Source organism: Talpa europaea, assembly GCF_964194135.1.
Source record: "Talpa europaea genome assembly, chromosome: 5".
NCBI lineage: Eukaryota > Metazoa > Chordata > Mammalia > Eulipotyphla > Talpidae > Talpa > Talpa europaea.
In genome coordinates this window covers 3431953-3495835 of record NC_140071.1, presented here as the reverse complement: position 1 = coordinate 3495835, position 63883 = coordinate 3431953, and the positions used below count along the sequence as shown (strand labels likewise).

The window sequence follows — 63883 nt, the reverse complement described above, 5'->3', positions numbered from 1 at the left end:
TTGAAGGGAAAGGGCCCTCCTTGAGGAAGGAGGGGGGTGGGAAACACGATCTGGGAGCCCTTCCTGAATGTCAGGTCCTTCACTTGAACTTTTACCCTCTTTGTTATTTATCCTGTTAATGGGATAGGGGAGGGGGGAGGGGGGGACTGCTAGTTCAAAGGCTTTGAGGGGCCTCCCTGGTGGCGCAAGGGGTTAAGTCGCAACCTACAACCTATGAAGCTAACCACAGCCACTGCACTGAGTCCAATCCCCAGCCGGGGAGCTACCCACATGGCGGGGCAGACCTGTCCTGACTCACCCGCTGCTCCCCTCAGCAGTGGATTTCAGTCAGTCTGCCTCTTTTGCTCCCCACTCTGTCTCTGGTGAATCCTCTCACCCTCCCCCACCTCTGGCCTGTACCCTAGTTCTTGTATGCTTAAATAAATAAATCTTTAAAAAAACAAAAAAACAAAGGCTTTGACATGAGGACAGAGCATGATGACTAATTGAGGCAGGTGTGTGGGCAGGTTCCTGACCTTGATTTTTTGCACTTCCTCCCAGGGAAATCTTGGAATGAGCCCAGACGACAGAGGTGGTCAGATGTCAGGGCGGCCTTGGTCTCCATCCAAGCAACACTCCTTATTGCCAGAATGTGACAGCTGGGGGCAGAGGGGACAGCAGGCTGAGCTCTCCAGGTCTCTCTCTGTGCCTTCCACTCCAGGGACACCCAGCGTTCCTGCTCTGGCTCAGGTGTGCCCGCTTGTGTGCAGGTGTGCCCACCTCCTCTTGGGAGCAGATCCAGTTCATGTTTCTACAACACTGTGAAATGTTTAGACATCAGGAGTCCTAAGAGAGCCAGCATACAATTAGGTAATAATAGTGCATTTAAATAGCTAATGGGTTCAGTGGGACTTTTCTCTTGGTCGTTAAAATCCCCATAAAACCACAGGGTCGGATTTCTCTGACTCATCTATAAGTGGATTGTGATTGTTTTCAAATAAAGATTAACTACATCAAACCTGGGGTGAATTCGCCCTTCTGATCCAAAATGTATCTTGAGCCTAATTTCATCCAACTGAGAGTTTCCGAGCCAAGCACTAATCTAATTAGAGGTTACAGGAGCTTTGAATGTCATTAACAATAATGTGGAGCATTGTCACAGCCAGGCCCCCCCATGAATGCTGGCCCAGCGCTCTCATTCCTTCACCATGTGATTTGGCTGCTTCTCCCTAAATCCAGACGTGGCACCTATTTCTTCACCCTTGACTCTGGGCTGCCCAGTGACCTGCGCTGGACACTAGTATGCAGCAGTAGTGACCCTGTGTCCCCTCGGAGACCAGGCCTTAAGAGATAATGTCAATGCCATTTTCAGTGTCAGAACACCCAGGGAGCCCAGGGAAAGAGGGGTCCCTCTGACAGCGACGCAAGGCCCAAGGCGTGAGAAGGAGGCTGTCTTAGCCCTTCCAGGCTTAGCAGTGCCACCAGCTGTCTGACCCCAGCGGAGAGCAGCAGCAACTTGAGAAACTGTATATATGTAGTTATATACATATTGTAGGGGCAGGACAGGACACGGTGCAGGTTTTCTAGGATGCAGCAGACCGGGTAAAGGAGGAGTCAGAGTCCTCAGTGGCTTCTTGCAGGTCTTTTATTGGGGTTTACCAGGTACACGCCAGGCAGGGGTGCTGGGGGGCAGGGAGGCTGGCAGGCCTCCCAGCCTCCAGCAAGTCTTCACTCTATCTGGGCTCTCCGGCCTTTTTTCTCTCTCTCTTGGCTTCTGCTGCTTCTTTCTCTGCTTCTCTTTTGGCTTCTTGGCTTCTGCTGGTGTCCCTGTGACGCCGCCCTTAAAAGCCCAGTCTCAGCCCAGGTGAACCCCATCTACATGTGCCCACACCCCGTCCCAGGTACCGCCATCAGGCATGCACTCAGGACCGCAGGGTTCCGTCATCTATCCTGATGGGGGAGGGTAGAAAAGCCTGGTACCTTTAACCTTACCCTACACATATACACACATCTCTTCATATATAGAGAATTTTGAAAATATTCTCTATATACATGTAGCTTTATATGTTGCAGACACTATATATCATTACTTTAAGTCACTAAATTTTAAAAACATTTGTTATGCAGCAAGAGATAACTCATACAAATAGCATATTATGTGGTAATAGAATGGAGTTCTATTAACACACAAGAGTTATATTATTTTTTATAAGATTTATTTATTTATGCATACAAGAGCTGGGGTGCAGGCCAGAGATGCAGGGGGTGGGGTGAGAGGATTTACCAGAGACAAAGTGGGGAACAGAACAGGCAGACTGACTGAAATACTCTGCTGAGAGGGGTAGTGGGCGAGACAGGAGAGGTCTGCTGCGCCATGTGGGTAGCTCCCTGGCTGACCAGGGGATCGAACTCGTGCTGCAGAGGCTGCGGATTGCTTCATAGTGCGGTGCTTAACCCCTTGCGCCACCAGGGAGGCCCAAGAGTTATCTTATTTAGACTACAAGCTAGTTAGGGAGGAAAAAAGACAAGCGGTGGGGAGTTCGGTGCTTGCTTCTCATTTTGCCTTCCCGATCTGCACTTGGCTTTGAATTAGCAACATCCTGCTTTCCTTTCTGCAATACCTTCACTGGAGACACTGTTCTTACTCTGATATTCCATTTTTCTCTCGAGGAGGAATGGAAGTTAAACATATCCCCAGATGGGAGCCCCCGGAAACAATACTGGTATTTCAGGGGAGACGTGAGTGAGGTCAGTTAGGGGTGTGTGTGAGACTCGAGTTGCAAATATGGACCTTGGCGGTAAAGTGCTCTCGTTCGGAGGACACAGAACTGAAGGTCAAGAAAGGACCCGGACACTCGGGGATGTGTATTAATGTTAGGGGGAAAAGGATGTCCCAAAGCAAATTCCATATAGGCTTTGTGGACTCCACCCCCACCCCAGGTCAAAGCCAAAGACACTGGGAACTCCACATCCCATCACCACCCAAGGGAAGGTGGCTGGGACCTGAGGGTGGGGTTCAGCAGCCAGGTGGGTATAAAGCCAGACACGTGGGCTTTGGGGGGGAGTCCCCCATTTTGGCTCCCCGCCAGCTCGCAGCATCCGGCCAGCTCTGAGAGTGACTTTGGGTTTCCAGGTCGTCGGATCGGGTAGGACGCATTAAAGACTTTATTTCCCTATTTTCTCCCTGAGTTGTACATTTTCCTTATTTCCTTTCCTCTTGTAAATAAACCTTTTATGAACCCTTTTGTGTGTGTCTGTAGTAGAGTATTCATAAGTCCCTTTAAAACGCGCGGGTGAGGACCCACAGCCAGGAACCCGTTTAATATCGGGGCTGCTCTATAACATTAACACTTCTTAAGATTTAAGATATTTTACAATTCTGTGGGCAAAGATGATAGCATGTGCAACATTGATCGTGCTGCTGGTGATTCCTATTGATAGCAGTTGGGATTAATTTTGTCTGGTAGAGATGCAAATGACTCCTGTCTGCTTGCAATGCAATCAGAGATGTTTTGGTTACAGTGTTAATGTCTTGGAGGTTTTCTGCCAGTTTTTTAAAATCTAATTTAGCAATCATTTTTATTTTCTCCAAGTTTCTTTCAACAACTTTAACCAGCCTGCTGCTTCCCTCATGAATGAGTCGCATATTTGATACCTTCAAAAGAGACTGCAAAAATGTAGCTTTGAATACAACATGTGGACCCTCTTTGGAGACTGTTCTCCAAGGAACTGATCCTAATGGCATTTTTCAGGAGATGGAGGACATTTATATAAGATGATCTAGGTATTAAGGAATTATTTTAATGTTGTTAGGTATGATGATGGACTTGTGGTATGAAAGAAAATTATATGAATGTTTAAGTGTACTAGTTATCTGTGCTGTGTAACAAATTACCCACATAATTGCATTTTTATTTATTTATTTATTTTTGTGTGACCCTCGCAGGTGGCTGGGGATCGAACTGGCGCTGCAGAGGCTGCGGGCAGCCTCGCAACCCAGCGCTCAACTGCTGCGCCACCAGGGGAGGCCCCCCACATAATTGCATTTTATTTTTTATTTATTTTTAAAAGAAAGATTTATTTATGCATAAAGAATGGGGGTGCAGGCCAGAGGTGCAGATTCACTAGAGACAGAGTGGAGAGCAGAAAAGGGGATCCACTGATATACACTGCGGAGGGGAACAGCAGGCGAGTCTGCTGCACCATGTGGGCCGGCTCCCTAGCTGGGGATTGAAGTCTGACCAGCTCCCTAGCTGGGGATTGAACTCAGGTCATAGAGATGACAGCCTGAGACTCAACCCCTAGATCACCAGGGAGGCCCCGCATTGCTGTATTGTAAATGCAGGCTTCATTGTAGTCCTTTAGGCAAGGCAAGGTCTGCAGATCAGGAGGTGCTTCCTTGAAAAGAGATTATTACACAAAGAGAAAGGAAGCCACTGTATCAAATGGGCCTCATGGGGAAGCTCCAGGCCATTCAGTGTGGAGGGGGAGGGGGGAGATGCAGGCAAGGGCCTTCTCGTGGTCTCCATGGAGAGGAGAGCAAATTTACGGCTGCTAGGATTTTTTTTTTTAAACATACTCCTTTTTTTTTTTTTTAATTTATTTATACAAGCACTGGGTCCAGTCAGAAGAGCGGGAGGGTGAGAGAATTCACCAGAGCCAGAGCGGGGAGCAGAGCAGGCAGAAGGACCGAAGCACACTGCTGAGGGGAGCAGCGGGTGGCAGGAGAGGTCTGCGCGCCATGTGGGACCCTCGCTGGTGGCCGGGGAGCAGCCAGGGATCGAACCAGCGCTGCAGAGGCTGCGGGCAGCTTCGCAACCCAGTGTTCAACCGCTGAGCCACCGGGGAGGCCCCTCTGCTAGGATTTTAATAGGCTCCGAAGCCAAGGGACTGTCCCAGGTCTGCGGATGGTTAGTGCAGGTAAACAGTGTAAGTCCAGTAAAGGTGGTGGTTGGGGGATAAGCTCTAGATTAGTTGGTTTTCATATAAAAAAGTCTGCACTCTCTCTGGGCACCTGCTAGCCCTGGAGGGCAGGCTCCTCAGGGCCCGCCAGACCCTGTAGCGAAGTACCAGGAATGTAGTGACTAATAGAGTGACTTGATTTTTTTTTTTTTTTTTTAATTATTTGATGCTGTTTCTGGGGATCAGGAACCTGCCCAGCACACAAGCCTCCCCTGCCGGCTGCCCACGCCACAGTCAGGGTGGCAGAGTCAGCAACACGCCCCCAAAATGGAGACAGATGAACTGGAATAAACTCTCTCTCAGGTATTATTTTGAGATGCTTCGCAACACACCAGCACGTTTTCTGATTTTGTTCCAACATTTCTTTAGAGGAGCAGTTTCTTGGAATCTTTTTCCTGAGCTTGCCTTCAAGGTCAGTGTCAATCACTGGGTTTCGCTAAGTCAGCAGGCTGGTTCAACTTTGCCTTTGTCCCGTTTGTTAATCCAGCTTGGGTTTACTCAGCCCCTGGAATCCATTTCTTTATTTCATCATGAAAAATAAAACAACTTGCAAGGGGTATCCAGCGGGGACCGCTGAGTCAAAGCTCTTTAAATTATTAAGGAACACCATGAAATCCCAGTGCTCATTTACACTCAGTTTCTGTAAGAATGTAACTTTTCAGTTTTTTTGAAAAACCTGGTTTAAATATTAACTTGGGTAGTGAATTTTCCAGGGGAGTTTGGAACTAAAAATGGTAAAACTGAAAAATTGCCAATTTGGTGTTGCAAGGAGCTTGTGCAAGGGCATCGGCAGTGAGTGATAACGGGCGGCTTGTGCCAGCCTGGCTCGGCCAAAGGGCATCTTCCAGAATTCCCTCTGCTTGTCTGTTTCCTGGCTGATCGTGACCCTGCAGAGTCACATCCCCGAGGGCAGGACCCTCCTCTCCAGGTGAACCTAGAACAGGATGTGGTGTCAGGTCAACTGACATGGTCCACTCGACCTGCAGAGGCCCCCAAGTTCAATGGGGGCTGAGCCTTGGCCCATTCCAAGAGCCGTCTGGGGAGCTTTTTTTAAATACTCCCCGGTGCCACCCCTGAAGATTCGGCTCAGTGGGGTCTGAGCCCAGGACATTTGATTGTCACAGGTGGTTTCAGTGACCAGTCAGATGGGTGTGCTGGTCACTGCGAGGCTGCCCCGTGGTCCAGGCTCAAAACATGCTCCTCGAGCCAGGAGAATCTGCGTCGTCACTGGGAGTCCTGCTGGACAGGCAGATTTTTAGGGTCCACCTGGACCTCCTGAATCAGAGGCTCTGGGGTTGGGTACTCTGTGGTTTAACTAGTCCCCAGGACAAGGTGCCCGCTAAACTGTGCATGGTTGAACTGTGCAGGGACCAGGCTGAAGGTTGCCAGCAAGCCCTGATTGCTGGAGAGGCCCAAGCAGAGCGGAGACGCTGACATGTGCTGTACGCCTTGTGCTGCAAACACATGCTAATGTACTATCTGACCTGCAAGCAAGAGAAAACGCTGGGCCAGCAGAGCAAGCTGCAGTTTTTCTTTCTTTCTTTCTTTTTTAAGATTTATTTATGCATATAAGAACTGGGGTGTAGGCCAGAGGTATGTGGGGGGGGGGTGGTAAGAGGATACACCAGAGACAGAGTGGGGAACAGAACAGGCAGATCTACTGAAACACACTGCTGAGGGGAGCAGCTGGCGAGACAGGAGAGGTCTGCTGCGCCATGTGGGTAGCTCCCTGGCTGGCCAGGGATCAAACTCATGCTGCAGTGGCTGAGGATAGCTTCATAGTGCTGCGTCTTAACCCCTCATGCCACCAGGGAGGCCTCAGCGAGAGGCCTCAGCAAGCTGTCGCTTTTAAAACATGTTTTCAGGGCTTCCCTGGTGGTGCAGAGGCTGAGCGCTGGGTTGTGAAGCTGCCCGCAGCCTCAGCAGTGCAGGTTCAATCCCTGGCTGCTCCCCTCCACTGGAGGAGGGTCCCACATGGCGCGCAGACCTCTCCTGCCGCCCGCTGCTCCCCTCAGCAGTGTACTTCGGTCCTTCTGCCTGCTCTGCTCCCCGCTCTGGCTCTGGTGAATTCTCTCACCCTCCTGCCCTTCTGAATGTACCCAGTGCTTGTATAAATAAATAAATAAATAAATAAATCTTAAAAAAATAAAATAAAATAAAGCATATTTTTAGTTGAATGTTGAGGAAACAAAGAGAAAGACTTTTCCCTAAATATCATGGTGAACCTACCAGGGCTTGACTTCTTTCTTCCTCAACTGTATGACTGAGCCCGGGGTGCCTCTTAGGCTTTAACCTGCAGCTGCAGCTGTCACCAGGTGGATATACTGCACATGCCCTTGAGCCCCAACCTCTAGCCTCCTCCCAGCTGTCCCTTTATAGTGTGACAGTTAACTCATGGGTGACCTGTACACAGCCAGGCACAGCTATTCAATCTCTGCCGTCCCTCCTGGCAAGATGCTATATGGTTCTCTTTAAAAAGACCTCCTGGGGGAAGGGTGGAGCAAACATTGTTTAAATGAGGGCCTCCCTGGTGGAGCAGGTGGTTGAGCGCCGCACTGTGAAGCTGTCCATAGCCTCTGCAGCGCGGGTTCGATCCCGGCCAGCTGGCAAGAATCCCACGTGGCGAAGCAGACCACTCCTGTCTCACCCGCTGCTCCCCTCAGCAGTGTATTTCAGTCAGTCTGCCTGTTCTGTTCCCCGCTCTGTCTCCGGTGAATCTTCTTACCCTCCCGCGCATCTGGCCTGTACCCCGGTTCTTGAATACAAATAAATAAATCTTTAAAAAAATAAAAAAAATGAACAATATTGTAAAAATATATAAATAAAATAATAATAACTCACTGTTTTAGCAGCCGATCAACTTGGAGTGCCTTTTATTCTGGGTTGTTTTGTTTTATTTATTTTTCTAATTTATTTTCCTATTTTTCTAATAGAGATGTGAAAGTATAGCAGGTTCAAAGTTCCCGATGAAGAGATACAATTGATGTTTTCTGCACATTTGTATTTCAAACAAGGGAGCTAAAACTTGATATAAATTCCTCCTTTGTCATTTTTGGCTTAATGAATAGCATTTATTCAGTATGAAATCTTTACACTACAAGTTCCACGAGCTAGGAATGTGTTAAATGTGGTTTAAAATCAAGAAACCCAGCAGAGAACCCCAGGGATTTTGAGCCAACCTAAAATGGGAGACTCAAATCTGGAAACGGAGCCTGAGGGAAATGCAATGGTTTAAGGCAAGAAGGCTCCACTCCTTGAGCTCTGCTATTTTAGGGGAGAATCCTCCCAGCCACTGTCTTGAGAACCCCCAGTTACCACATTTGTGAAAAAGAGGCTTTCTTTCACCAGCGAGGTGATACATGACCCAGTGACCCAGTTTGTAGCATGAGATGCCAAAGGAATGGTTTCTTAGGAATGCGGACAAGGGAATTGTAGACAAGTCAGCCTTTGGGGAAGAATTCCAAAAGCTGGATCGGATTTGCACAAAGGGAGAGAGAGGGCAACCCTTTCCTCCAACTGGGACACCAAGGGAAGGAATGGACGCCCTGGGAAGTTTCCAGCCTGGCTCCAGGGAGGTGCAGGTTCAGATAACAAACATCTTTCTTCTTGGCAATGCCCAGCCTCTGCAGCACGAGTTCGATCCCCAGCCAGGGAGCTGACCCACAGGGCACAGCAGACCTCTCCTGTCTCGCCCGCTGCTCCCCTCAGCAGTGTTTTCAGTCTGTCTGCCTGTTCTGCTCCCCGCTCTGTCTCTGGTGAGTCCTCTCACCCTCCCGTGCCTCTGGCCTGCACCCCAGCTCTTACATGCATAAATAAATAAATTTTAAAAAACAAAACAAAGCATTTCACCCTTGGTGGCTGCTGGGAGCTCAGAGGGAAGCAGTTACCAGGGCAGACTTGATGTCACACAAAGAGCTGAAAATCGCTCTTGAACAATCACATTAAGTCACAAACCTCACAAAACGGGTCTTTTGAGGTGTTTGATTTGCCTCTGATTGAATGACAGCTCCTAAAGGACAAGGTCAGCTGCAGCCAGAAGGCGCACCCTGTCCGCTTAGAAGCAGCCAAGCCAACACCTTGCTGCCACCCAGCCCTCAGTTCTGGTTAAATCCTGGTGGCGCCCGGGCCCTCATTCCTGCTGTCACCCGTTTTGTGCCCTTGCAGTCACAGTTCCCCGGGTTTTCTTGCTCGACCTTGTACCGTAGCCAGTTGACTGGTCAGCACGACCTCAGTCAGGTGAGGAGACACTCCAGGGAGTGGGGGAGGGCGGCACAAGCTCGGGTAGGCGCCTTTATTTGGGGAAAATAGCCCATTTCTGATTTACAGCAGCAAAGTCACAGCCTCAGGAGCCGGGCCTGTCAGTCCTGCCGACCTCCCTGCTCCCTGCTCCCTGGTCCTCCTCCCCCGGCCTCCAGGCCACCTGCCCTCCCCCGCCTCCTGCCCGCCCCCCCTACACCCACCCCGTGTCCCTCCTCGCTGCCCGCCCCGCTCCGGGCTCGGCCTCGCGGGGGGCTGGGATCCGGCCCTCGGGGATCCCCCGCCCGGCCCGAGGCGCCGCCCACCCGCTGCCCCGAGACTCCGGGGCGCCCGGGCCGCGCGCAGGGAAGGCGGCTCGACCTCCCCGGCGGGACGAGGTACGTGGCTCCCCTGCGCCCCCGCCCGCGCGCTCGGCCACCCCCGCCCCGCAGCGCCGGGCCGCGCGGGCCAGCCCTGCCCGGAGCCCGGCGGGACCCCCGCGCGGCGTCTCCGGGGATCCGGGGATCCAGCGCCCCAGCCGCGCGCCCACCCCGCCCGCCGGGGCGCATCCCCCGCCTTCTCTGGTCGTGCCTTTGACAGCAGAGCTGAGGCGCGGTTCCTACGGTGGAGACCCTTGGGCTGTCTGGTTTTCATTAATGCTGCAAAACTGGGGCCGTTTGCACCGCGAATGTAGCGTTTTATTTAGCAGGGCTGGAGCGAGAGGGGAGGTGCAGGTTCTGGAGTCGGAGGCCCCGCAGGCCAGACGCTTGGCCCCCAGGCAGACCCAGCCTGTGCACCCTCAGCCTGGCCAGCGGGGTGGAGGCAGGACCCGCGCTCCAAGGCTAACCTAGCCGGGTGCGGCCGGCCTGCAGGCTTCCTCGGGCGGGGAGCTTGCCACCTGTTGTTTTCAAACCCATTTAAAATAAGGTGGACAGAGTGAGCCCTGCGGGTATCTGGGGAAATGCTATCCAGACCTCCAGCAGCCCAGAAGGGGCCAGAGAGGCCACGTGGTTGGCCGGCTTTCAGGAGGCTGTGCTCACCACCCTGCGGCCTAATTAACTCCATCTCCACTGGTGCCAGGGCCACGCGAGCCTGGCTGCGGAGGCATAAGTATTGGGGGGAGTCGAGAGCCGAGGATAAGTAGGCCCTGCCTTGGCCCTTCGAGATGGAAAACCAACTGCCTTGCAGTGTCCCAGCTGTCTGCCCAGCAGCGGGAAACCCCCAGCCGTCCCCTTTTGTCACCCCTTCCAGCACAGGTTGAAGCTGCCTTTACCCAAGCTGCTGTGCACTTGGTCTGGCTTCAGTGCGAAATCTCCAAACCCCCAGCAGCTTCTTCCTCGCAGCCTTCCTTGCCGGTTTCACCCCCTCTGCATCCAGACTCTTCGCTGGTCAAAATCTGTTTCCTCTGCTTGGGTTGGAGAACTTCATGGCCTAGGAGAGTCTGCCCTGCGAGTTATTGAAGGCGTTGGGGGTAGGAGAGCGGGACGTGCACACTCTGTCTTGCGTCTTCCTGGCTTCCAGTTGTGAAAAGGGGTGTGTTTGATTATTCTAAGCGATCCCTTTCAGTGCAAGGTCAGTCGTGACTCATACCGATATGCAAGTGGACACGTGGTAAAGGTTTTATTTTGCCGATGAGAAGGGAGCCGGGCACGGGAGCACGGCTGTTGAAATGTACACCCGTGATTCCCCAAGAGCCCCGACTCCTGATTTTGTGGGGGGATTTGTTAAAAAACCTAAAGGTGGACTTTATTCAGGACCAAGGACTAGGTGGAGGCCCCACCTCCAGGGGGACTTGCCATGGCGGGAGGGGTAGACTCTGAACCCAACATAGAAAGTGAGAATTTATAACCAAGGAGCAGGTGGTGGCGGTTAGGGCATGGAAAATTACTAAGAGGCAGCGCATGGGTGGGAAGGGAGTCCTGGCGGAACTGACTGGCCGGCCAGGATCCCTGTAGCAGATAAGCCAGGCTCGTCAGCCATCACAAGGTTGTCTGGGTGGGGGTGAGGGACTCGAGGAGATATGGCGGTGGGTGTTCTGCTGAACTTTGCAGGATTCTTCGTAAAACTGGACAATGCAGAGGTGAACTTGGCAGCCCAAGAGCCAGGGCCTCCCTATGGAGTGAGTTCAAAAGAGCTTGGCTAGAGTCTGGGCCCAAAGGTGCTGGTGCAGGAACAGTGAGGGTGGCCTGGAAGGAGGGGCTCTGTGCGCCTTCAGGATGTGTGGCACGTGGCCTGGATATTGGGGGGAAGCCCCCAGCTGGGCGCAGCTTGCCACCGTGGCCTCGCTCAATGTGCCCTTTGGGGTGTCCACCACAGAGCAGCTTTTGACCAAGAAGAGGACCTTGACTTTCAGAGGCTTCATCAGAGGAGACCAGGGTCAGAGCTCAGGGTGGCCGGGCTGGGTTCTCAAACCCACCTATCACATGAGGACCCCACTATACACCTCAGACCCAGGACTCCCTGTCTAGGGGGACCCCAAACCTTATTCTCCACAGCTGCAATCCTGAAAGGCTTCACAAAATGTTCTCATGATTCAGTCAGTAGAGGGTCAAGGGTGTGTCCCCAGCCTCGCCAGGGCCCACAGGGGCATGGTTATAACCACGGAGCTGCCTGCCCTGCTCAGCCGCGGCCTTGGCCGGGACACAGGCGCCATGGGAGGGGCTTCATGGACCTCGCCCAGCCACTGCCCCTGCCTGCAGACAATCACCTGCTGGAACCAGTGCAGAGCGTGGCTTTCCCGACTGTAAACCTTGGTCGTTTTCCTTCCGACCAGTTAGGACGTCTGCCTCTTTTCTCCAGTGGGTAGGAGAGATTCAAAGCGTGGGTAGCGGGCCTCCCTGGTGGCGGAGGGGTTCAGGTCAGCGCTATCAAGCTATTGGTGGCCACTGCAGCGCGACTCTTTACAAATTCAATGTGGAAATCTCTCTACTAGTGACTCTAACCTACATTTATTTGCCTGTATTTCAGCCACATGATTTCTTGCTTTATAGTTCATAGGTTTTTGATTTTCCTTTTGTTGTGCTTTCTTTCCTGCCTTCTGTTTGGTGCAGCATTTTTAGGTGTTTTCGTCATTTCTACCTCCACTCAACGTAAATTTCTCCTGATCCTTGTCTGTTTGGCTCCCTTGCTGTGTGTAGAGTTTGTGGCTTGGGCGGTGAAACTCTCACCCCCAAATGGATTTGCATTCGGTCCTGCCAGATGCCTCCGGGCTCTCGCTGCCCAGGGGCAACTGTTAGGCTGTCTTTCCAGGCTTTGCAGTCCCCCTTGGGAAGGCCCGTGTACTTTTGGGGGACTGGCTGCTTTTTTCCTATCCTGGGTTTTCTGTTTACATTCCTAGTCCTGCTTGGTAGAGTTTCCTCTTTTTCTTTGTTGCCGTTTCTTTTTTGCTTTTGTTTTTTCCCACTACAGAGAACAATCTGGGCCTCTGACTTGTAAAGGAGGGGTCTCAGTTAAAAGCCTCATCTTTTTTATTAAAAGCTTTATTTATTTATGCATACAAGAACTGGGGTGCAGGACTGGGGTGTAGGGGATGAGAGGATTCACCAGAGACAGGGGGGAGCAGAAGAGGAAGACTGACTGAAATCCACTGCTGAGGGCAGCATCGGGGAGACAGGCAAGGTCTGCTGTGCCATGTGGGTAGCTCCCTGGCCAGGATTGAACTCTTGCTGCAGAGGCTGCGGACAGCTTCATAGTGCTGTGCTTAACCCCTTGTGCCACCAGGGAGGCCCCGAAATCCTCATCTCTTGGTGGCTAAGGCCTCACTGGGCTTGGGCCCTGGGCGCTGGTTGTGTTTGGGCTGTTCTGGGTGGGTCTGGCCCTTTGGCCCAGGTTGCTGGGCCCCCTTAGCACCTGCTCCTGCCTCCCTCACCCTGCTTCACTCTCCTGTCCAGACCTGGCTGGGGGTTGCTGCCATTTTCCCGTGAGTTCCACTATTTCTCTTTGTATTTGCTGGTTACCTTCGCTCTGGCGTTGGATTGCTGCTAACCTCATCTATGGTGCTGCTGGGTTTTGCTTGGTGTGATTTCTTGCACACACTCGGGCTAGAGTTAAAATTAATTTTTCTCAAATCTTGATTTCATTGTAATTATTCCTTAGAGTCTTGGGCTTTGCCCCTTAGAGAATTATTCCTTGGAATTCTCCCCTTAGAGACTCTAACATGCCGTTCTCTCTCTGCAGCCCAGCTTGAACAGTCTGCCATGGCCAACGAGGCTCGCCCTTGCCCGTGCGACATCGGCCACAGGCTGGAGTATGGGGGCATGGGGCGCGAGGTCCAGGTGGAGCACATCAAGGCTTACGTCACCCCGGCTCCCGTGGACACGGGCAAGGCCGTGGTCGTCATCCAGGACATATTCGGCTGGCAGCTGCCCAACACCAGATACATGGCCGACATGATCGCAGGCAATGGATACACGTATGTGGCGGGCTCTGAGCTCTGTTCCTGCTCACAGTGAATCTCTGTGCTCGGCTTTGTTCCCTGAGCGCGTTCTCCTCCGCGTTGTCCACTGGCTGACCTGACCAGCTGCGGGAAAGTGGGAATGACTTAGGGGGCGTCGGCACCCGCGCTCCGAAGGGAACAGGCCTCTCTGTGCACAAGGCAAAGCAGACGCTCAGGGTGAAAGACCTTTAATAGCATTAGTGTGCGCAGAGAGAGGAGAGCAAGAAAATATATTCGGAATAAAACCAAAGCCCCCCCCCCCCCCCACACACACACAGACAGGGTTGGCCCGAAGCGGTGCGGGTGAGACCTGAACACCTGCCACAGGCTAGGGCGCCTCCTGGCGGGGGTCCCTCGGAGGTGGCCTAATGTGGGGCCCCGAAGCAGGTCCCAGAAAGCTGGGTTAGTAGGCGAAAAAGCCAAAATTCATTAACACGCCTGCGGAGAGCTCACGTGGTTGTAAATTCTGAGCAGGGCTACCTGCGTGTGTTTCAGGACCTGGGGGAGAGAACAGGAGACTTCACGTGGCAGCCGAGGGCTGACCTCACTGTGAGGTGGAAACCGGATTCTCAGGGAGGCCGTGTTCACTGACAACCCGCACCGGCACAAGCCCCCGAGCTGCATTCTTCTGGGCATAAAAAGGGGAGCAGTGATCACGGCTTCCACTGGGAAAGGGTCAACAGCTGAGCAAGGACAAAACCTCTCACCTCTAGAACCTTCACGGCTCTTACGACACGCTGCGTCCTTTAAGATGATGGCAGCAGAGTCCCGGGCTCACCGGGTCTGGACTGACCCCTCGTCCCTGCGTCCAGGTGACCCCTGGGCTGATTGAGAAATGCCCTCCGATCTGGGGAGACCGCCCACGAGCACCTGCCTTAGACGGCACCTCTGCTCTGCAGGTCAGGCCCTGCAGCGCCCGGGTAGCAGAGCGAGTGCTTGGCTGCTGCCTGGCCGCTGGCCAGGTGTGCCCTGCTGGCCTGAGGCTCACGTGACAGGTCGGCTGACAGGTGTGGCGCCCCGGGGCTGGAGGGGCCCTCCCCCCACACCCCGTCCTGTGCCCTCCTGGCCCCACTGCCTGCCTGTACCTGCAGTTGTGCAACACTTGACCCTGGGCCAGGTGGCCTCCTGGCTGGGAGCGGAGCTGTTCCGCGGGCCTGTGAGCCTGCGAGGGAGTGTCCTGTGTAGGTAAGCCTCGCCGAAGCTAAGTCCCGCACCTCCCTGTGTTCCAGAACTATCGTTCCGGACTTCTTTGTAGGGCAGGCGCCCTGGGATCCCTCTGGGGACTGGTCCACCTTCCCTGAGTGGCTGAAGACAAGAAATGCCCGAAAGATCGATAAGTAAGTGCTCAACATTGTGCTACATTTGTGGGGTCCCCAGAACTCTGGGGGCACAGGTGGGTCCAGCTTCACTATGGGGATCCCTTCTCCCTCTGAGGGGAGCAGACGAGCACCAGACAGCTTGATAAGAGAAGACACAAAGAACCCCAATGTTAGCATGTTACCCTACACCCCCCCCCTCCCCGTCTACCTGGGAGAAGCCCAGAAACAGTCACCTGCATACGAGACTCCAGGCTCATCTTCGGTAGCTCGGCTAAGGTGGGGAGAGGGGAGGGGAACAGCTCTAGGAATGTTCCAGGAAGGCGCCATGCGCGGTATGTGCAGACTAAGCTCCGCCTTCTCCCTAGAAATAGATGGGGATCAGGTCTTCCCAGGATACACCCTTACAGAAGTTCATCTTTTTCAAAAGCAGCCTCCACCCAGTCTTCCCAAGAAATCAGACTTTTGCCAGAGGCCTATTTTGGGGTGGCAGATTCTGCTCCCCGACAATGTCAGCCACTTTGTCTTAAGTCTGCCCCATCCTGGCAGCTGGGGGTGGTGGTGTGTGTGTGTCTGTGTCCTGGAAGGGTGTGACGGCCTGGCTCCCTCTCCCAAGCATGGGAGGCAAGCGTGTGACCCTCAAGAGTGGGAGATCCCCATGTAGCTCGTGGGGCCTTTTGTGGGGACCACACAGCAGTGCCCTCCTCTCTCTCCCTAGTCCCCGCTTGCTCTGGAGGATGCTCTGGGCCTGAGGACATCCCTTGGGGGCTGGAAGATGCAGGGTTGTGGTGTTTAGCAGAGCGAATGTGTGCCAAGTCAGAGCATGTGGGGAGCTGCCCGGTTCCAGCTGGTGTCTTTTGAGAGACAAGACTCTGGGGTGCTCGCAGCGCTCGGAACAGGTCTTAGAGTCATGCTAGCTCCAGGCCCCTGTTCAGATGCTGTACCAAGCCGCTGCTCGGCTTTGGTTGGAGTGAGCCGGTCAGATTCGTGCTTTGCCAGGAGTTCCCTTGTGGGGTGGTCGGAGGGGCAGGGAGGACCCATCTCTGAAGGTGAGACCCCAAGCCCCAAGGAGCTGCTGCTGGTTGACTCCTGGGCCCGGCCCGCCCCAGGGGCACACAGAATACTTCTCGGTTCTTAACCACTTTTCTTTGTGTTCCAGAGAGGTCGATGTTGTCCTCAAGTACCTGAAGCAACAGTGCCACGCCCAGAAAATTGGCGTCGTGGGGTTCTGCTGGGGTGGAGTCGCTGTCCATCATGTGATGATGAAATATCCAGAATTCAGGGCAGGGGTGTCTGTCTATGGTAAATCCGCTTGTTCATTTTTACACGAAAAGAACAGGAGGAGGAGTGAGCGCCAGGAGCCTCTTTCCAAGTTCAGGGCTCCGGGGGGGCAACACTAACCCCATGGGGCCAACATGACCCCTTTTAAGAAAACTGCCTTTAGAAAGCTGCAGGTGCAGCTGCCGGGGACTGTGCTGGGAGTGCGGAGGCCTTTGGGGAAGGGGCTTGCTGTCTCAGCAGCTTCCCAGGGATGAGAGGAATAGCATTGTCTCGGTGATGGGTGCTGATGACAGGCCTTTGCCGTGAGCAGTATCCATGGAGGTATTTCCCAAGATGTGACTTAGTCTCAGAGGCACACACACTGCAAAGGAGAGGAAGGAAATGTTATGGCAACATCAGCATTTCAGCCAGGACAGACCAAAGGTAACATAGCAAGGGAAGGAACATCAGGGTGCGTCTAGAACCCGACAAACTGAATTCTCCATATAGAAGCACTCAGACCCTAAAAATGTTAAAAAAAAAAAAGGGCCTCCCTGATGGCACAAGGGGTTAGGATGCAACCTATGAAGCTGTCCACAGCCATTGCACCCTGGTTCGATCCCCGGCCAGGGAGTACCCACATGGTGCAGCAGCTACTGTCTCGCCCGCTTCTCCCCTCAGCAGTGTATTTCAGTCAGTCTGCCTGCTCTGCTCCCCACTCTGTCTCTGGTGAATCCTCTCACTGTCCCGCACATCTGGCCTATACCTCAGTTCTTGTATGCATGAATAAATAAATCTTAAAAAAGTTAAAAAAAAAGACAAGCTATTTGACCTTCCATATTGTATTTCATAGTATATCAGTGATGCCTGTTTGGCTTGATAGTTCCTCACTGTGGTGTTTCTGCTGACTTTTAGCATCAAAAAGAAGCCTTGACTTGTTGGTTTACACAAAAACAAAGAAACCCAGGTTGAGCAGCCACTGTCAGGGATTCCAGGGAAATCGCAGAAAGTGGCCCAGAGGCCGACTCTCGGGCTCCCCCTGCTGTCCCGGCTGCGCAGCGCATGGTGGTGGCGGGGAGCTCGTGGCCGCCCTGGCTGGGGTGTAGGTAGTGGGGTTACCCGGGGTCACCTAGCTTTGCTGAGCTGCCAAGAGGAAATGGAAACAACAGCTACCTATTATTTCCTCCTGTTTCCTTATTAGACTCTTTTTTAAAAAGATTTTTTTTTTTAATTTGTGTATACAACAGCTGGGGTGCAGGCCAAAGGTGCCGGGTGGGGGGTGAGAGGATTCACTAGAGACAGAGTGGAGAGTGGGGAGCAGAATGGGCAGAGCTACTGAAATACACTGCTGAGGGGAGCAGCGGATGGCTCAGGAGAGGTCTGCTGCGCCATGTGGGTAGCTCCCTGGCCAGGGATTGAACCAGTGTTGTAGTGGCTGCTTCATAGTGCTGAGGCTTTAACCCCTTGTGCCACCAGGGAGGCCCCTAGACTCCCTTCTTGACCAAACCTGAGTCAGGCTCCTCTGTGGGTCCTCCGAGTGGGCACCTACCTCGGGCTCTGGCCCAGCCCGCGGTATGGTGAGGACACCCCCCATCTGTTGGTCACCCTGTCCTGCCTACAGTGAGAACCTTGTCCACTTCTCCAGCCAGGAAACCCCCAGTGTCTCCTTGTGGTGGTTTCGACCTGCCGACCCCTCTCTCCTTTTCTGGCCATAGCCCCCCATCTTTGCACTTGGGGCTGAACCCCGTCTCTGCCCGCCCCAGGCCCTGCGGCAGTGGCCCCTTTTGTGGGCCATCATCTGAGTGCCAGTGTCCTTGCTTTCCCGGGGAGTGGGCACACCCCCAGTTTGGTCAGAGTCCCTAAGACAGAACATGCTTTGGCTAAAAGATCCCCGAAATTCCGAAATAAAGAAGACATACATTTCACTACCAGCCTGCCGGGACCAGTGCCTGGTGCCAGGGGATCCCACACTCTGGAATCTCGGAGGACTCTGGGCCTCTGAAGGCAACTATCAGTCAAGTGACTGACCTACCTCTTCAGGGGCCTGCTCAGGTGGCTGGAGTCAGAACCTGGGGGCTTGTGAGAAACTTCCAGAACAGTGGTGGCAGGGGTGGGGATTTGGCAGGTCTCCTCTCACTAGGGGGCCGTTTTCCCGCCCACTGTCTTAAAGCCTGGTTCCCCTGTGGAATGGCCTGATTGTTCAGGAATGAAGGGAGTTTCTCAGTGAGGCGGACTCAACAGTGCAGGTCACTCTGTGAAGCGACTGAAAAGTCAATAAACAAAAGCCCCAAGGCACGGATTTGACTTTGAACAATCAAAGCCGTTGTGGCGTTGTGGCTTTCTGGGCCTCGCGGTCGGCAGTCCCACCGGTGTTGCTGTCCCCTCCCAGGCATCATCAGGGACTCGGACGACGTGCACGGACTGAAGAACCCCACACTCTTCATCTTCGCGGAGAACGATGCCGTGATTCCTCTCGAGCAGGTAAGTGAGCACCTTTCTCATGTCTGTGCCCCACGGACCTGGCAGGAAGGTGGCATCTGGGTTTGGGCCAGGCCTTGCTGCTGTTACTGTGGACATGTACTCCCTGACTTGGTTTACCCTGAGAAGTCGCCACGTTGTTCTCTGCTTTGTACACGTGAGCGCATCTCTGGTCTAGACAGAATCCAGGTCCATCTCAAGCAGCTGTGGGCTCCCTCTGGTTTGGAGACCCCTGTTGTAGGCGGAGTCCTGCCCCCACCAGGCCTCCATGGCTGCAGAACCTCTTCTCATCTTTAGATTCAGTAGCACCTTGACATTCTGGGGAAAATGCCCCCAAGGGTTCATTTGTTGCTCCAAATACTTTTCAACCTTACAATTAGTTTTTTTAAAGATTTATATTTATGTATGCATACAAGAACTGGGGTGTAGGCCAGAGGTGTGGAGGTGAGAGGATTCACCAGAGACAGAGTGGGGAGAACAAGCAGATCCACTGAAATCCACGCTGAGGGGAGCAGCGAGGAGACAGAAGTCTGCTGCGCCTTCTGGGTCAGCTCCCTGGCCGGGGACTGCACTCAGGCCACAGCAGTGATAGCACCACAGCGCTGAGACTTAACCCCTGTGCCACCAGGGAGGCCCCTGATATTAATCTTCTCTGAGCACTCACAGATTTGGAGAAGGGGACTCTTGAGGGCTCAAATCATATCCTCCTGAAATCTTTTCCCTATCAGGTCTCGTTGCTGACCCAGAAGCTGAAAGATCGTTGCAAAGTGGAATATCAAATTAAAACATTTTCCGGGCAAACTCATGGCTTTGTGCATCGGAAGAGAGAAGACTGCGCACCTGACGACAAGCCCTATATTGATGAGGCAAGAAGGAATTTACTTGAGTGGCTGAACAAGTACATCTAACCATGGCCAAGTGCCAGCTCACACCAGCTTTCATCCAGAAATTTGCCTGAAGTACTTCATGATTTAATTTTCACTTCATGTAAAATAAACCAAGAAATCCTGAAATTCACTTTCTTTTTTCTTTTTTAATAGAGGCATGTTTTATTTATTTATTTATTTATTTGTTTGTTTGGTTTTTGTTTATACAAGCACTGGGTACAGTCAGAAGCGCGGGAGGGTGAGAGAATTCACCAGAGCCAGAGCAGGGAGCAGAGCAGGCAGAAGGACCGAAGGACACTGCTGAGGGGAGCAGCGGGCGGCAGGAGAGGTCTGCGCGCCATGTGGGACCTTCCTCCGGTGGCCGGGGAGCAGCCGGGGATCGAACCGGCGCCGCAGAGGCCGTGGGCAGCTTCGCAACCCAGCGCTCAACCGCTGAGCCACCGGGGAGGCCCTGAAATTCACTTTCACCCGAAATACAAGTTCAGTAGGAAAATTAATGTATGAAATAATTTAATTTTTAATACGTGCTAAATAAAAGAGATTAAAACAGGCCCATAGTGGAAGAATCTAAACGCCAGAGTGACACGGTGAGCGCACGCCCAGGGCCGCGCCGGAGCCGGGGTGGCCTTCCTGCCTTGCGCTGGGCTCCTCCTTGGACTGCAAAGCCCAGAACATGAACTGTAAACTCAGGTGGGGAAAAGCCAGCTTGATTAGATGTGTATTTTGTCCTCCTGCGGATGAATTTGCTACGGCCACAAATGGCACCGTGAGAAATGCTGAGCTGAAAACCTGGCATCCAAATGACCTAATTATTTCAAGCTAATAAACTTAATTCTGAGTCTTATAATGTATGGCTTTATCTAAAAGCTAATTAAAAATGATGGGATTCACTTACTGTCCGGCTGTTTCTAGGCAGGGATTCTCTAAACCCTGGCATTTTGGGGTCCCAGGAGCCGGGGCTGCGTGAGAACCCTCTCATGCATTCAATCAGAGTTAATTACAGTTACACCACTGACAATGGCAGGGGAAAGGGTATGAGGGGGAGGGTTTGGGGGTTGATCGGACAGTGTCCAGGCCTTAGGTGGGGTCCTGCAGGCGCAGGGCGTGAAGCTGCCCTCCTGAGACTCGGCGTTGTCAACCAGTGCAACCCGGAGGGCGATGAACATCTCCAGCTCCTTAGCAGCCCTGGCTGCGGTCAACACCCCTGTGGCTGGGCACAAAGCGAGACCCACTTGGGGCAGCGCCGTCTACACCAGCCACGGGCCTGACTTCCCCGGCCGCTGCTCTGCGTGACAGCCTGGGCGTGCCTCTCCTAGCTTCAGCAGGAGTTGAGTCCAGAGCGGCGACCTTTTCTCTCGGGATCCTGCGTCTGCAGTGCCCACCCGTGGCCCGGGCTGGTGAGCCCCCTCCACCTGGGGGCTCCACAGGGAGGGTCCCTGGTACAGAGCGGGGTTGTTTCCACCCGTTTGTGCCACGGCCCATTGGGGGCCACACCACCTCTGCGTCTTGGCTGGGCCTGGGGGGGCCAAGGGGTCTGATGGTTTCGGCTTCTTCAGAGAGCACTGGGAGCCACAGCCCTCTGCAGGGGGGCGGGGGGAGTAGTGACGGGAGGGGGGAGTAGTGATGGGGGCTGGGGGGGGGAGAGTAAAGAGCAGCTGGGAGGACGCAGCGGCCCTGCGGTCTGGACGGGAGATTACCTGGGGGTGCAGCAGCAGAACGGGGGCCATGGAAGTTTGGTTTTGGTCCTGCCTGGAGTATTAGGCTTTCTTAGGCTGCAAATGACAACGCTTGACTGGCAGTGGCCGAGAGTAACACCGAAGCCCCCACACCTCTCAGGGTCTTGCTGGCATCAGGATGTGGGTGAGGGCTGCCACCCCGGGCCTCACAGAACAGCAGCAGTGGCAGGGAGGGTCTCTACCTGTACCTGTTGTTGTCAGGGGGCATTTTCCAGAACCCCCTCCTGGTTTCCCGTATGCCTTGGTTAGGGAAAAGGTGTGCGCGGCCGGGACTGACAGGAGCTGGATGTGTGGGGTGGGCAGCCGGGGCCGGGAAGCCCGTGTCTCCCTGAAGACTTGCGAGCCACGCGTTCCGGGAAGCAGGGTGTTTGAGGGGCCGCCTCCTCTCTGGCTGGACGTCTGTCCACCACGCACCGGCCGTGAGTGCCACTGCTGTAAGCGGGTCTGTCTGACCGGGTTCTAGACCCAGAGTCCGTGCCCTGATGCCCCGCCAGGAGGCGGGCTGCTCCCACCCGCAGGAGGATGGAATGCACCCCAGGAACACACTCAGGTTTCCGCTTCCGACACGGAGCCGTGTTCCAGAAACACTGAAATGAAGACCATTGGCACTTACTCCACTCTCCACTTCAGTGAACCCGCCAGAGCACTAACGTAGAGACAATGACCGACGGTCAGCACCGGCCAGCGCCTGCGTTCTCCTGAGAAGGTAACCCTGTGACATCACCCAGGCCCCGTGAGACAACTGGCATATCCTCATTCTCGAGTCCCATCCGCAAATCCTCCCTCGGGTGGCAGTGACCTTAGTCACCTTTTCCCAACATTCCTCCACAAAATCCAGACACCTAGACGCAAGCAGACGGAGGCAACCCAGCATCGGGGATGAGAAGCCTGGAGTCAGGCATCTGGTCTGCCCCAGCTGCTGCTTCGCGCCGGGATGCAGGCCGGGGACCACCTACCTAAGGCACGAGAAGCGCACCTCCCCGGTGTCTGGAAGGGCTGGCTCCCCCCGGCCTCTGTCACCTCAGCAGGGAGTCACTACCTGCATGTGGCGACCGTGAGCCGTCTCCTCCTGCTCAGTCCGTTTCCTCGCTTTCCACGCTCACCCTCCTTGCTTTGCCCCTCGGAGTGGAGAACACCCTCCCAAGTGGCTGCAGGTGGCACGCGACACCAGCTGGCTGTGTTCAGGGTGGGCCAGGGCCAGAAACAGCAAAGCGGACCCTGCAGAGCGGCTGCCGGGAACTGCAGAAACCGCCTAGGTCTCGCGCCTGTAACCTGGCAGGTACTGAGGGCCCCCCAGTCGCCTGGTGGGGATGCACCGCCGCAGGGAGCCCTACAACCGAAGGGTCCTCCATTTGATGGTACAGCATTGAAAGGCGTTTTGTAAGGTGTTTTAAGCGGTCTTACAAATCCTACTCAACCTCTCTCCAATTATGGCGTTTGATTATTACAATGAATGGTTCACTAAAACCTGAAGAGCGTCACACAGCCCGGGGGACAGCACCCCCACAATCAGAGGACTTTGAAGCCAGTTACCAAACAGCTTTTTATTACAGCATCTCAAGCGGCTAATGGAGGATGGAACAATAAATAACTGTAGATGTAGCACGGGACACCATCCAATCACAGCAGCAGGTCTTACTACAATTACTCTAGATTCTTCTTTATTCTTCAGATTCTCCAGGCTTACGGATGTCGTCAATCTTCAAAATCATCCTAACCATCTGAGTGGCGAGAGAGATCTGCTGCTTTTTGCCGATCAAGGTTTCTATGACGTGTTGTTGCTTCATATCTGAGAAAGAACAAGTTTATTACCTGAGAGAGCACACACATTTGTACCGGCAACTTTCTCCACCTTGCAGGATCATAGTAAAACTTCAGCTGTGCGGTGACTAGTGCCAGCTGTATCTGTATCTGAAGGACACCTGGAATCTGACCCTGGTCACCAGAGAGCTGGGGTGGGCGGGAGGAGGACCTCTCTTCAACCACCAGTGAAGTGTCAGGAGCCCGCTAGGATCACATCTTTCAAGGACACTTCATACCTCCCAACCCGGCAGCCGACACAGCAATTTAGCAAACCTGCAATCTGTACCTGAAATTACAACTAATTTCAAGAAAGACTTAGAAATGGTAACATTTTAGCATAATCACTCCTTTAAGTTGAAAAAAAAAATTTAATTACCCGTCAGAGGTGGCTGTTATGAAACCCCCGGGGTGCAAACTGCAGAAGGCCCGACCTACTCTCTTCAGTAAAAGCAGACAAGTCTGCGGTTGGGACTGATCATAGAGCTTCAGACTCGGCCAAATTAGAACAGAAACGACGGGGCTGCCCTTTCAACAAGCCGAGGTGGTACTGCCTTCTCAGCAGATGCTGACGGGGCAGCTCAGTCACACCACGCTTATAATTATAAACACCCCTGGCCAACAGGCCATGCTAGGAATAAGCAGCTAGAAGCCGACCTCAGAGCTGTTTTACACAACACCCTGAGGCCACTGTGACAGGTGTTTGTGTGAAGAAAAGTGAGTTGGGCCTCCCCGGTAGCGCAGCGGGTTGAGCGCCACGCTGTGAAGCTATCTGCACCCTCTGCAGCGTGGATTTGATTCCTGGCCGGCCAAGGAGCAACCCACATGGCGCGGCAGACCTCTCCTGTTTCGCCCGCTGCTCCCCTCAGCAGTACACTTTGGTCAATCTGCCTGTTCTCCCTGCTCTGTCGCTGGTGAATCCTCTCACCCTCCTGAACTCCTGGCTTGTACCCCAGCTCTTGTATAAATAAGTAAAATCTTAAAAATATAACATCTAACAGCAATCAAATACAGTTTTCTTAAAAAAAAAAAAAAAATTGACCTGGGAATTATTTTTTAAAACTAGAGACTGAACGTCACCTTTGGCGTAAGCACACTAGCTTGTCACAGAAGTGAACTCCAGCTGTCTAAGCTGCTCCGGAGGCGAGATGATCGAACACTCAAGTTCAGGACCCAAATACCCAGCGTGTGAAGCATCTCGAAGACCCCACCTGGCCAGCACGCCCCACCGGCCTCCCACCCAGGACGCGGGGACCCGGCGTGAACCAGCCCAGCCCGCGTGACGGTGGCCGCTCACCGTTCGTGCCCTTGTGCAAGCAGTCAATCCCGAGAGCAGGGTTCGCCTCCTTCACTTGTCTGGCTCGGACTTCGGTCATGGTCTGGATGGGGTTCATGCCACTGTTTTCCGAGAGGGCCATGGGGATGACCTCCAGAGCGTCGGCGAAGGCGCGCATGGCGTACTGCTCCAGCGTGGGGCACTGCGGGCACGGGCGTTGGGTGAGTGGGGGCGGGAAAACCAGCGGAGAAGCCGACACTTCAATCACATACTCTGAAAGACTCAAGAATTCTAAGACTGGGCTGCCCTGACTACTCTGAATCCACCACAACATAAAGTCACCAATGAGTGAGGACGAAGCCACACACGAAAGCAGTCAGACAACGTGCTCTTACTGCTCTTAGGATGGACTTTGAATTTCAAATCTCGTTCAAAGACCAGAGAGCTCACCCACCACAGTCAAGGCTCAGGGCCAGTGTCCGATGACCAGCATCCGACCCCGGGGCACAGGGAGGCACGCTCAGGCCGTGCAGCTACTCACCTTGTCTGCTGCTTGGCTCACGGCCAGTGCGCAGGCGATCTCCGCGGCGCCTCCGCCGTACACCACGCGGTTGTCCCGGATGAGGTTCCGGATGACGCACAGCGCGTCATGAAGGGATCGTTTTGCCTCCTCGATGATCTAGGGACACAGATTTGCCTGTATCAACATGGCTGTGATCTCTGCACCCATCCTGCTGCCTGGCACCTCTGGTTTAATCTAAGTGCTCATTGGGCACTGGCTGGCCCCACCGTTCACCCCATCCTGGTTACAAGCAAGCGCAGGCTGGAGGTTACATTCTGCCGTCACCCGCCCTCTCTCCTCCCGACAATACAGTTTAAACAAACCAGCCAAATAACCGAACAGACAGCCCGGGGTTTGTTGCAGGACGCCACCATGTGAAGGCGGCCAACAAACTGACAAGAAAGCCCCTGGGAGTGCTGTGCAGGGGCACTGACACCCGGGGGTGGAGGCCGGCACAGCTGTTCCCCACGCCCCCATTTCCACCCCTGGGACTGACAGTGGCCGTGACCTTTAGCATCTCACATCGTATGCTACTGCGTCTCCGATAAGTGTTTTGGGGAAGGGCAAACTGGAATCGGGGGAGCACATCCCACGGAACGCTCACCATCTTATTTCCTCCTCGGATGAAAATGGTCACAGCCCTGGAGTTCTTGCACTGCTCGATGACCAGCATCTTGTCCTTGGTCGTCCCAAATGAGATCTCTTTCACAAGCCCAGCAAAGCCCAGTTTCTCAGCGGTCAGCTCTGAGAACCGTGGGACGATGCGCCCCCCAGTCGCAATGGCGATCAACTGGTCGTGGCAGACGATGAAGGAGAAGAAAGGAGAGAATAAGCCCAGGGACAGCCAATCTTCAAAATCAGACCACCAATGTGCCGACTTGCTCTATGACCCTATCCACCCCTGCTGTCCCCCTCTGGCCGAAATATTGTGGAGTCTTGCTGAAAGCAAGAGGTTCTGAAGAGCCGGCGTCCTGCTGCACAGCTCCCCATCTCTTGACCTTGTCTCGCCAACTGTGCTCTGCGATCACAGAGCTCTGCAGCTGCCCTGCTGTAAACCTGGCTGTGGGGAGGACCAAAGGCCGGGGTGTCTGCAGTGCAGACCATGGCTGGGAGGCTGTTAGCGATGGGCTGACACAGAAGGGGCAGATGGGCCTTCCTGCCTCCAAGAGCCAACGAGGCCCTGTGAGGTGACACGTGGAAACACCCCAACGCGCTGTGGGAGCACGAAAACACAGCACAGACTATGACAAGAGGAGCCCTAGCACCCTCCCTCTCCCAGCTCCTCCTCCCCCTTCACAGGGCTGAGTGGGACGTGGCTATTAAGGCTGCACACCCAAGAAACCCCCAAATCCACAACTTCATCGTAAGCTCAACCCCTAGTTCATAAGCCTTTCCCCAAGGAGCTCCCTACCTCGATTTCAGGTCCTCCCACCCAACGAACCGCAGGCAAGTTATTCTGAAGAAGTAAATGATTTGCTTCGTCATCAAAGCCCCACTGGCAAATAGCAAGGTTGGCGCCAGTTTCTTTAATCTGGGAAAAGATAGACCACAACTGTGTTAATATGAAATAAGACTCCTTAACACGCTCACATTTGAAAACAGGCTAGAAAAGGGTGAGATGCACAGTTGGGGGTGCGAGGGGGAAACATCAGAAGAAAAAGTGGACTGGAAAGGAAACAGGTGGACTCTGTCAGCCCAAATTCTGCATGATAAACATCACAGAAATCGCCTCCTTGGTCAAACTGTGCTTTAAAAGTTAGTTAATTCATGCTGAAGTAAAACCAAACATCCGTAACACCCTCACCCCTGGAAACCAGCGAACTGTCACTAGTACCAGGAGGCAGTGGCACTCACACCAGCCTGAAGCAGTCTCGTGACACACATTTCCTACCACGCTTCTACCGGTGTGGCCTGTCCTTGGGAACGAAGACTGAAGCAGAGGCAAGTCACCCTCCCCCATGGCCCCGCCAGAGCACCCAAAGCACCCACCCCATGCGTTTTGCCAAGAACCAGGGCGTACCTGCTGAATCATCTCTTCGAATTTCTCCTTTTCATATTTCTGAAGGGCTTTATAATCTTCTACAGAAGTCACGTCTAGCTTATGCTTTGTCTTTGGTTTCGGTGGCTCAAATGGACACGTGAGAATGGCAATCTTTGCGTTTTCCACTTGCTGCCAGGAAAAAGAGAAATGCTGGAGCCGGTGGATTTAACAGTCAAGAAACAACGTAGCACCGTGAAAGGTGACGACTTACTTTCGGCATCTGCGGGTGACTGAAGTCCTTGTCCACGATCACGCCCTTAATGAGCTTCGTGTCCTCCAACCTCCCGCCCACTTTGCCTTCCACCTTGATGAGCTCGAAGTCGACATCTCGCCGCTGCATGTCGGCGACCGTGAGGACCGCGTTCACGGCGATCTCGGCCATTTGCCGGTGACAGCTGTTAACCCTGAAGAAAACCAAAACATTCTTTCATGTCCACTGAAAACAGTCGCGACAAGAGCAGAAAAGGAGATGGAAAACGGCAACTCTGGCACTCAGCACCACAGTGTCACCCAGTGACGGCTTATAAAACGCAGGGTGCTCGGTCTCGTTCAACCTGCACTTGAAGGCTCTTAGGCAGGGAGTCCCGTCCTCACCTGGGCGCCCGGGACCCCAAAGAGAAACATAACTAGGATGGCAGAAAAAAAATCACATCTCTATTTTCACCAATGAACCGAAATGCACTATCTCCCTGCACTACAGACGTGGCCAAGCGAGCCCCAAGTGGGACACCACACACGTAGAGCCTGCTCTTCAGGACTGCAGAGCGGCCGTCACCGGACCTTGAGGGCTCTGAGCCTGCAGAGGGGGAAGCTGCCTTTTGGGAAAACTCGCACACTTGAATAGACTGCTTAAACTCAGTGTTCACTCAGGAAAAACCACAAGGGAAAGCTAGTACTTGAATACAGTGCCTGAATGCCTACAACTTTCTGTCATCTAGAAAAGATAACTGTGGAACTGAAATCGTCATCCTCCTAAGCAGGTGACTGAGTGTCCTGCTTCAGGGTAAATGCACGTGGCCATTTCCAGGGACCGGAGCTTCTCCCGCAGTGAAGACCCACACACGCTCGGCACCCAGGGAGCCCCGAGAGAGCAGGGCCAACCCATAGAGCAGCAGACATACACTTTGGAGCCCAGCGTGGTCTTGGCAGTCTGAATCAGGGGTTCGATGTCCGTCACGTCGACGTAGACGCTGTCGCTGATCTTGTCCAGGTGCTCGATGGCGATGCGGGCAGCCTGCTCGTAGCCGTCGGCGATGCGGATGGGGTGGATGCCGCGGTCCAGCAGCTGCTCGGCTTCCTCCAGGAGTGCGCCGGCCAGCACTGCAGGAGAGAGGGCACATAGTCGGTGCAGGACACACAAGACCGTATTTGTAGTGAAATCAGAACTAGATGCTATTTTGGAAACAGAAGCTTCCAGAATTAAGCTGAGAGTATCTCAGAGGTGAGGCCACCTAATTAATTTTTAAAAAGGGAGCCTCCTGTTTGTTTCCAGCAAAGGTCTAATAGGTCTAGACTCTGAGTGGTGCAGAGACTGTTAACCAAGGACATGATGGAGGGGGGAAACGTCATGCTTCTGGGTCAGGGACTTTTTAGTGAAACTCGTGCTGGTGACAAAGGACCGAATGTTTATTCTAGCGCCAGAGATGAGGCGCTTTGCTTGTTTTCATTTGGCTGCACCCCAAGTACATCCAGATAGTGCTCAGCGATATCTGATTAATAAAGCAACTCATACTTGATCATTCTTTAATCTCCCCCAACTTTTCAGATATTCCAGACCTTCAGAAACGATGCCGGAACAGTAAAATGAACCCTAGCTTACTAATGACGGCCACTTGGCCACACTGGCTTTCTCTGCACACAGTACTTTGTGCTTAGCAATTTGAGAGTGTGTCCCGGGAACCGCGATGGGTCACCCCCGAAGAGCTCAGCACACAGCCCTAAGCGCAGGTGCGTTATCCTATCTCAGTGTGCAAGAACTGACACCCTCAGGAACGCCACACTGAGAGGACACTAGTTTGGAAGACACAGCCCCCAGCCCCTCGACTCAAACATCCTTTCAGCTTTAAAAACCAAACACCCGGCACCGATCAGGTGCCAGAGGTCACAGCTAGCGCCCTGTCTCTTTGGCTCCTTTTACCAGAAGAGCTTAACCAGCCCCTCGTTCCATCGCTGAGCCTGGGGGACAGGGGTGCTGGCCTGGCAATGTGCCTTCACCCGTCTCCTGAGAGCAGGTTCTGAGTGAGCGGGCTCAGCAGGGACTGCCTGTAACAGCTCTTCAACAAGAAGGATCTCCCGCCTTTTCTCACCAACGACTCCTGTGGTTCCATCTCCAATTTCGTCATCCTGTGACTTGGACAGTTCGACCATCAGCTTGGCAATCTGATGATCGACGTCCATCATGCTTAGAATGGTGGCGCCGTCGTTGGTCACAGTCACGTCGCCATCCTTATCCACCATCATTTTATCAAGCCCTAGGAAGACAGCGATGTTTAGAATGGCTCTGGGTGAAAACACTTAGCAATCTATACCAAGGAATTGGACTTCTTGAGTCGGTTGCTAGCTATGAAACTATAAATAAAAACTCAAGTGACTATCTCCAAAATGACATTTTAGATTCACTAACATAAAGCAAGCCCTGGCAATGCCTAAAACCAAGGAAATAGCAAAAACGCCACAGAACATCACCATGAAGCTACTGTAATAACAAAAAAGGGTTCACGGTGATCAGGAAAACGCTACTGTCACGCGGGGAGGGGATCTGACCTGGAAGCGCACACACTCGGGGACGACAAATATGCTAACAGCCTGGAATTCACTGAGGAGTTTGGCCCCGCCGCGGGAGGAGGCTGCCCTTCCATGTTGCAACCTGCTATAGCGGCTGTACTGACCACTTACAGAATTAAAAAATTTTGTTATAAACAAAGAACGAGAGACTCTTACCGTTTGGTCCGAGAGAAGTCCTCATTGTGTTTGCTACAGCCTTTGCCGCCATGATGTGAGACTACGGGGAACAACGAGAAAGCAAATATTCACGTCACGCACAACTGTAACCGTTACGAGCACACAGCTGACAGCGATGAAAATCACCCCGAGGCTCCTGTCTCTGAAAGCGTCTACACTGAGATGCAACAGACAGGCTGAAAAATATGCCCACGTGTTAACATTCACGACCAGTTACGGCACGACTCTTTTTCTGACTTATTTATTCATTCATTCCCGAGACAGCATTTATTCATAACACCGCGCGCAAGATTCCGGGTACAGGATCTGTCTTCAGGTCCCAGCACCCCCCCCCCAACACCCACAGCCCCGCCCCGTGCTCACTCTCCTGCCTTGCTCCCTCTCCACCCCCTCCGGCAGCCTCAGTTCTACAGTCAGATTTCCAGGGTTTGCTCCTGGTTTGGCCTTTTATTTCTGACCTTTTTTCCTTCCTCTATAGTCCATACGTAAGTGAAACCACCTGCAGTTTATCTTCCTCCTGACTGACTTCGCTCAACACAGTCCCCCATGCTGCACTGTGCAGATACCGAGGCGCGGAAGCGCTGGCTCAAACATCTATTTTCAATGTTTGGAGAAAACGCCATCCACAGGGGCTGGACTGGTCTGCATTCCAGGTGGCAATTCTTATGGAAAAGAAGCAGAACCCAGCATGGTGCATGCTGTTCTCTCCCTGGCTCCTCAGCACATCCGTCTGGGAGGCAGGCCCTCGCACGGAGGCTTGACCAGACCACCGAGCAAGGTGCACACTGGGCGATGAGTCCAGTCACAAGCACACAGCACCTTATAGAGACTCTTCTCGCAGCCGGCCATGACGCGTACGCTGAGGGTCATCCCTGCCTGTCACCTGCCAGCGGCAACAAAACTGAAGGGCACAGAAGCCCGCCACCATCCTTTCCTTTAGACCCATTTTTCTCCTTCCAAATGTCTTCATCGTCGCCATCACCAACCCAACCCAGGAGGCAAGAACCTATGGAATTCCAGGGACTCCTACTCCACCTCCTATCGCTATCCTTCAGATTCATCCCACCTAGAGCTAACCCAACCATTTTCCTCAAACACTCCACTTATCAGTCCCCAAACGAGTTCCCAGTGCACGCTCAAGTCTAAAACTTCTGCTTTTCCTGAAAGCTCCCTCACAATCTGAGACCTAGACCCCTTCCAGAGGATGGTCTCTGCTAATCCCCCAAACCTGTCTTTCAACCCCCATAGCACTGATGGCAGAAGGGCCTCTAGCCTCCAAAATCCTGACCGCCTTTAAAAGCCATTTGAGGGCCTCCCCGGTGGCGCAGCGGTTGAGCGCTGGGTTGCGAAGCTGCTGGCGACCTCTGCGGCGCCGGTTCGATCCCCGGCTGCTCCCCGGCCACCGGAGGAGGGTCCCACATGGCGCGCAGACCTCTCCTGCCACCCGCTGCTCCCCTCAGCAGTGTACTTTGGTCCTTCTGCCTGCTCTGCTCCCTGCTCTGGCTCTGGTGAATTCTCTCACCCTCCCACGCTTCTGACTGTACCCAGTGCATGTATAAACAAAGAAACAAACAAACAAATAAATAAATAAATATGCCTCTGTAAAAAATAAATAAATAAAAAAAAATTAAAAAAAAAAAAAATAAAAGCCATTTGAACGCACACGTTCTGCGTAGTCACCCGTACGGTGGGTAACAGGACACAAAGTTCATCTGGGCTGTGAAAATACCTGTAATCCTTAAAACACCCACTGCCTTGCCTGTATATTGGAGTCCTTACAGGACAATAATCACAGGCAGGTGGTTCTTAATCAGGGATGAATTTTATCCTCCAGGAGACACTTCTGGTAGTTACTATCGGGGAGAGGCTGAGACTGGCATGGAGGCTGTATCTCTGATGGGTTGAGTTGAAGGGGACATGTCTACATGAGCACAATTAGGATCATCTGACTCAGTCTGTCCAACCAGCTGTCTACTGGCTGATGCTGACTGTCAGGGAACGGTCTACCCATGGTCAAAACGACAAACATCCTACACAGCAAGGCTCCCACAAGACACTGGCCTGGCCCTCAATATTACTAGTGCCACGGCTGAGACCCTGTCCCAGACCACTTGCCACACAGAGGTGGGCTTGAATCACACCCACTTCTTTATTAGCTGTATGAGTGTAGGAGACTACTTAAGTGCTCTGGGGCCTGGTTTTCAATTCCATAAAAGTCGCTAAACTAACACCTATCTCAGGGGGTGAAGCCTGCCCGACATAATGCTGTTGAGCAGTAAACACAGGAGCTGCTGCAAAATAACCTCTAGTGTCCACGCTGTTATGCTGGGTGGGGGTACTGGCCGGTCCTGTAGCTGAAAAATGAAACCGAATTTGCAAGACAGGCCACCCCTGAATTTATGGCTTCTCATTTCTGTCTCCAGCGTGCAGAGGCATTAGATCATAACCCTCTGCAGAGGAGGTTCAAGTAGAAAAAAAAGAGTCCATGAAGAACGGCCTGTTTTAGTTTCAGCAACTCTTCCTGACAGATACTAAGCTAGTCAGGAGACCTCAGGCCCAGGCCCAGTCTTTGCACTTCAAACCCTAAAGAAGTCGGTGGACTCTCAAAGCCCCCCCTTCCCGCCCACCCTGCCAGTGCTTCTGCGAGCCCACGACCCTCCTCGCCGCACGCCCAGGCCTCCTCCGGCCTTCACCGTGCTCTCAGCCCATCCCAAACACCGAGGCCGAGGACGGCAGGTTTTCTTGGTGATTCAAAGCCCCCCACGGATCCTCCTTCCCGCCGGTAGCCCTGATCCCGGGGCCGCCGGAGCGCAGACCGCGCCCCACGCAGCCCAGGAGCTCTGAGCCCAGCAACCTGCCCCGCCCTGCGCCAGCGCTTCCCTCTCCCGGCCCGGAGCAGGGCTCATCCCCCCCCTTCCAGGCCGTCTCCACCGAACCCCGGAGCATGCTGCGGCTGCCACCCCCGCCCCCAACGGGAGACTCCACGCACCCCGCGGCGCTCGCCCTGCCCCGGCGACAGTGGCCTCTTCCTCGGGGACGGCGTTTCGCGCCCACGCCGCAAGCGACTGAGCCTGTCAGCCGTGACAGAGGCGCCCCCGTTCCGTTAGGGCGCTCGCAGGTACCCCAAGGGGAGGCCCAGAAGTGGGCCCACGATGCCTTCGCTGCCTCCCACACGGGGACGCCCCACGGAGCGGCCCCCGGGCGGGGTCAAGGCGGGGTGCCCCACGGAGAGGCCCCCAGGGGTGGGGGTCACGGCGGGGCGCCCCACGGAGCGGCCCCCGAGCGGGGAGACGGGGGACGCAGCGCCCACCCCCGGGACGCGAGGCGGCCCCACCCCGCGGAGGGCCCTGCGGCCCCACCCGCGCCCCCAGGCCGGGGCCAAAGGCTACTCCGCCGCCCTCTCCTGCCCTGAGGGAACGGGGTGCGGGCGCGAGGGGAGGGGACCCCGCGGCCTGCCGCCCCGGAGCACATGGCGGAGCCGCTCCCCCTACACTGCGCAGGCGCAGAGCCCCCGGGCCCGCCGCCTCCCCGCCGCCCGCGCGGGCCCCCCCGCACCTTGAGGGCCTCGAGTCCCATAAGACGGGACTTGCGGTCCTGGTCCTTGATGATGAGGAAAGGACGCCCATACTCGTCGAAGGCGAGAGTGCCCACGGACGCCATGGCGCTGCCGCGGAGCTCCGTTCCCAGCCGGCGGAGCCCACCCCGGAAGCCGGCGCGCCACTTCCCCCCGCGGGCGGGCGCAGCGCTCGCGCAGGCGCAGAGCAGGCCGCGGGGACTTGTTTCGCAGCCGGGACTAGTTTAACGCCGGGACAGCACCTTCTGGAACCGGCCGCCCTCGGAAACTTCCATCTTTCAGAAAGTTGTGGGGGGAGTTCAAAGAGGCGGAGCGAACTTTTAGAAGCCACACACATGTGTAGCTCGAATGCGGTCATGTCGTTAAGCTACAGAGTGAGGCCAGCTGAGGAGCGGGCGCCGCGGGGAATTCGCTCGCTCAGAGCATGTTTTCTCCCTCCTCCCGCCCCGGCTCCCCGAGATGGTAGAGTCCACTTCCGGATTCCCCCCCCATCCCAAATCTCGCGATGGCGGGAGGAGGTGAGCGGCGGCCGCGGCGGCGTGGGGTGCGCGTGGTTCTGGGGGCGCCTGTGCCCGGCCGGCGGGGGTGTGGGGGCGCCGGCGGCCGCCCGTGCTCTGGGGTGCGGGGGGGCTCGTGAGCCCGCGGGCACGGCCGTGACCTCTGAGCGCCCCTCGCCTGGCCCAGTCCTCAGACTTGCCGTCCGCTCGGCTCTGGTCACGACTCCGAGCACATCCGGGAGCCGGAGTTGGGGAGACAGACTGACCGGGGGGGGCTCGGGCTGGGGGTTTGGGGCGGCGGCCCCAGGATAAGGGGCTTGTCTGGAGGCGACGCGGGGCGCACGCGCCTCCGGGGACGCCCCGGCACCAGGCCTTGACGCGCGCAGCAGGTCACGGCGACGCCGCCCCCCGCCCCCCCAGTCCCTGCACCCCACTTCTGCAGGGCGAGCCGCCACACGACGTTGTCACTCTCAGGCCTGCGCCGGGGCTTTCTGCGCCCTCCCTTCCGCTGCCCAGCGCCCTAAAGGGTCGTGTTGCGTCTGGGTCGGGCCTTGGTGAGGACGAGCCAGGGTAACTCACACCCCGGGTGGGCGCTGAGCCTCCAGACTGCGGCCCTCGGGGTCGCTTGGCCCGTGACAGATGCGGGACGTGGAAGTACACGCAGCACGAGTTCGATTCCTGGCCGGCCAGGGAGCTACCCACACGGCGCGGCAGACCTCTCCTGCCTTGCCCGCTGCTCCCTCAGCAGTGGATTTCAGTAGATCTGCCTGTTCTGCTCCCCACTCTGTCTTGGGGAGTCTTCTCACCCCACGCACCTCTGGCCTGCACCCCAGCTCTTGTATGCATAAATAAATAAATCTTTAAAAAAAAAAGTACACTCGGACTACAGGGGTCTTGGAAGCCCCTCCCACCAGGCTGGAAAGTGCCTGGAAGCATGTTGAAGTCCCTTGACTTCAACCCATCACACACCAACCGTCCTAAACTTCCTGCAGTCGGATTTTGTGGTGGAGGTGTGTTGTCACTTGGTTTTCCACCTCGAAGCCACTTTTAAGTCACTTTAGTGACCTCACGAGTCAAGAAGAACTACCCTCCTCCCTCCATTGGAGGCGCCGTGGGTGGTCACATGCTGTGGAGAGTTGCTCATGGCTGGGGACCCCCCCTGTGTTCAAGTTGAGCCGCCTCAAAGTAGGACAGGTGACCACGTTCAGTGTAGGTGGGCAGAATAATGACCCCCCAGTATGTGCACATCCTGGTGCCCAGAATCTGTGAATAATTTATGGGAGACTGCAGACACGGTCAAGGCAAGGACTCAGCTGGGAGTGTCATCCTTGTCCCTGTGGCCCCGTGTAATCAATCACCCTGTCTGAAATAGGGTAATAATTAGATACAGTCAAGCTTGCTTGTTTATGAGACTTTGTTCTGAGCCATGAGAACAGACTGCACGGTCAGCGCTTGAAGGAATGGATGCTGAATTCGTAAGAATCCAGATAGGCTGGAAGACATAGTTTTCCAAGATGACTTCCAGAAACAAAAATCAATGTGTTGGAAAGAAAAGATTTCAGTCTTCCATTAGTGTTGAATCATTTTCCCTGAGTCGCTTTAATTTAGTGACTGGAATCTACAACTCATTGTGGAATCATACGTTGGCCATTAAGACTGTATTCAACTACATCATTTTTTTTTTTTAAAGATTTATGTATTTATTTATACATGCACTGGGTACAGTCAGAAGCGCGGGAGGGTGAGAGAATTCACCAGAGCCAGAGCGGAGAACAGAACAGGCAGAAGGACCGAAGGACCCTGCTGAGGGGAGCAGCGGGCGGCAGGAGAGGTCTGCGCGCCATGTGGGACCCTCGCCGGCGGCTGGGGTTGGAACCAGTGCTGCAGAGGCTGCGGGCAGCTTCACAGCCCAGTGCTCAACTGCTGTACCACCAGGGGAGGCCCTACATTATTCTTTTAAAAAAGCATGATTTTATTTGTAAGAATTGTAGGGGCTCCCTAGAGGCACAGGGGTTAAAGTCTCAGCGCTATGCAGCTATCACCAGCCACTGCAGCGTGAGTTCGATCCCCAGCCAGGGAGCTGACCCACATGGTGCAGCAGACCTCTCCTGACTCCCCGCTCCTCCCCTCAGCAGTGTATTTCAGTAGATCTGCCTGTTCTGCTCCCCACTCTGTCTCTGGTGAATCCTCTCACCCCCTGCATCTCTGGTCCACACCCCAGTTCTTGTGTGCATAAATAAATAAATCTTAAAAAAAAAAGAATTGTAGGGAGAAAAACAGAACCTGAGATTTCTGGTTTGCTGGCACCTATGTATTTTCTGCTTGCTCTCAATCCAGGTGCATCCACAGAAGCACTGAAAGAAGAAAGTGGGTCACCACCTGCCCGGCCCGCACCTCTGGGAGTCAGCGGCCCCAAGAAGAGCCAATGGGGCTTCTTAATTACCGGGGTTGTCGGCGGTACACTGGTGGCCGTGTATGCTGTGGCCACACCGTTTATAGCACCAGCCCTCCGCAAAGTTTGTTTGCCTTTTGTGCCTGCAACGACCAAGCAGATCGAGAACGTCGTGAAGATGTTGCAGTGCAGGAAAGGCTCGCTGGTGGACATCGGCAGCGGCGATGGGCGTGTTGTGAGTTTTGTTAAAGACATTTGAATAAAGTTTGGAACTAGAATTGTTAAAATCGCTGTGGAGCTTTGCCCAAGACTGGCTATATATGACAACATAATGAAGTAGTTTAATTTTGTGTGTGCTTGGCCAGACTAGCAAACCCTCCGACATGAATTTGGAATTGATTTTTCTCTAATTTTTTCTTAATGCAGTACTTTGTAGATATCCCAGGTAAGAAGGAACAGTTAATTGGTGATGATGAAACTGTCCATTGAAAAACTTGCACCAACAGAGTTAGTGTTAGTAAAAGAAATAGGTTAAATCATGGCATTTCATTTCTGCAATATTTCACATTTTTGTACCCATATTGGCACCTGCGCCTTTTTGCATCTATATCTATTTCTGTTTCTACACGTCTATTAATCTCTACCTCGTAATGTTGTTGAGATGGGGAGAGGCAGTGCCTTAGTTCCCACTCATCCAAGATCAGACTGTTGGTGACTTCAACTCACGTTGACCCTGGCTGAAATCCATAAATAAAGACGTAAGGCCATTGACCAGCCAGTGGGTGTTTCAGAGTGTTCTGTGGGGGAGGTGGCACCGTCCTCTGGTGACAGGAATAAGGCTGTGCTGACATGACCTGGACCCTGTCATGTCAGTGGGACTGGGAGTCATTGGGAACAGGTTAAAAAGTGACCTGCTGTGTTTTAGAGAGATCAGGAGCTGTGTATGTAAGTCAGGAGAAAGTTTTAACATCCATATTTAAATGTCTCACATCGCTGAGTGGTTTCTGAGTGGTTTCTGAGAAGCTGGTTTCCTTCTTAAGGGGTGAGACCATAGTTGCTTGGGAAGTTCCCTTCGTTGGGAGACCCCTTCAGGGATGTCCGCTGGAAGCGGGTGGCAAGATAAGATGAGCAGAGAGACCCCAGGCCCAGCCCATCTGCTCAGGAGAGGCCGGAACCTCCTTGACTTTATTTGGGATTCTTCCCGTTTACCTGTTTTCAGTTCTGAATGAACAATCTTAAATACTAAGGAAACATGTCATTTACTGCATTCTCCTCATCGTCATGTTGTTTTTATTAAAGATCACAGCCTGCTCACCACACTTTCTCCCAGGCCGGTTCATTTCGTGGCTTTCTGTCTGACCCACCCGGGGCTGGCCGGTCCAGCCGGCCAGTGACACTGCTGTCCAGAATGAACCCAGCTGTGTGCCCTGATGCTTGGGTGAAGCCTTTAACGAAAACGAGCAGCTGACCTCCCGGGGCTGGCTTTATCTCGTCCGCAAAACTCAGTGACTTGGAGACACACCTTGAAATATTTTGGACAAAGGAGGTGCTTTTTGGGCGGATGATCTAGGATAAAAGGCCATAAATAGAACGTGTTCACGTCCTTGGGCCATGTAAGATGGTGTTTTCTTCTTGGGAATAAACATGGCCTCTTCCCTCAGGTGATAGCAGCTGCCAAGGAAGGCTTCACGGCGGTGGGCTATGAGCTCAACCCCTGGCTGGTCTGGTTCTCCCGGTACCGCGCGTGGCGAGAGGGTGTGCAGGCCTCGGCCAGGTTTCACATCTCAGATTTGTGGAAGGTATGTGAGGAGTCCTGGAAAACTTTATAATTCATGATAATCATGAGTGAACATTGAAACGTGTATTAAAATAAAAACGGTTAAAACACACCTGACTGTGAGCACCTTTGAAGTGGGGGGTTTAAACACCCACTCTTGGGGGCAGAAGCGTAGGGTTTGGGGCAGGATAGGTCAGGTGAATCCCGAAGATTTATTTGCTCAATCGAAACAGTTCTCATTTCCACCTATTTTGAAATGATGAGATTTATCTCATTTGGGAATCTTATAAACTGTGATTTAGGATTCACTTATTAATGTCATTTTAGGTAAATAGCAGACTTTTCAGTGGGTGGGTGTGTGTATTTTGAGAAAAATGGAGAAGGGCGTGAGAGGAGAGAGCCCGTCAGCCCAGCTGCCGTGACCCTCTCTGTTCTTCATAAAGTACGTGATGCTGCCAGGTCCACCTCACGGGCTCACCTCGGAGACACTGCGGTCGGTTCCAGACCCCGCAGTAAATCTAATGTAGTCATAAAGAGAGACACATGAATTTCCTGTTAGCCCGTGCATACAGAAGCTATGTTTACGCACTCATAGAGCGTGTAAAAAAAAAGTATGTGAAAAAAAAGCAATGTATGCATCTGAATTAAATTTTTTTTTATTGCAAAAATGGTAACTCATGGAACTTTTGGAAAAACGGTGGCAGTGGGCTTGCTGAACACAAGGTGGTCACAGAACTTCAATCTGTAGGTAGCACGAATTCTGCAAAGCGCAATAAACCCAAAGGCAATAAAACGAGGTGTGCCTGTCTGCTAAAGAACGGCCTGTGATTCTGTCTCAGGAATCCTCCATAAATGCCTTTCCTTAAATAAGAACTGACACCGTAACGTCATCAGTAGCTCGTAAACACTCACTTGAGTTTTGCTGCATTGTTTTTTTATATCATATGTGCATAAACGATCTCTCTCCAGAGTAAATAAGACTTTTATTGGGCAATAAGAATTTTGACTGGCAAAGCACTTCCCCAGTTTTTTCAACTAAAGACCGTTTCATTGCATTTTTTACGTAGTACTTTAGAGAAGAGGAGGGGCTAGAATGTTAAGGTTATCTCCACATACACACAAGGTGTCCCTGGCCTCCTGGCACTTGGTGAGCGGTGGAGTTGAGCAGGGACGTGTGCAGCAGGGGCCAGGTGGCCCAGTGTCACCGGGCTCGGCCACCACCTGATCAGTCCCTGGCCTTTCTGACAGATGACCGTGACTGGGGAGATGGGGAGGCGGTGGGGTCCTGAGTGGAGTTGCCCTGGGATGGGGTCCTCACTGGGCAGCATTTGGAAAACCAATGCATTGAATTAGCATGGAAGGTGTGAGCTGATCACCTCTTCCTGATGAAACAGCAAAGGGCATGTCTTTGTGAAAACCCGCTATTTGAGGAGATGGAAAATTGCTACTCGTTTTGAAACAAAAGTTAAGCTTAATGTTTGGCTTTTAAAAATCAATGTCTGAGGGCCTCCCTGGCGGCACAGGGGTTAAAGTCTCAGTGCTATCAAGCTATCGCCAGCCACTGCAGCATGAGTTCAATCCCAGCCAGGGGGCTACCCATATGGCGCAGCAGGCCTTTCCTGACTCACCTGCTGCTCCCCCCAGCAGTGTATTTCAGTAGATCGGCCTGTTCTGCCCCCACTCTTCCTCTGGTGAGTCCTCTCACCCCCCACACCTCTGGCCTGCACCCCAGTTCTTGTATGCATAAATAAATCAATCTTTTTTAAAAAAAATTAATGCCTGAACCCCTCTTGCCTGCTTCTCCTAGGTGACTTTTTCTCAGTACTCGAACGTCGTTGTCTTTGGGGTGCCTCAGATGGTGAGTACCGCCAGTGCCTGGCCTTGGGGTGTTGATTCAGGCTCTGTGCAGCCCCCCACAGCAGGTGGCTTCCCAAAGCCCCCAGATGCTGGGCCTCAGTGCATTGGTTTAATCAAGGACATCAGGGCCTTAAACATCGAATGAGGAAAAAATCAATCATAGTTTTTTTTTTTTTTTGAGAAGTAGATCTTTATTTATTTATTTATTTTTAATAGAGGCATGTTTTATTTATTTATTTATTTGTTTGTTTTTTGTTTATACATGCACTGGGTACAGTCAGAAGCACGGGAGGGTGAGAGAATTCACCAGAGCCAGAGCGAGGAGCAGAGCAGGCAGAAGGACCAAAGGACACTGCTGAGGGGAGCAGCGGGCGGCAGGAGAGGTCTGCGCGCCATGTGGGACCCTCCTTCAGTGGCCGGGGAGCAGCCGGGGATCGAACCGGTGCCGCGGAGGCTTCGGGCAGCTTCGCAACCCAGCACTCAACCGCTGAGCCACCGGGGAGGCCCTCAATCATAGTTTTTAAACGTCTGCTTCCAATAAAATCCTCAGTTGTCCACCCAAGCCAACAAATTCCAGTCTGAAACCACTTTATGAGCTCCTGGTGGCTTGGGTCGTGTGAGGCTTCCGCTCCTCCTGACATCCAGCCGGAATCCCTGGGGAGGGGCCTTCTCTCCACTGTGCAGGGCGGGTGAGGTCCGCTGGCCTCAGCTGGCCTCTGTTGACTGGCCTCTGCTGGACTTTGAATGTGCAGTCTCAAAAGTGAGGATGCTGCAAAAGTGAAGAGGGTCTGGAAGTCCAGCGTTTGGAAAGATGGCGGGAGCGAGGCTGTCGTTGGTTGTTGCTTTGCAGACCGTAGCGGGAACCCTCCCTCATTTTTCAGTCTATAACTGTAGCCATCATAATCTTGCTGAGATTGGATGTTTGCTGAAAAACTGCTATATAAATGACAGAGTGGGTTTTTATTATTTTTTTTAATATATTTTTTGCAATGATTTTCTTTTTTAAAGATTTATTTATACAAGCACTAGGGTACAGGCCATAGGCGCGGGAGGGTGAGGGAATCACCAGAGAGAAAGTGGGGAGCAGAACAGGCAGACTGACTGAAATACACTGCTGAGGGAAAGAGTGGGCGAGACAGGAGAGGTCTGTCGCGCCATGTGGGAATCTCTCTGGCTGGGCGGGAATCGAACCGGCACCGCAGAGGCTGCAGGCAGCTTCACAGTGTGCGCTCAACCAGCTGTGCCACTGGGGAGGCCCCAGTGACATAATGTTTAATTTAAAAAAAAAAAAAAAGGAAATTTGCGTTTTGGTTATTTTGTTTTCTTTTTTTTTTTTTTTAATTTTCTAGAGGCATGTCTTATTTATTTATTGTTTGTTTGTTTGTTTGGTTTATACATGCACTGGGTACAGTCAGAAGCGCGAGAGGGTGAGAGAATTCACCAGAGCCAGAGCGGGGAGCAGAGCAGGCAGAGGGACCGAAGTACACTGCTGAGGGGAGCAGCGGGCGGCAGGAGAGGTCTGCGCGCCATGTGGGACCCTCCTCCGGTGGCCGGGGAACAGCCGGGGATCGAACCGGCGCCGCAGAGGCCGCGGGCAGCTTCGCAACCCAGCGCTCAACCGCTGCGCCACCTGGGAGGCCCTGGTTATTTTGTTTTCTATTCCCACTTTAATTTTTGTATAGTATGTTTCAGCGCTTGCTTGAGAAATTTTTTTAGTGTTAGGACCTTCAGTAAAATGCCATTTTCTTTTCTTTTCAAGTCGATGGAGTAGGAATGCTTTCGTTAGCCATGAAAGTGACAGGATTCTCTATGCTTGCAGTTAATTCTCAGTAAGCCCGAAATTAGGATGAATCCTGGGTGTCTTCCACTTTGATTATAGAACCGAGAGGAGGTAGACGGGCCTGATTGCTGGCCCTTCAAAGGAACTAGCTGGGATCACAGGCTTGCCAGGGAATTTGGTGTTTATTTACCACTTATGCTTGGGCCTTTCTGTGTTTAATTTGAAATATTTTTTCAAGCTGGCGAAACAACAAGAATAATTCTTAGACTCTGTGAGGAATATGCTGGTGGCCCTAGGGGAGGGGAGGGTGGGGAGGGGGCGGGCAGTCCCGGGTGCTGGGAGAGGGGAGGCGGCTGCAGAGGGAGGGCAGGTGGTGGGGCTTGGTGGAGGGTGTGAGGCAGCTGCACACAGGGAGGGGTGAAGTTGTACTCCTCAGATTTTCTAGTTATGCCAACGACTGGCAAATCAAAATTTGAGGGGGATGAAAAGCATTTGTTTTAATGTTAATTTGAAGTGTTAATTTGATGTTTAATTTGAAATCCATGCCCTGTAAAGACAATAGGGGTGCCGAGCTGTCTGGAGAGGCGGGATAAGCCCAGGATCTGGCGGCCCAGCAGCTTGGGGCCAGCAGGGGGCAGCAGTGGCCTTTGGCGGCGCCTTGTTGGTGGAATCGCTGGGGTCCAGCGCCAGAGCTGCTCAGCTTTTGAGTGTGGTCCCTTTGGGATCTGTTCACTTAGCAGCGAGAGTCCAGCTATTCTGATGAGCGCTTGTGCTGTTGTTTCTACAGCTGAAATAAGGAACGTGTAGCCTTTCCCCATTCCCAAGAAAGAGGATAGCCGGAGCACCTACATTACCGCCTCCCCATGTCACCTTCCAGAGCCCTGGTCAGTGTGGATCGGCACAGCCCACGCAGCACAGACATTGCCTGGCAACCCCAGGACAGAGAGGTCTCGAGGTCCTAGAGGGACGCTTAGGAAGGGAAGGTCAGGTCAGAACTAGACCTGCTGTTACAAGTCCTCGTAGGGGGATCACTCTTGAGATCAGGGGTGCTTCCATATGTGTGTCTCATGCCCAGGCTCCTGGACGCCCCTTTGGACCTGCTGGTCCAGTTCTGGGCGGTGTTCCAGAACCGGAGCCGCATTCCGGAACTTGCAGCAGCAGTGTCTGCAGGCGGAGCTGTCTGTGATTGCCGGCTGCTCTGGGCTGAGGCTGAGGCCAGGCCCTTGGCTAGGTGTGGCCACCGTGGGGCCCTGACCTCTCACTTCAGAGCTCCGGGAAATGAGGGACCCCGCAAAGGACTCAGGAGTAGGGGCCTGGGGAGGAGGGCAGCTGGCGGTGGGGGCAGGAGTGGAGGGGGAGTAGGGCCAAGAGGGGCAAGCTGAGGGGAGGGGTTGGTCACCCTCAAAGCTAACATTTGGGGAGGCGGGAGGGATGGAGTGACCCGCTGGGGTGGACAGGGCTACTTTGTCTTATGCCTTGGAGCTGGTTTCAACTTCGGTTTAAAGTTTTGAAGAAGTAATTAGAATGTGACGAGTCGGTGTCACTTTGAAACCTGTGATCGTGGAAGCTCTTTGAATTCTATCAGAGCCGGGCGGCTGCCGCTTCCCCTGGGGTGGCAGCGAGGCGCGGCCTCGGCGCGTGTTTATGTATAATTCAGCCTGTTAATTTCTCATGATTGCAATAGCGCCTTTCCTTCTTAGGGTTATCTCGGCTTAGCATATGCCAGTCATCTGGAAAGAAGAGAAACGGTGAAAGAGCAGAATAATAGCAATAGGAGCAGAGTTACAATTATCCTTTCTACGCGCAAAATCACTGGAGGAGACCTCTGATATTTTTGAAAAACACATCGTCTCATTCTTGGCTTATTTAATTTTTCCCTCAAGGAACAAAACTTTCCCTTCCTCCCTCCAACCTCCCTCCCTCTTGCTTCCTCTCACTTTCACGAGCTGCTGGAGAACAGGTATCTTCCACCCTTAATGGGATCTGTTGTTATCTTGCTGTGGAATTGGCTCACTGTAGCCTGGGGTTATGCAGAGGAGTTTTTCCAAGCACTTTTTAAAGATACAGGTTAGGGATGTGTCTCCACAGAAGCACTATTTATTTGATATTTTGATTGAAAGGGAGTCGTTTCTGCTCGGGTCTTGGTTTCTGAATAGCACTTCCCAGCGGGAGGGCCAGGGATGTTGCAGCTTGGCTGCTCAGGGCCCGAAGGGAAGGCACTGAAGGAAGGTCTGGAGCTGGATGTGTGGCTCAGAATATGGGAGGGGCTCGTCCTGGGGTGGGTGGGGAGGCTGCCAGCTTGAGGAGGCCAAACTGTGGTCTTCTGAGCTTCCGAATGGACAGGGCAGGCCTGGATTATAATGCGGTGAGGGAAGAAGTGTCTGTGCGCTCATGCCCAGGGTGACGGCTAGGCAGAGGGAGGAGAGAGGGCAGCTCTTCCCCACAGGAACCATGGAGTTAGCTTTGACCTCTTTGCTGCAGGGATGGAAAGACCTTTCTGGGCCAAGTCATCGGTAGTGCTCCCCGCAGTGGAGGCACCCCAGGCCTGATGAGCGACAGGGTGTGCCCATCTGTGCACGATGCTCCCCCATGACCAACTTGTTAGAAAGGGACAACAGTAACCGCAGGGTGGAGATGCGAGATACCCCTGTGTCCCAGCCTTAGCATCCCCTTCGAGGTGGGACTCTGGGGCCTCCGCCTGGGGACCCCAGAAGGTCACAGCCCCCTGGCGGGTGTTGCTGAAGATGCTCACGCCAAGTGTCCAGGTGCAGATGCCAGCGAACTGTGGCCTGTCCACTGGAGATCACTGGCCTGTCTGCTCAAAGGGCACTAAGTGACAAGGAAGGTCGGGAACAGCCAGTAAGGAGAGCAGGTAAACGTCACAACCAAATGCACTGGATTCCGTCTTCATCCCGGGGAGACCATCAAGGACATTATCGGGCCGGTTGACAAAACTAGAATTCCTTGGGCTTTTGAATACTGGAATGTTAAATTTCCTGTATTTCATAAAGGTGCAGGGGTCAGTTCTTAGTAGAAAATGCACTTGTAGAAAATACTTGCTCAGAAAACATGGGCATATCCAAGGCAGAGGGGCATGGCGGGCTTCCTGGCCTTGGATGGCTTAGAAAAATGTTCACTGGAGGGAAATTAGGGTCCAGTGATGATGATAGGCTTAAAAATTGATGAGCCTGGGCCTCCCTGGTGGTGCAGTAGGTTGAGCATAGCACTGTGAAACCATCCGCAGCCTCTGCAGCGTAGGTTCGATTCCCAGCTGGCCAGGGAGATACCCACATGGCGCGCAGACCTCTCCTGTCTCCCTACTGCTCCCCTCAGCAGTGTATTTCAGTCAGCCTGCCTGTTCTGTTCCCCACTCTGTCTGGTGAATTCTCTCACCCTCCCGTACCTCTGGCCTTTACCTGAGCTCTTGTACAAATAAATAAATCTTTAAAAAAAAATTGGCGAGCCTGGCTAAGGGTTAGGAGCGTTCTCTGTTGTATTGCAACTTTCTTGTAAGTTTGAAAGGATTTCAAAATAACATATAGAAAGAAGAAAGTGGGGCAGCTGTATTTAGCAAGTGAAGGTAGCAAAATATTTTTAGGACCTGGAGATATATTTTTAAGCAGTTTAAATTTTCTGATGGAATTATAATGTGAATATTTTTAGCAAACAATGAAACTTTCTTCATAGATTGGCATTAAAAGGATACAAAAGTGGTAAGAGAACTGTTCCAATATTTTTAAAAGATTTTATTTATTGGGCCTCCCCTGGTGGCGCAGGTGTTTGAGCACAGCGCTGTGAAGCTGTCCGCAGCCTCTGCAGAGCCTGTTTGATCCTGGCTGGCTGGTGAGGGTTCCACATGGCATGGTGGACCTCTCCTGTCATGCCCGCTGCTCCCCTCAGCAGTCTATTTTGTCTGTCTGCCTGTTCTGTTCCCTGCTCTGCCTCTGGTGAATCCTCTCACCCTCCTGCACATCTGGTCTGTACCCTGGTTCTTGTATAAATAAATAAATCTTAAAAAAAAAGATTTTATTTATTTATGCACACAAGAATTGGGGTATAGGCCAGAGGTGCAGGGGTGAGAGGATTCATTGAAGACAGAGTGGGGAGCAGAACAGGTGGATCTACTGAAATCTACTGCTGAGGGGAGCAGCGGGCAAGACAGGAGAGGTCTGCTGCGCCAGGTGGGTCAGCTCCCTGGCTGGGGATTGAACTCAGGCTGCAGTGGCTGCGGGTAGCTTGATAGTGCTGAGACTTCAGCCTGTGTGTCACCAGGGAGGCCTGAGAACTATACTTTTTAAAAAGTGATATAGACTATCAAGAAATCATTTTCTGTATATCATGGATATATTTTTTTAAAAGTCTGGCTAATTTCACTGTATTTCAAGGTGGTAAAATGTGCCTATTTTTTCATTGTCTAATTACATCGTATTTCCTTAACACTAGATGTTACTGGTTTAGACAGACCATTGCTATTGATAGGAAAAATCTATGGCTGATTACAAGTATAAGACAATGTCAATAGTAGGATTTCAGAAAATCTAAAATGTGGAAAATATGTGTTAAATGGGTGAGACAGTAGATTGAAATGTTTAGGTTGGTAAATAACTTGAAGTTGCTTCTCATTTTAATTATCGCCACATGATGGTTTTAGTTAGACAGCCAGAAAGCCGGGAGGCACATCTGCTGAAAAAGGCCTGGTTTATAATTGATCTGAGAAGATGTTCTTGTCACTGTCCTTAGAGTGACTTCTATGGTTCCGTGGGTTACTGGGTAATGCACTTAGGCTCTGGAGTCATCATTTTTACAAGGTAATTTTTGCACAGGTGTTTTTAGGGACCGAGATACAGAGGATGGGGGGGGGGGTCATTTCCCCTTACCAAACAATGACCGTCCTTCCCCACAGATGCCGCAGTTGGCCAAGAAGCTTGAACTGGAACTTGAGGATGGTGCCAGAGTCATCGCTTGCCGGTTCCCGTTTCCCAACTGGGCCCCTGACCAGGTCACTGGTGAGGGCATCGACACCGTGTGGGCCTACGACATGGGGACTCTCAGAGGGAGCAGCCAGGGCCCCCGAGCATCTGCGCCTGGACAGCTGGTCACGCAGATATAAGTGTCGCTGAGAGTGTTTCCCCGAAATGCTGGTGGTCTTTGCTTTTATAGACTCATAGCCGTGTCTTCAGCAAGAGAGTCTTTCTTTGGTACGGATCGAGGAATTATTACTTTCCTTAACTTCTGGAGAAAACAAGCTATGAACAGCCAGTGGATTTAAAGTCCCATTCCAGGGTATATTCCTAAATCTGTGCTGCTTTCATGTGTGCAAGACGTAGCCAGTGAGGGCCGTGTGGACGGACTGGAAGGCGTCAGCAGCTGTTCACGTCGTGGAGACCGTGATGCGGTGCCAGAGATGAGAATTAAACATTGTTAAAGAGGGTGTGTGTCAGCGATGTCGACAGCGTCCTCTGGCTTTATTCAGTCTTAAGGTTTGTCTCTTTTCTGTATTTCATGACAAATATTCTAAAGGATTTACAGAGACATTCATATTTTATAAAATTTATTAGGAATCATTGGTTCAAAGTTAACTGGCGTCGATTACTGAATCCATGCTGTGAGTCCAAGGGCATGTGCATACACACTTTAACATTTCTGAATTTCTAAAAATCACTTGCTATTGTGGTAACACTGGTTTACAACACTGTACAAGTTCCAGGTGTACAGCTGCACATCTTGACACCTGTATATGCACATCACACCTGCCACCAAAGGTCTGGTTGCCACCCACCGCCATGCACACCAGGCCCTGGTCTTGAGGAGTTTATTTATTGTTAAAAGATTTTTATTTATTTATGCACACAAGAACTGGGGTGTAGGCTGGGGTGCAGGAAATGAGAGGATTCACCAGACACAGAGTGGGGAGCAGAATAGGCAGATCTACTGAAATCCACTGTGGAGGGGAGCAGCGGGGAGACAGGAGAGGTCTGCTGTGCCATGTGGGTCAGCTCCCTGGCCGGCTGGGGACTGAACTCATGCTGCAGTGGCTGCCAATAGCGTCATAGCTCTGAGATTTGACCTGTCCGCCACCAGGGAGGCCCCAGAACCTCAAGATTTTTAAAACAGCTGGAAAGCGTCCTATTGGTGTCCCCCAGGGCTGGGTGCCCTCCCTGCAGAGGGCGTTCTCTCTCACTTCACATTGGAGAAACATACACCTGGAGGGGCTGGCTGCTTAGCACCACTTCCCTCCCTACTGCAGCTTCCAGTTTTACTCTCTGAGTTCAAAGCTCTTGCAGGAAAAATCTCCTATGAGCCAACAAAGCTTCCCGGGTATTCTGAGTTGGGTCCTCTGTGCACCGGGGCAGGCGCTGTGGAGTGACAGCCAGTGTTGCAGCAAAGTGGACTGTCCTCAGGTGCAAAAACAAGGACAGGTGCTTCCAATTATACGAGGAAGGGCATTCAGGTGCTCACAGGTGCATGTGTGTGTGCTCACCAACACACTCACTCTCCGCCGGAATCTCTGAGTCTATGAATTGAGAGAACTGGTAATAGCTTCCGCGGCTGAGGACGGCGGGATGAGAGCGGGCGAGAGGGAGGCATCTTGCATTGTGTATTTTAAGATATATTTTGCATTTTTTACCATACATATGACTTTCCAATGAAAAGTTCATTTTTAATGTTCTCAAGTGCATATGAGATGCCACTTTTGCGAGCACATCTGGGGAGAGACTACTCAGCGATGTCTCAGCCCTGGCATGTGCTGAGCTTCTGGGATGGTGGCTGTGGCCTCCGGGAGGCCGGCGGGGCTGGGGGGCACCATGGGGCAGAGCGTCAGCCTGCAGAGCGAAGCTGTCGTGGAGACACTGAGCGTGTCCGTGGCTTATCTGGGGTACATGTCAGTCATTGTGATTTTTTCTTATCTCCTGTAATCCCCCTGTTCCCTGATAGGTCTTTATTATGAAACAGAAATAGAGACACAGTGACTTGAGGGATTCAGGTCAGCAGCTTAGAGAACCCAGAGGTTAGAGGCCCTTGAAGACAGGAGGCGCTGGGCTGCGTGGAGAGGGGAGATCAGGGCTGTGGACGCGCCCTCCGGCTGTCCTGCACCAGGCTGTCTGAGTTCTCACCTACCTTGGTTGAAAGAAATAACCACAAGCTTTGGATGAGATGGAGCTCTGAGATGGGCTCCCTGCCCCCATTCCAGAACCCCCAAGCCCTACCTGTTTAGCTCTACTGGTGACACCCCATGGAGACGGTCCCTCTTTCAGTTCATACTCAGTCTCCCTGCTCCTAGCTGGTGCTTCTTGACTGCAGGGCATGGAGACAGCAGTGCCGCCTCCCATGGGTGGGGCTCCAGTGCCGCCTCCCATGGGTGGGGCTCCCACGGTGTCTCCAGCTGGAGGACAGTGCCTGTACCCTGAGGCAGTCCGGGCACAGTTGCTGAATAAATGGGCAAAGGAAGGGTGTGGAAGAGGTGGCCCTGAGTCCTGCTGTAGTCCAGCTGCACTGCGACTTCCCTTTTATTCCAGCTGTGCCAGTGGTGTTGGCTCTAGAGAAAAAGAAAACTCAAGGGCCTCCCTGGGGGCGCAGCGGGTTGAGCGCAGCGCTGTGAAGCTGTCCGCAGCCTCTGCAGCACGGGTTCGATTCCCAGCCAGCCAGGGAGATTCCCACAGGGCGCAGCAGACCTCTCCTGTCTCCCCGTGGCTCCCCTCAGCAGTGTGTTTCATCAGTCTGCCTGTTCTGCTCCCCACTCTGTCTCTGGTGAATCCTCTTACCCTCCTGCACGTCTGGCCTGTACCCCAGCTCTTGTATAAAAATAAATAAATCTTAAAAGAAAAGAAAACTCATAAAAAAGTAAAAAAGAAACATGGCTACATTTTGCCACCTACTCTGCTTTTTAAAAACATTCATTCACTTTATGACTATAAAGTTCTTATAGTGCAGGTTTCCCCTGAGTAAATGACTCTACTTTTGGAATTTTTAATGAAAAAATTTCCTCTTAGTGTAATCACTAATGGAGAGAACATTTCTCTTTACAATTCCCCCCCTTTTTTTTGTGGGACCCTCGCCGGTGGCCAGGGATCGAACCGGTACTGCAGAGGCTGCGGGCAGCCTCGCAACCCAGCGCTCAACCGCTGCGCCACCAGGGGAGGCCCTACAATTCCCCATTTTTAATGTCAGTTATAATAGTGATAGTAGTGGGTCCTGAATACAAAACGATGAATCTCGCATTTGCCAGGTATTTTTGCTTTAATTTACAATTTGCACATTATTTTCCATCTAACAGTTGCTTTTCCCACCCAGGTGGGCTGAGCTAACATCTTCCTCCACGTCCAACTTCCTTTGCAGCCCCGTCTCTCTTGCCTCTGGACCTCGCAGTCTGCGTGCTCTTTCTGTCCTAATGGGGTCTTGGGCCTTTTCCTTCTGCATTTAAATTTTCTGAATATAATTTTGATTGCAAAACTCACGCCCTAATGAAGCCCCTGGTCTTTCTGTTTTGTTCACCGTTGAATGCAGCATCATCTTGTTTATGTTTTCTTTTGTAGCCTATCTGCTGACACTGCATTGCCTTTGTCTCCAGTAAATGAAAGGAAACAGTTCCCCCACTTAGTAGTTAGCAAAGGGAAGGAAGAAGCCCAGCGCTCAGCACTTCTGGGTGACATAAGAAGTGATGGATTTACACTGTCTGGCTTTCCCGCTTGGTCCATGTGTCTGCATTTTGTATCTTCAGTAGTTTGGTGATTATTCGTTTAGGCTTTTATTTGATGCTTTTTAAGACATGAATTTTGATCCTATTGAGAGAGTTTCCATTTAAACAGAAGGTTCTAATTTTTTTTTTTTTCAGGCTTGAAGAATCACTTTGCTGTAGAACACAAAGGATTGTTTAGATTGATAAGAACAAACAAGTTTTTCAAATTATCCACATGACTATTGGTCAGATCCTGCGAACTGCTCACAAACATGATAATAATTCAGACCAATTATGACGAATTCTTTCCTAGGAGCAAATGAACTATTGCTGGAATTAAAACAAGAAAGAGGATTTCAGTGCTCAATTTATATGTGGAGGGAAATCAAGGACGATGATTTGCTATTTACAATTTTTTTCCCCTACAGCAGGAGAAGTTTCAAAGTGGCTTTGATATATTTTTCTTTTCATTTTCAACCCTTTGTTGAGAAAAACCAATATTCTGGTCTAAGCAAATGGAAATATTTTCCAAGCATAGGCCGATAATGATAACACATATAAATACTATGCAGAAATGTTTTAATCTGATGTCTTAGGATGTTAACAGTAGAGGGCGGAAGCTCTACACTTAAAAAAGTGAGGTGTAATTTACACACGGAAACATTCACCCTTCTCCGTTTACAGGGCTGTGAATCTGGACAAATGATATAGTCCTGCCACATGTTAAGACACAGGATTATCTCATCACCCACAAAATTCCCTGGAGTCCCTTTGTGTCAGCCCCTCTCCCCTCTCCAACTCTCTAGTAAGTGCTGATCTATTTTCTGTCCCACAGTTTTGCCTTTTCCAGATGTCATATAGCGGGGATCACATAGGTGTCACTTTCTGAGTCCAGCATGGTGCATGGACATTTATCCAGGGGACACGTGCTGATCACTTCTTGCTGGGGTCCATGGACACCTGTCCCCGGCTGTTTACCATTCACCAGTGAAAAGCATTTGGATTTCCCCCAGTTCTTGATGATTATGAACAAAGCCACAATAAACCTCTGCCTGTAGGCTTGCTTTCTGGGGACATTTTTGTGGAAGTTGGGTAAATCCCCAGGAGCAGGGCTGCTGGCTTGTGTTGTGATAAAGAAAAAAGTTGGAGAACTCACACTTCCCAATTTCAAAACTTTCTACAAAGCGACAGCAACCAAGACTGTAAGGCACTGGCATAAGAACAGACTTCCAGATCAAAAAAATGAAATTGAGAACCCAGAAAGGAAATCATACATTTATTAAGTTTTTTTTTTTAATAGAGGCATGTTTTATTTATTTATTTATTTGTTTGTTTTGTTTATACATGCACTGGGTACAGTCAGAAGCACGGGAGGGTGAGAGAATTCACCAGAGCCAGAGCGGGGAGCAGAGCAGGCAGAAGGACCGAAGTGCACTGCTGAGGGGAGCAGCGGGCGGCAGGAGAGGTCTGCGCGCCATGTGGGACCCTCCTCCGGTGGCCGGGGAGCAGCCGGGGATCGAACCTGTGCCGCAGAGGCCGCGGGCAGCTTCGCAACCCAGTGCTCAACCGCTGCGCCACCAGGGAGGCCCTATTAAGTTTTGACAAGGGCGCCATGACAGTTCAGTGGACAAAGAATAGTTTGTAATGCATGGTGCTGGGACAGCTGGGTATCCACATACAGAAGAATAAAGCCACCCCCTACCTCACACCATTCACAGAAATTAACCGTTAATGGATCAGAGAGCAGAGTGGAAAAGAAGACTAAAAGAACTAAAACCAGAATTTAAAAAATTGAATTAACACTTATATATGCTTCAGGAGCGAGTCATGGAGAATCACATGTGTGTAGACGCCATTAAATGCACCACCAGAATTCAGTTCTGTCCTTCACCATACACTCGATCCCACTTCCCAACTCACCCACCCTCCTTTTCCCTTCCTTTCGGGAAGCTAGTAGTTTGTTTTATTTATATATAGGCTGAACATTCATTTTAGTTCATTTATTTGGCTCATTTATATATACCACCTATGACTGACATCATTGGGTATTTGTCTTTCTCCATTTGACTTATTTCACTTAATGTCCCCTGTAGGATCCATCCATATTATGGCAAATGTCAGGATTTTATCTTTTCTTCCAGCTGAGTAGAACCCCCTTGTGTATATATACACCCCAGTCATTTGTCGAGAGGCACTTGGGCTGTTTCCAGCTCTTGGCTGTTGTAAATAATGCTGCAATCAACACAGGCATGCACCCATCTCTTTGAATTAGTGTTTCTGTACTTTTTAGGTAAATACCCTGAAGCTGGATAATAGTTTGCTTATTTAAATATGTTTAGAAATAACTCATCTCCCAAGCGAATCATTAAAAAATCGGATCCATCAATAATTGACTAGTTGCAAAATTTACAGCTCGGGCAGACCAAGGAGTTATGTTTGATGGGCTCAATTCTCTTTTAACTGATTAAAGCCATTAATTGAACAAACCCATTCATTCAGCAGACATTTATTGCCCATCTATTATGTGTTAGATTTGGAAGAGAAATTTTGACATAGGGATAACATTCTAATTTGCTGCTGCTACGGAGACTTTACTTGCAATGTACTTAATCAGTTGTGAGAGGTATCTGATCACCCAAAATCATTGTTCATTTGATAGTGAATTTTTAAGCATGGTTTTAATTTGCCCAATTTTTAATCTTGTGACTAGGCATTTAATTATTTATTCCTTTTTTTGAAACCCGGCCACTGATTTCCAGTTGATATTCTCATTCTTTGACAATATCTAAGGTAAAAGATTATTTCAAATTACTGTTCTTTTTTTTAATATTTTATTTTATATAATTCTTACATCATTTTTCAACTTTGTACAATGTATGCATTTTCATTTTGGTTATATTCCCCATACAATTGCACCGCCCCTTTATTTTGACTCTAGTTTTTCCTCTCCCTGCCCCTCCCTAATCCTAAACCCCCCCACCCCCCATAGTGTGTCTGTGGTTTATAGTTGCTTGTTGATTTTGATTATTACTTTGCATTGATTAGTCTTTTTCCTGGTCCCTTATTTAGGTTTTCTAGATTCCTGCTATGAGTGAGACCATTCGGTATTTTTCTTTTTCTTTCTGACTTATTTCGCTGAGCATGATCCCTTCTAGCTCCATCCATGTTGCTGCAAACTGCATGTGTTTACCTTTTTGATTGCTGAGTAATATTCCATGGTGTATATGTACCACATCTGCTTGATCCAGTCATCTATTTTTGGGCATTTGGGCTGTTTCCAAAGCTTAGTTATTGTAAATAGTGCTGCTATAAACATAGGGGTGCAGGTGTTCTTTGGAGTGGATGTTTCTGTGTCCTTTGGGTAAATACCTAGGAGTGGAATTGCTGGATCCTATGGAAGCTCTATGTTTAGTAGGTCCAGAAATCTCCACACAGCTCTCCATAGTGGTTGGACCAGTTTGCACTCCCACCAGCAGTGCAGGAGATCAAATTACTGTTCTTTCTGAATCTGTTATGTCTAATATTTTGTTCCTTAAACAATTAGTTGTGATTTAACAGAAGAGATTTGACCGCAGGACTTTAATTAATAGACATTTGTTTTTAAGAGAATTGCTACCACCATGGATCAAGGAAGATAAACATGAAACTGAGATTCTTAGAAGACTTGCTAATTTGATAATTTCTTGGAATGCATCTTGTCATCTCTCCTTCAAGCAAAACCAGCTAGAGTATTCTAGGTGAATAAAAACATGTCCTTTCAATATACTTAAAAAAATCAACTGATCTCTAAAATGTTGAATTTTAATAACCCCCAGTTGAGAGAATTCCAAAGTATTCATCGTCTGAGGATATTTTAAGAGGTAGAAAGAAAGGAAATGTGGTGCTGCAAAGCAAATGGCAGTCTCAAAGTGAAAAATCTGTGGTGAGATGAATCGTCAATCACCCTTCAAGGTCTAATTCTTCCTATTGAGTTTCCTCCTTTTTGGCCTGGTGACACATTCAGTAAAGGTTCATGATTTTATACAATTAATTCCATGCTATAGATACTGAAAAAAGAGAGGTTATTAAAACTTGGGAGACTTCTGAATTCTAGTAAAACCATTAAGAAGGAACTAATGTGATAATAAAATGAAAAGCAATTCAAAACTTATCAGCCTAATAAAGAATATCACCAAATATCTTACTGTAATAAAAATCTTTGAAAATGAAACAAAGGCAAAAAAACATTCCACCAGCTCAGATTAACAATCTGCCTTGATGAATTTGGCTTTCATTAAATCAGCCATGATATTTTGAAAAGGTTATTTAATTAACGAGTGATTTGTCACCCAAATCACAGAGGTTCTGGCGGGAAGGGTAAGCATCTCGACACTAGCAAGACCCATGGTCTCCGCCCTGGGCGCTCACCCGTCTTGTCGTGATGCAGTTGGAAGCAATTCTTTCTTTGTCAGTCGTGAGTTACACGGAGGTTGCTGTGAACCAACGCCATCCTGCCAAGAAGCACAAAATATTTCATCTGTACGAGGGGAGTATGATGTCAAGAAATGCTCTGTGGCAGACGCCAATATGTGCAAGTCTCCCCCCACCCCATTTTTGCAGTCCTGAAGGGAAGAGAGGGCGCAGGGCTGGTGGGGGCTCTCATTCCTCACCTCAGCAGAAAGCTGGCTTTGCCTTGCGTGCCCTCTTGCCCGTTCCCCTTGTCCACACGAGACAACAGAGCACACGGAGCGTACATTTCACAGCCACCGGAGCCATCAGGTGAGTCGTCCAGCCAAGTTCAAGGTCATCAGAACCACAGACAGTCGTGGACCCTCCGCCGCCCACCTGCTTGCTGTCCCCTCGCCCGCTCTGACGGGTTCCTCTTCAGCTCGCCTCCCCGCCCCGGCTCCCTGTCTTCAAAGCTCTCTTCCTCCCAGGCCCTTACGTTATTTCAGGGTGCCCACGGGGAACCTGAGAAATCCCACTGATTTGGAGTCTCCTTTCCACAGAGACCATGCTTAGAAAAGGTCACTGTTCTCAGTAATTGTAAAATTGGAAAAGATCTTACAAAGTTTAATCCAACCACCTCTCAGGAGACGAGAGGCAACTGAGAAAGGGGTGTGCCCCAGGTCATAGAAAAAGTGGCTGGACCGGGCTGGAGAGCCACCACCTTGGATGGAAAATGCCGGAGGAGTGAGTTCACGCTCGGCCGGTAATAGCCAACGCCGGAGCATTGCCAAGTCTCTCATTTTATTTTTAATGGAGGCACCATTGGTTTCCTTCCAATAGTAAATTTCAAGAACCCCTGGTGGCGCAGGGGTTAAAGACCGCGCTATCAAGTTATTGCCGGCCTCTGCAGCGCAAGTTAGATCCCCGGCCAGGGAGCTGCCCACACGACGCAGCAGACCTCCCCTGGCCCGCCCGCTGCTCCCCTCAGCAGTGGATTTCACTCAGTCTGCCTGTTCTGCCCCCCACTCTGTCTCTGGTGAATCCTCTCACCCCCCGCACCTCTGGCCTACACCCCAGTTCTTGTATGCATAAATAATTTTTTTTTTTTTAAAAAGAACAAAGCTTCATCCCTTGACAAATGTATACACCACCCAAGGTCAAGTTCCATCCAAGCTCACCATCGTGGAAACACCCTTCTCCTCTGATAACCGCCATTTTGTTGTTAAAATCTCAGGGCTTGTTAACGTTTTGTTTGTTCACTTGCTTTGTTTCTTCCTGTTCCGCAAGAGTGAAATCACACTGTGTTTGTCTTTCTCTTTCTGACTTATTGTGCTTAGCACCTTCCCTCCAGGTCCAACCACACTGTCCTGCCGAGGAGTATAAACTTCTTGGATCAGGCAGCTCTGCTGTGGTAAAAAGTCTCCAGGCCCCTTTGGTGCTCGGCTGGGTGGAGGTTGAGACTGAATGGCTTCTGCTCGGCCCCTGCTCCCTTCAGGACAGGCCAGGAGGGGTGCTGGAAGGTAGCTGTAACTTTGGGGGACGGGTCCCTTCCTGTTTGTTGCCCTCACTGATGCCACGTGACTGACTGTCCAGTGACAGTGCTTGGCCCAGTCGGTGTTCCAGCTGCAAAGGTGGTTTTCAGTTTGCGTTTCCCCGTATCCCCAGCATCAGCCTCTTTGGTCTCCGTAGAAACAAGACCTTGGTCATCCCTGTTCCTGGGGTGGGAGAGGAAGGAGAAAGGGTGTAGGGGTGGAGGAGGGGGGTCCTCCTCTCTGCTTCCAGGGTTTACTGCTGCCCAGTCCCAGCCTGCTGGGTGCTCTCTGTGAGCCTGTGTCCCCTCTCTGCGTTTTCTGGGTCACCAATGCCAGGTTGTCCACTTTTTATATTCAGTGTTAAAGTACGGGCAAGGTTTCTGTTTCCTGGCCAGTATTTATTGCCATATTAAAATGATCATAAGTATCTATGCCATGGAATACAACATTTATTTACATTTAAAAGATAAAGCAGGTGCTTTTCCAAAGGAATCTCTCACCTTTTCAGAAATGCCTCCTGGCGTCCCTTCCAATACTGTCTTTGTCTTCTGTGAGGAGCACCTTAGTGGGGAAGTTTGAGGAGCACAGGCTTAATGATTCTCTCCCCAGGGCATGTTAGTGGGGCGGGGTCTGGGAGAATTCCTTCATTTACAGAGATGGAGGTGGCAGTGTGTTTGGGAGAATGACTTTCAGCATCTCTTGCAATTTTACCTATGAACAAGTCAGGTTGCATCTTCAGAGATTGAAACATTTTTTATGGAAGTAACACCGCATTATAACATCATATCGTTTCAGATACTTGTTGAGAATCTAGGGGTGTATATGCTGCCTTAAGTTCGCTGTGAAATGTCCAACACTATCCTTCATAAATCGAAGGCTTTAAACGATGCTGTTGAAAGAATCATCAGAAAATGGCAGTGATAGCAGAAGCACTGCTTTTCTGAATCCTATAAAATTCTAATAGAAAGTTCCAGCTCAAGCTGTGCTGCCTTCCCCATATGGACTGGGTAGTTCGTGCATGAATCAGAGCTTTAACCAGCCCTCGGAGATGGCAGAAGTCACGACTTCTCATGGAGCCAGAACTAGCTAGCAGCTGCGGCTGGTTCTGCTCCCTGATTAGCCTCGGATCCTCACGCATATGCTTGGCGGGCTGCTGGCGCCTTGTTCGCAGCTCCCAGAGAAGACATCAGCACGGCGCATTATCCTTCTCGAGCAGGCTCCTGGTGCTCCTCTTGAAGTACATAAGGCAAGAAAGGAAACGCATTCCTGAGAGTGCACCAGACATTAAATTGTCCTTAATGCAGTTTAGTATCAGAGATAAATCAGCCTTGCATTTCTAAAGCCATGGACCCAACGGTAACTAGAAACAAACTCCACGTCTTGTACTCCAAACAGAAAGCAGGGCACGTGTGACGCAAAGCAATCTCCAGTCGTAGTGAGCAGGATGTGTGGAGTAGGTGGGAACCAGTGAGGTTGCACAGGGAATCTGGGTCAGGTCTGCGGACGCTGTGGAATGGACGTGTAGCTTTCTTCTATGGTAGTGAGTAAAATTGCATTAATATAATTGTGTAATTTAAAATTGCATTCATGCGAAAGACTAGAAGTCTTTATGGGAAAGGAACCCCTCCAAAGGCCCCTGAGCATGTATAAAAAAACCCCATATCTTTGCCTGGTTAATGTTACCTGGAAATAAAATCTCAGGATAGACAAAGAGTTTAGTAGATCATCAAAATGAGGATTTGAACGTGGGAAGCTGTCCGACAGACCTTGTGAGAGCTGTTCCAATAAATGCAAGTTGTAATTGGTTTATATAGGAAGGGATAGGTGAGTTGTTGACATTAAGTATGTAATTACTGGGCCTCCCTTGTGGCGCAGGCGATTGAGCACGGCACTGTGGAGCTGTCCACAGCCTCTGCAGCGCGGGTTCGATCCTGGCCGGCTGGTGAGAATCCCACATGGCGCAGCAGACCTCTCCTGTCTCGCCCACTGCTCCCCTCAGCAGTGTATTTCGTCAGTCTGCCTGTTCTGCTCCCCGCTCTGTCTCTGGTGAATCCTCTCACCCTCCCTGCGCATCTGGCCTGTACCCTGGTTCTTGTATAAAAAAAAAAATAAATCTTTAAAAAAAGTAATTATTATTTTTTAAAGATTTATTTACTTATTTACTGGAGAATTGGGGTGCAGGCTGCGGCCACCCCTTCTCCCCTGCCTCTCCCCGCCTGCCTCTAGGGTCCTGTAGGGCATGGTGTGACATCTCCCGTTAGACCCATAGATCGTCCTCCTACAGTTTGTCCAAATCTGAGCTTATGTAAATGGGAAGCACTTGGACTCAGAGTAGTTATAAAAGTCACCACAGTGAAAAATTCTGCGTGCCAAGATGTGCTGAGAATATGGAAGGAGCTCAGCGGGAACGGAGAGGGCGGGCGGAGCAGCCTGGCGCGTCCCTGGCCATTTCAGCCTCGGTGCCCGTTATAGAGCCTCGGATTCTTCTCGTGCATCTGCTTTTCCAACCTTGGCATCGTGCTGCCTCATTCCGTCCGCGGTCACCTGCAGGAAGGGCAGTGGCGGCGGCCGCTCACGTTAAGGGGCCCAGATCGGCCCTTCCCAGCTTGGCTCTCCCTGGGACGTTGCGTCTCCTGTTTGGAAACTGGGCTGGGCCATGTGGCTTGTTTGTGCAACGGGACGTAGAAATGTGAGGTTCAGCGAAGGACTGAAAAGTGTTCTGCTGTGTTAGAGTTATCCAGGGCAGCAGCGCCTACAGGGCGTGTGTGTGTGTGTGTGTGTGTGTGTGCACGCTTGCGTGTGCATATACTTAAATTTAGAACAGTCCATGGCTCACGTGGTGCTGAAGGCTGAGCACAGCATAGGGCTGGCCATGTATTTCGTTCCAGGGCAGGTGCCTTGGGGGCGACAGGGTGAGTCCCGACCTGCATCTGGAAGCCCAGGATGGATGTACCAGCTAAAGCGAAGAGCCAGTCACTTCCTTCCCCCTCTGGTTCCATTCGGTCTCCGGAGGGACCGGGTGGGGTCACTGCCTGCTGCCACTTCCCTGGGCGTCCTTGTCGTTTCCTGGAGTCTGTGAGCCTCCTAGCGCCCTGCTGGCTGTCTGATTGAGGGGGGAGCCTGCTTTTGTGTCTTCTTATTAGGGCACTAATTGCATCCGTGAGGGCTCCGCCTGCTTCACTAAATCACCTCCCCAAGGTCTCACCTCCTAACACCATTGCATTGGTGGTTGGGATTTTAACATGAGTTTTGGGGGGGACATACAAGCCCGTAAGGGCACCGCTGGTCTCCTTGCCTCTTCTTGCTTCCTATTTTATCTGGAGGGCTCTTAGGATGGATCTAATGAGCAAGGTGGAGCGCGAGCCGGGGAAGGGAGGAGAGGCTTGCTACTGCAGCAGCCTGGCCTGGGGGAAGAGAGAAACCTGAACTGCTTACACAGGACGTGGGCCTGGATATTAAAATGTGGAGGTGACCTTTTATTTTATGATTCGGGTCCTATGAAATTTGTTATTCAAGCAGCGACCAGAAACTTCTTGGGTTTGAACTTTTATCCAAGAATAAAGAACTTGTCCACCCAGCAGCTTCGCAGGGCTCCTGAGCCAGAGGTGGGAGCTGCAAGTTTCAGTTGTTTTGTGATTGTGCCCCAGGACTTGGAAAGCTCATCACAGCGGCTATGTTTATCTGAAAATATTTCCCCTTTGCCCTTCCTCTTGAGGGGGTAGAGGTTTCATTCCCTCCATGATTTGATTTCATTGTCCTCCGACATCTAATGGCTGAAGAGAAGGCTGTGCCTGCAATTCTCCTGGAGAACATCATTTCTGAAGGGCTCACTGAGGAGGCGTTGACCTCCTTGACCTGGACTATCTTCTCCTGGATGTTTGTAGAAGACACAGGAGATGGGCATGGGGTGGGGTCACTTTCTGGAGCAAGAGGTAAGTTTCCCGGAGCCTCCGGGCATTTGCTCCTCATCTCTCTTCTGTCCATCAAGATGTTTTTCCTGCCAGTCGAGGGGATGTTTGAGCCCTGTTTTGGTTTTTGTTGGGTTGGGAGCATAGTGAGCACATAGACAGGAAGTTTGCTAAATTTGAATAAAGAATTACCTGAGGGCCTCCCCGGTGGCTCAGCGGTTGAGCACTGGGCTGCGAAGTTCTGCAGCGCCGGTTCGATCCCTGGCCACTGGGCGAGGGTCCCACATGGCGCGCAGACCTCTCCTGCCATGCCCGCTGCTCCCCTCAGCAGTGTCCTTCGGTCCTTCTGCCTGCTCTGCTCCCCGCTCTGGCTCTGGTGAATCCTCTCACCCTCCCAACCCGCGCTTCTGACTGTACCCAGTGCTTGTATAAATAAATAAATAAATCTTTAAAAAAAAAAGAATTACTTGACAAGTTAATCGTTTCCACACGGAGATGTAGGTAGTCCCTAGTTGCATGGCGTCACGCAGGCTGCTGCTGCTAATCCTACTTAACGGCATCAGTTTTAATTTTAGCAGACAGTGCCTACATTTTTCTCCTCAACATTTATTTCAAAGTACCTACTCTTTTTTTTTTTTTTTTCAAAGTTTAACTCATCCAGCATATGCTCTCGGGACCAGATCAGAGGCGCTGCTTTCCAGATTTTACAGGGATGCGAGGGCCATTTAATGTTCCACACACTTGCCTCCCCCCTGCACATGTGGAATGTTTTGCATTTCCCATTTTATGAGTTTTCACTTCTTCAAACTGCCCTTTATTGCTCAAAGTTCCACATTGTAATTTGAAAAGTCGAACACTAAAATATCCTTTTCTGAATGATCTGCTAACTACTGGGCTGTAATTGTATTCAAAATTGATAGTTCAGCTAAAACTTTAACCATTTGGTTCAACTTGAGAAGTATTTTCATAGCTGATTATTCCTGCCCACGGCCTTACCTAGAGCTCTTATTTCACAGTTATATTTTGTAGCACGTTAGATATTTTTCCATCTATTTGCACAAGGCTAGATAAAAATGTTAACAAAGGCATAAAAGTCATATGTTAAACCAGAAATAGTATTGAAATCAGAAATGATATACTGCAATATCTTACCTTTATTTTTTTTTTTAGTCCAGATTTATTGCTATGGAGCAGAGTCAACCTAAGAACACGATGGATAATAGAGTTACAGTGAATTTTCAAACACCTAAAATTATGAAGCTGAAACTTCTTTCATATGCTGTCTGGAGACAGAAAGGAAAATATGTTTAGATAAATGAGCTGAGGTAGAAAAATAAATACCAACCGTGTGCCTGAAATGCATCTTCCTCATTAACGTGTGCTGGGCTGAGGTTCTGCTTGGCACTGAGGTCACTTCTGTCCCTCGCCCTGTGGTTCCCATGGCACCCTAACCCCGGAAGCTGGGGGCCAGGAAGAGAGCGACCCCAGCCCTACCCGACCCCATGCCTACCCGACCCCATGCTGCAGACAGCGGCTCTTCACCTGGGACACAGAGGGACCCCGGGGCCACCCAGGCTCTGTGAACAAGGGGTGTGTGTACCAGGGGTGTGTAAGTGTGCATAGATTCTGTGGGCATCTTGGGGAAGTGGGTCTAAATGCCAAGAATGGCATGTCACACACCTCTCTGCCTATTATGAAAGGGGTAATGTTAATGAAGCACAGTATTAGTAATAATGTGATTATTATGCGTGAGGCCTCTTCCAAGCGCTTGGTTAAAAAGAGTTGCTATGGGCCAGTTGAGGTACGTGCAGAGGAGGGAGAACAGTAAAGGGCCTCGTGGCTCTTCCCATCTGCAGCTGTCAGCCACGGGCTGCTGGTCTTCTCAGCCAGTGCCATGGCCTGGTGACATGGTCTAAGGCCGCTGAGATGTAGGGGCTGTGGGTGTTCCTGTTCGCAGATGTGGATAATGAGGCTTGCTGATGGCTGCAGGCTGATGAGTGGGTGAGGGGCAGGACTGGGACTTGAACCTGGGGCCATCCAGCTCTGGAGGCCACTTTCAGCAATGTTCTTTCCCCCTTCTTCTCTCCCTCCCCCTAAATGTTTGTTTGTTTTGTTTGCGCATTTTCTTTTCTTTCTTTATCTTCTACAGCAATGAAATCAAAGATGTTTCTCTTTGGTTTATTTCACTGAACATAATTTCCCTATGGCCCATCTATGTTGTCTCAAATGGCAAGGCTTCATCTTTTTTAGGGCTGCGTAGTATTCCATCGCACATGTACACTTCATCTCCTTTACCCACTCACCTGTCTTGGCCACTGGGCTTGTTTCCAGCTCTTGGTTATTATAACTAGTGCTGCAGTGAACATAGGGGTGCAGATATCTTTTTGAATTAGTGTTTTCATGATATTTGGGTAAAAACCCAGAAATGGAGTAACTGAGCCACGTGGTTGACCTATTTAAATGTTTTTGTGACAAAAATATTTTAGGGAGCCTCCATACTGTTTTCCATGTGGTTGCTCCTATATATTCCCACCAACAGTGTAAGCGTCTCCTTTCACTGCACATCCTCGCCAACACTGTTCCTTGTTGTGACACGGGCCAGTCTCACAGGGGTGGGTGAAGTCTCTCTGTGGTTCTGATCTGCGTTTCCCTGACGACACGTGAACAGAACCTCTTTTCTTGTGTCTTGGGCCATCTGTGCGTGTTTTTGTGAAAGGTCCATGTAGATCCTCTGCCTATATTCTAATCCGGTTGCATTTCTGTAGTTGAGTTGGTGCATTTTGGAGATAAACCCTTATCTGATGGATGGTTTGCAGACATCTTCTCCCCCCAGATGGGTGTCTTTCTCTTCCCACGATGGGGTTTTTCACTGCAGAAGCTCAGAGTTTGATGTTGTCCCATCGGGTTATATTGTCTTGTTTCCCTTGCTGTAGAAGAGGCTGTGTCTTCTGGAGAATCTGGTGCCTCCTCTCGGGTCTGCCATCCCGGAGATGCTTTTCTCTTGGAAGAAGCTGCCACTTACCGGGTGCTTCCTCAGCTTTACTTCGGCTTTACTCTAAGCTTTTTCTGCCCGTTTAAGAGAAATTTACTCTGCCTGCTTTTGTTCTTGTAACAACTGTCTGAGAGGACTATTTTTATTTCCATTTTATTTGTATGGCAGCGGCAGGCAGCTCAAGCAAAGGAACGCTCACCGGTGCTGGAGCTGGTCCCGGCCGCAGCCCTCCACAGCTCATCTCCCTGATGCAGGCAGGACTCAAGGTTTGGTTAAATGTGGCCTAGGATTCTGAAAGGAAAAATGTTAGAGAATATTCTAGAAGAAGGTTTATATTCTTGCCATCAGCCCTGGGACTAGAGCGGGGTGTCTGGCAGGAAGTGGCAGTTATTTCAGGGGAGAGAGGGTGCTGAGGCTCACTCGGAGAGCCCCTGCCTGCCCATGACACCCTGTCCATACCACTCAGTGTGGTGACTTTGAGCCTTTTTAATAGGGGAAACAGCCTTCTGCTCCTGCTGCATTTTAGGGCCTCCCATCACC

At 51.4% G+C, this 63883-nt stretch overlaps 3 protein-coding genes across 4 annotated transcripts; 2 read left to right on the top strand and 1 right to left on the bottom strand.

The window, feature by feature from the left end:
- Positions 1 to 13373: 13373 nt before the first annotated feature.
- Positions 13374 to 19820, top strand: CMBL (carboxymethylenebutenolidase homolog; the record flags this gene model as incomplete). Its single annotated transcript, XM_084233204.1, has 5 exons — positions 13374 to 13588; positions 14842 to 14949; positions 16088 to 16230; positions 18578 to 18669; positions 19395 to 19820. The coding sequence occupies 5 exons, from the start codon at positions 13374 to 13376 to the stop codon at positions 19572 to 19574; spliced, it is 738 nt and encodes a 245-aa protein (XP_084089330.1). The 3' UTR covers positions 19575 to 19820.
- Positions 19821 to 22950: 3130 nt separating this feature from the next.
- CCT5 (chaperonin containing TCP1 subunit 5) lies at positions 22951 to 33589 on the bottom strand (the record flags this gene model as incomplete). 2 transcript variants are annotated; one of them, XM_084232858.1, is made up of 11 exons in its annotated part: positions 22951 to 23078; positions 24387 to 24567; positions 24907 to 25044; positions 25532 to 25717; positions 26339 to 26458; positions 26948 to 27097; positions 27180 to 27372; positions 28090 to 28288; positions 29275 to 29439; positions 29909 to 29969; positions 33485 to 33589. In XM_084232858.1, the coding sequence occupies 11 exons, from the start codon at positions 33587 to 33589 to the stop codon at positions 22951 to 22953; spliced, it is 1626 nt and encodes a 541-aa protein (XP_084088984.1). The 2 variants fall into 2 exon arrangements, with proteins under 2 accessions (XP_084088984.1, XP_084088985.1); XM_084232859.1 differs by lacking the exon at positions 29275 to 29439.
- Positions 33590 to 34008: 419 nt separating this feature from the next.
- On the top strand, positions 34009 to 46916 carry ATPSCKMT (ATP synthase c subunit lysine N-methyltransferase; the record flags this gene model as incomplete). Its single annotated transcript, XM_084233889.1, has 5 exons — positions 34009 to 34021; positions 36338 to 36627; positions 38054 to 38191; positions 39977 to 40027; positions 46710 to 46916. The coding sequence occupies 5 exons, from the start codon at positions 34009 to 34011 to the stop codon at positions 46914 to 46916; spliced, it is 699 nt and encodes a 232-aa protein (XP_084090015.1).
- Positions 46917 to 63883: the final 16967 nt, after the last annotated feature.